Here is a 72,089-nt window from a genome sequence, read left to right on the forward strand (position 1 = left end):
AAATGTCAACAAATAATAATTATCAAGTGCATGACATAGAAGAAATGTTAATAGGATGTGAAAACCCTAAAATAGGGTCACATAGACATGTTAAAGTATGACACCGCAAGCGTTGACCATTTTAAGATGCCTACAATTTTAAGTGTGGATGAAGCTTTTAAATAAAGTGTTAATATAAACTAGAAACTCCAACAAGTGGAAGAGCTAAAATATCGAACAAGTCATCAAAAATCTCTACAAAATAACAATGCATGGACAACTATTCCCTCCTTCACAATGAAGGAATGAGCCCTATTTATAGAGGAAATGGGCAAATGAAGGGTTGAGATTGAGTTGATTGAGGAAGGGTTAGGATTGCGTAAGGAAGGGTTGATCCTCAATCCATGTGCTCCCCTTCATGCAAATCCCATGTTGACAAGTGTCAACAATGGAAGGCTTGAGTAGAGAGGGACAAAGCATTAAATGACTGAAGAGACATGATGGTTACCATGGGTGGTTAGGTTAATGGATAAAGCTTTTATCCAAGAGATAAATGAATGTGCAAGGGTTAAAGTGTTAGATTGTTCAAATCCTTTAAGGCTTGAAGGGACTCGAGGGTTACCATGGATGGCTAGGTTAAGAGATTAGCCTTTAACAAAGGATTGGGGGAATGTGGGAGGGTCAAAGGTGGATTAGATTGGTCAAAGGCCCATGTGGTTTAGCTTGTGGAAGGGAGAAGGCCTTTAATGCTTTGTAAGAGCCTTTGATATTTTGAGAAGTGACTATTCACTAATCTGTTAGTTTAGGAATGTGCAAACACTTAGAGGGTTATTAGGCTAATAATAGGGGTTTAGACATGATTAGAAGAAGGGTTAATGTGCAACTTGCATTTTCTAGAGAGTGCAAGTGGATCAGAGATTTAGGAATTTATTTATTTAAATGCGAAGGATAATATTTTAGGGATTTAAGTAAATATTAATTTATTTATATGTGAGAGGGGGATTTAGTTAAACAAATATATGCTTTATTTATTTAATTAATTGTCAGAACATGGTTTAATGATTTAAATAAAATAAATTGAATAATTTATTTAATTAATAGAAAAAAGGATTAGGGTGAATTAATTAAATATTAATTTAATTAATAGAAGAACGTAGTCTAAATAATCAAATAAATAGTAAGTATTCATTTAATTAAGTAGACAGATTTGGATCTACAAACTCTTTATGAGAAAACAATTTGCAATTACATATCATTGTTTCCCCGTTGTTGATATTACCTTTTATTCCATTAAAAATCTTTAGTGTAAATAATTTCACTCCTGAATGAAAAACCACAACCTAATGAAAAATTGTTTTTTCACATTTCATACTTACTTAAGTGGAAACTATTACCCACTCTCTAAATAACTATTTTACCATTAAATGAAGCAGTCATCTTAAAGGATACCTTTTACTCCTCTTTAAAAAGAAATTATTTCACTCTAAACAGAATCATTCAGACTGCACTTATTACCTTCACCTAAAATTGTTCATTATGCCCATTGATCTCTTCTATTGGTCTATATATGAAACCATTTCAACATTATGATTCCATATCAAAATAATTTCTATCTTTTTATTATTAATCTCTCATGTACTTTCAAGTGGATTTCCAATTTTATCCACCTTTGTAATTTATGCTGTTGAAAATTCCTTATGTTAATAGCCCTCCAAAATAAACTCTATGAGTCCTCTTTATGCAAATAAGTTCCAAACAATATTTCATCACTAGTCAGATCATCACTAATGTCAAAAAGTGTGACTCCAAAATGTAATATTTGTTTTAAAATATTTGAGAGCATACCCCACATTTATGGCATTTCACGAGACCATATTTCTTTAAGGAACACCATCAATTAGTTTTTATGTCTCCACATTTTACGTACATATCTACCAGGCCACTTGCAACTACATCATCTGATTAAAATCCTTTACGATTGGTGGATGTCCATACACTATTAAAAGCTTCCATATCAATACGCTTTTTGATGGCTTCAATTCATGCAACTGGCATTTGTTAAAATGTACCTTTGCTCAAAGGTGCATACCTTTGAGAAAAGATGCCTTCAAACAGAGCTCTTTGGGTAGGACTATCCACCCTACCTTTTTTATATTTCCTTATAATTTTCACTTTCAAATATTAGGTTGAAGGCCCAAATGGAATCAACCTGAAAAACCAACTTGTAGGATCGTAGTCCTGAAAACAAACTTCCCAACAAGTATAATTTTGATATATTTTAGTTCCTGATTAGGTTAAATAGGTTTTGAGGGGACCAAAAACCCCTTACAATATAGGTTTTGAAGGGACTTGAAACCATTTACAAGTAGATTTTACAAGGATCTAGAACACACAAACAAAATACTACCTATATATTTACAAAGATAAACAACAACCCAAAAATAGTAAATTAGACAAAAAACAACTTAAAAAAAATCTGCCCAAGAATAGGGTCGAAGCCACCAAATAACTTAAGATCATATGAATCATGATTATGGGGTTTGAGAAGGCTCCCATGACTTTACAAAATTATGTAATGAGTAAAATTAAATGTAGCCCACAATCAACAAGACAAAAGAAACATCTTGCAAAAACAAAGACATGTTGAAGCCCCCAGCCACCAAAGAAAGGCTTTGAAAAGGCTCCCTTAACCTTATGAAGCATGTCCCTAAAAATAACATCATCTTCAAATTCCTTTGTGCAAGAACCACGGCTAAGAAACACCTTCAACATCCACCACAATAGGAAAATAAGAGTATAACAAAAAATAAGGGCAACCAAGGCCCCCTTAGAGTGTCTCTTGTCATTTCCCAGAAACCAAGTCTCCAACTCCAAAGAAGACAAATTCACCTTAATAAGAAGGTCAAGCAGAAAATGAGCATGTAGAAGTTGAAAAACACCACACCCCATTACCATCTCTTTCATCTCAAAAGGAGGAATGACAAGATAGGAGCCAAAAAGGGTAGAAAGAGCCCCCAAAAGGCACAATAACACTAGAGCACCAAGAAACTCCAACCAAAAACACACTACCAGAATGTACCCTTAGAAATTAGCAGCAACAAACTAGCCAACACGGGGCAAGGGGAAGCTAACATAATGAAATCCCTCATGGAAATAAAAAACAACTCCCTAACATCAATAGAGGGCCAACAAAAGCAAAGACCACACCCACAAGGGGTTTCCCACACAAAAAAGAGAGAAACTATATATAAAAAATAAACCCAATCAAGCTCCTTCCAATAAAACCACTACAACTCCCAAGAAAAAAATAGGAGGGACCGCGAACCACAAAACACCTCGCCAAAAAAGAGATATTGGTTTTATTATGATGATTTTGTATATTTTATTGATTAAAGGTTTTTCACCAAACATTAGGCGCTTTGTTTTACAGACGCAAAAAAATAGTAAATTATTGAAAACAATTTTTAAAAATATCTATGTATTGGGAATTGATTTCCTTGTTCCAACAATTTTTTTTTTAAATTTTGATGCATACAAAACAAGTTATGCACGATGTCATACACCTATGTCTAAAATACAATTGATTTGACTTCAAAACTTAATTAAAAAACTATTCAGCAAAATACTACAAAACCAAATGCAAGCATCAGATATTGGTGTTACAAATATATATTCAATAATTTAAAATTTAATCCTTTATAGAAGAAAAGCTATAGTGACATCATAAACCTTACTTTTTAAAAATGTTGTTTACTATAAAAATAAGTTATTAAAAGTTACATAAATTAATTACAATTTAAGTCCAATTTTTTTAATGTACACTTAGAATCTATTGACAAAATCTCACAAATCACTAGTTCACACCATCTTCAAATTTCTAATAGTTTAAAATGTTGATTTTAATATCAAGTCTAGCCAACAAGTGGGAACAATTATTGTAGAATAACTCAAAGCTAGGAAGAATGGAAACATTGATCTTTCTAACTTGCACTTGCAAATAGATGGCCACAACTGGCAAGATAAAAGGAAAGAGGCTCGAATGCATCTTCAAAACCCATTACGAGTCAATCCTTCACGAGAAAACACCTTTTACTTTGATCAAAACCTTAAAATTCAATTAATGCTATTCAAACAAGAATCAAAGATAATAAGCAGCCATACAAGATGTCCTAATTTGTAGTTAAGTACATATGCTTATGTAACCTTATGATGCAATGAACACTCTATATTGCTAATAATAATAATAATAATCAAATTCTTGTCACTATTTTATACAAATTTATAGTCCTATTCTAAATAAATGATTATTTTCAAATATCCTATGCAATCTATGAAGGTCTAGTCTATATAGGCTCTTTGGATTTTCTTGAACTATTTTTAATTAATATATATTTTGTAATTCTTTATTTTTCTTATTAAATAAATATTTAACATTTTTAAACATATAAAATTATAGACTTATTATATTTAGGATATAAATTTATATATTTGATTAGTATTCATCAATTCTCTTAAATAAACTTATCTTTTAAAAATCAACAAAAGAAAGATGCAAACACATAAAGCAAATATCCACAAAACCATAACACCGGGATTTTTACGTGGAAACCTAGTTAAGGGAAAAAAAACGATAGGGATGAGACCCATAATATCAGTATACTCTGCAGAAGTATAGAAACATTACATAAGGGGAATGCACATGCATTCAAGCACACTGCCTAAAGCTCATTGCTCAATTTACAAAAAGGGTTGCAACCCTCAGAAGGCTCACTACCTTACAAAAATGATTACAAAGGATAATCGGAATGTTTGAACTGATAAACATCTGCAAATTCCAAAATACAGTTCTGGTTAATAACAAAGCACATTGCTCTGCTACACTACTCTCTTTTGTTGTTTTGCTATATTCCAGAGCACAAATCCTTTACTTGTGCACATGAAACTGCACATAATCGCTCACAAATACTTTCCACACAACCATCGATATCAAAAATTTCAATATCAATCGCTCTTAAATATCCGCAACATGAAACTAGGTCTTCTACATGTCAACCGAAAAATGCATCACACACAAATGAAATGTGTTCTCCAAGTCAGTTAAATCTGAACCAAAGAGAATTGTCCACATGCTTCCCATATGTCGGCTTACCATCCTTGAACACAAAAGAAACCACCAAAATCGATCCACATAATCCGCACAATGATTATTCATAGAAGACTACTGATGAACATTGTTCTATCCAAAAAATTGTACACTGGACTTTCTAACTTACTCAAGAAGCATTACCGAAGGCCACAAACCTGGAATAAGGTAAATAGCACTTCCATAAAGATTCCCACTGACCTGTAACACATAATATTCAATAGAAGTGAAATGCCAACCAAAATATTCCATACTATCGCATGTCCTGTTCTATCTCACCAAACCTCACCAAAACTCAATCTACCTTCTAGTATGAACAAATCATGAACTGCAGATGGGATCTCTGACCGATTTCCATCAATGATAACATCTGATCATCTATGCAGTATCTCTTGCCAACAAAAAATAGATAATTTAACAATAATACTAAACATTATTTCCAATTTCATTGATCTTGGAAACAACTTTCAACGGCTCCCCCACCCCCACTAGTTTGAACTCTTCCCTCTCCTCCTCGCCTGCTCTTTTGCCTCCTACCTCGTCTGCTATAGTGGGATATTTCTTCTCGTCTAGGGATCCCACTTTGGTAGCTCTCCTAGCGCTACTATGAGACTTGTGAACCCCATGGGCTTGATGACCTGAGGTCGTGGTGCGACGATTTCTCTTGGTAAAAACACTACAAATACTACTCCTCCCGCGAGGAAACATAGCTTCGCTCATGTGGCTCGATCTGTGGTTGCCTCCTCCACTAGTGTTTGTCCTCTCCTCTATGCCAAGACATCTCCCATGATTATCTGTGGGCGGGATGTGGTGGATAACATTGGATTTTATCAGCGCTACACACTGGTGTGCCATTTTTCTGGGTTCTTGCCATCTCTACTAGATCTTCATCATTGGGTAAGTGACTCTTGGAAACCCTTGATTGCTTACAACATTAAATTTTTTCCTTGTGCTACAGGATTCTCCATTGCTTCCATCACTTCCTCGGAGGATAGGGATTTGATTTTGGGTAAGGTGTGGGCCTGGGATGCTCACCCTCTCTTGATTAAACCCTAGACTACTACTTTCAACCCTCTCACCAAACCACTAAATTTGTGTCCAGTTTGGGTCCACCTTTCGAACCTCTCACTTTATTTTTGGGAGCAATCGTGCTATGAGGCTATTGGTAACTACATTGGTCACTTCCTGATGGTGGGCATGGACACCTCCTCTATGTGTCACTCCACTTTTGCTCGTATATTAGTTGACATTGATGTTGCTTCACCACTCCTTGGTGATGTGGTCCTCATGGTTGGGGACCAACCATGGACACAACCACTCAATTTCAAGGGCCTCCCCTTTCGTTATCGAAAATGCTTTGCCACTAGCCACCTGACCTTGTACTGCTCGTTTTCTCATCGATGAGGGGTTCCCACCTTGTAGAAAGATGCTACTCTTGATCATTTAATGGTCTACACTTCAGAGGGACTTTCAGACGATTTGGGTGCTGCCCAACTTGATTTGCACTCTAACCCCTTGTTCCTGGATGCTACTGTTGTTACTACTTTGGTCCAATCTTTTGCGATCCCCTTGCAGTCTATTGGTCTGCTTCTGGTCCACCTTTTTTCAACTCCCTACCGAATGATTTATAGTTAGTGGACCCTAATGACTCTATTGCTTAGACAGTGGTTCATTGACGACGAAAGGGGAAATCCTCTCTCCCCCCCACCTCTTTCCCCTTATTGGGGCTGAATGTCTATGTTCGCCCTTGATTGGGGCTAAGTTTGTAATAGTTTTGCAAACTTTCTTCACTTGCCTGGTTTGTTTGAATTTTTGGTTTTTAGATAGTCTGAAACTATGTAAAGGGTCGATGCCCTAGTTACCACTTTTTTTTAATAAAAAAACAATAATACTAATTCATGGTCACCATTTTATATAAATTTATAGTTCTAAAAATCTCTGTGATAGTTAAACTAAAAGAGGAGTAAAAATTTATTCGATCAAAGAAAGAAATACAAAGCAAGAAGGACCAAACACCCAACAAAGAAAAAATTACAAAACTCTATCAGTATCCACTAAATGGTCCAACAAATGAGACATATCCGGAGATAATTGCCCTTTATCTACAATATTCCAGCCCTACCCACGATCAAAAGCCCACTTGACTAAACAATCAGCAACTCTATTCCATTCCTTAGGAATGTGATTAAAAGAAGCAGATTCCATAGAATTGCACACCCAAAGAATCTACCTAACCACCAAAGCCAAGTGTCAATTAACCTCGTCTAATTGTCGCTCATTCAACAAAGTCACTACCACCTGAGAATCAGATTCACAAATAATCCGTTTCCAGCCAAGAGCACAACTATGCTCCACCGCATACAAAATGGTAATCGCCTCCATTAAATTATTGGTATGAGAACCCTTATAAGTTGAGAAAATAAGTTGGATATATCCAAAACTATCACGACCAACTCCACCAATACCAGCATGCCCATGATTCCCCCAAGATGAGCCATTAGTGTTTAGTTTCAAAACTCGAGGGGAAGAGGATCAATGACCCTCCCTGTTAATCTTCCACAGAGGGTGACGATATCTATTTCTTATTATCCGCCAAGCATATATCAACATCCCTAGGATCCACATTCCTATCAAATCACACTTAACCATAACAGTCTCACGAATAGAATGAATGATTCACCATGGCAAATGTTGAACAACCATCCTAACATCATGAGAAATCCAACGATTTCTTTCCAGCCAAATATGCTAAATAATGAAAGAGTGCCCGGTAGCCCAAACAACATGGAGAAATCGTATAAAAATCCACTATAATTTGTAACTTTTTTTATATTTTTAATCAGATGCTGTTTTATATTACATTCGAAACAGAGAGATCATACACTATAAGTACAACAGCTCAGCATTCCCTTTATCACAACCGTTCCTTCCAAAACAAACCACGGACTTGGGCCCCAGATAGCATACTAACTAGATAGTTCTTTAGCATCCAAAATCTCATGGTGAAACAAGTTTTGCACGCAATCTTGCATGATCTTTTAACGGCTCTGCAAACGTGAACATATGACAAAAATCTTGCAATAATGTAATCCCAGTTTGGACTTTTTCAGTGCTTACCTTGATGCATTTACACGCGTACCCATAAGCCAGCATCCCTATAATATGTGGCACACTCTGGCCATTACAAATCAGAGCCCATCTTTACTGTGTAAGTTTGAACATGCAAATCAATGTGTAATTTCACTCCTCCTTTATCTCAATACTTACTTGATCTATACAACTCCTCCCACTATGCGACAGATTTGGTGGGTACATGGGAGTGATCAAGTAGTACCAAACCATTCACAAAATTAGATTTGTTGAATTCTAATGGAGTGTTGCTTTGAAGTTGGCAGTGTACACAGAAATTTCTGAAAAAGATACATATGGAGGTGACTTCTTTAAAAAGACTGTGTATGGAAATAAGTTATTCTTCTTTCTCGATCAATCTTGACACGTTGACTTACCTTTTTATATACTTTTCAAACATGAATATAATATTAAATAACAGGAGACGTGGTTGTATGTGCAGGTTTAGCTAGCTTTGTTTGACTTGGATACAAGTACCTTATCAAGTCACGGTAACACGTATCTATCTCAGGCCTTTAACATTGTTCACACTCTTGCCTCCATGCCTCGACTCTGTTCACACTTCTTGATTTTATCCAGTTATCTAGCCAAAGATTTAGTATATATCAGTATATTCATCATAGTTTTCATCAAGCAAAGATATTTAAGCAATGGTAGAAGTCATGGCCATAACAATTTCTATGATGTCTATGATTTCTATAACAGTTTTTCTTGTGGCAACAATTCTACTAAAGCACAATGGAAAATATAGGAGCCATCTTCCTCCAGGCCCCAGAGCTTTTCCTGTTATTGGTCACTTTCATCTTCTCATGGATAAAACCAAGCCAATTCATCATATTCTAAGTTCGCTATCAACACTCTATGGACCTATTATGCATCTTAAATTTGGTAGCTGCCCTGTTTTAGTGATAAGTTCTTCAGATTTAGCCAAAGAATCTTTCACAGTAAATGATAAGGCATTTGCATCTCGTCCTCGGCCTGCACAAGGTCAGCATTTGGGATACAATTATTCTATGCTGGGTTGGGCTCCTTATGGCCCCTACTGGAGAAATGCTAGGAAAATATGTGTACTTGAGCTCCTATCTTCCAAAAGAATTCAGTCATTCGGACCCAAGAGAATGCAAGAAATTAAGAATACAGTAAATTCTTTGTTTCAGCAGACACAGTTCCAGAGTATTGTTAACATGAGAAGTGTTCTTTCAAAATTAACTTTTAAAGTTCTGATGACTATGATTATAGATGAGAGGTATTTTGGAGAGGAATCAGGGATTTCGGTAGATTCAGTCACACATCTGATTGAAGAATCCTTTATGCTTCATGGAGTACTTGATATTGGGGATTATATTCCCTGGTTCAAGTGGTTTGATTTGCAAGGGTATGTGAAGGCTATGAAGAAGGTAAATGAGAAATTAGATTCGTATATGCAGAGGATAGTGGAGAAGCACAGGGAGAACAGATTGAAAGATGGGGGAGAGATGGAAGACTTTGTTGATGTGCTGATCTCTCAGGCAGAAGAGAACGGTGACGCAATTCCTGATAAAGATGCATTTATTAAGGCAACTGCTATTGTAAGTGCTTTTGACCATGACAGTTTTTTGATATGTTTGGTTTATAAATTCTTGTGTATATGGTGGAAATATTACTAAGTACTAGGGCAGTCTGAAGACTCAGTTATTGAGTTAGTCAACAAGCTAATTGCAAGAAATGTGACATGGGGTTTGTGTTTCATATTTCCTGGTAGACATATGAATAGGTCATTTAGAATAGAGAGAAATTTTTTGTGCTTAATTTGTCTTATTTTTTCTCTTTTTCTTGCTATTAATATACCTGCCATTGTAGGTTATGTTTAGTGCAGGGTCTGATACATCTTCAGTTGCCCTGGAGTGGGCATTGTCATTGTTATTACAACATCCAGATGTAATGAGGAAGGCACAAGAGGAACTTGATTCTAAAGTTGGACGGAACAGAATGGTGGAGGAGTCAGATATACCGCAGTTAACATACCTGCAGGCAATAGTGAAAGAGACTATGCGCCTTCATCCACCGGGGCCTTTGCTAATACCCCACAAATCTATTGAGGCTTGCACAGTGGGCGGCTATCATATTCCTGCAGGAACAATGCTGATGGTAAATGCATGGGTAATTCATAGGGACCCAAAACTGTGGAATAAACCACTAGATTTCATACCAGAGCGTTTTATGGAGAAAGGGATAGAGATGGACAACATACAAATGAAAGGGAATGAGTTTGAGATGCTTCCATTTGGGGCAGGGAGAAGAGGATGTCCTGGTACTACTTTGGCAATGTGCGTGGTGCAAACAACTCTTGCAATTTTGTTGCAGAGCTTTGATTGGTTTGTTCCAGATGGAAGAGTTCTTGACATGAGTGAAGGAGTTGGCTTGACAACGCCAAGAGCAGTGCCTTTGGAGGTTTTCATCAAGCCTCGTCTTTCCCATCATCTGTACCAGAAATAAGCCTAGAATTGAACAGTTGAACGTCTCTGTATTTTTTTTTTCATTATCTTTTGTTTGATAAATATAGACCATATTAGTACAAATGAAAGCACAAATAATTTATCTTCTTCAGCGTAATGCTAAGGATTATTAAATTATTTGAATGTTTTAGATCTAGAAGATATCCAGAGGAAAATGTGTTCTGATATTTTTCTAAAGGAACTCTGGAGCGGCTTTTGAAGCTGGTCTTATCATATTATTGACATGCAATGTCATCACACAGGGTGCATATCATGATATCCGCCCCTTTTTGGGGATTTTTCATCAACCCTGTATAAAAATATTTAAATATTTATAGTTTAAGGAAGTGTGTTTTTATTGTTTATATATTTTGTTGGAACAAATTTTAATTATACAATTGTGTTTGCAGTATTAAAAACATTATTAAAAACATTATTTGTATTACATATTTGATCATATTTAATTGAATTTTTTTTTAATGACAATTTTAATTTTCAAGATTTAGAAGTTGATGATTCTCTATATTTGTACATAATGATCTTGGGAAAAGCTTCTTGATTATTCTTTTATTTCATTCTTACACATTGGAAAAAGAAGTTAATGGATTTTTATCATTATTCTTTTAAGTTATTTCATGGAGATCATAAAATATAAATATAAATAACAAATATTTTTTTTGTTCCACATTAGAAAAGCATTCATATGTTCTACAACCATATAAGGAATTAATGTATGATGTATTAAAAAAACTGTTTTTGATGTCATATTAGAAATTGTAACAACAAGTACTAGAGTTAAATACTAAGCCTCTTCACATAGAACTGTGAGTTCCCTTTTGTTTATCTCATTCACTTATTGTTTGAACTCAAATCATTTCAATTTATCCTTAGAATTCAACATACCCAAAAGACAAATATATATATATACAATTTTTTTACTATAGTTTAAAATAATTTCTTTATGACACCTTGGGCATCCACCTAGGAGGATAGTTATGGTGTCAAGAATGGCAATGTAAAAACAACATATTTTTTTGTGGGCATTTCTATTTGCAGTTCATCTTTAAATATTGAAAAATAAAATAATAAAAATAAGAAAATCAACAGCTTGGTGGGTTGGCACAGCAAATTGAAAAAGGATAAAGGATATTATGTAGATTGCAAAAACAACAAACATAATAAAAATAAAAAAACAGATAAATGGATAATGTTTCAAGATTTTTTTATTTTGGTATCTTATATGAATCAAATTTTTGAGGAATTGGTTGTAGCAGACAAGTAGTTGGAACAAAAGCAACAAATCATAGATGGGGTTTAATTTTTTTTCAATCCTGAAGTTTGATACAAATCGTAATTTGTGAGAAATAATTGCACCATTCAATTAGTTGGAGCTTGCTAGCAATGAGTACAAATAGAGTAGCAGCAACTCCATTTTATTTGAATAATTTGAAATTGAAGATAATTATTGATGCATAAAGAGATATTAAAAATAAAATGTGCATCTGTATAAGATGCATAAATTGATACTAAAAATAATGTGTAGATGTAAGTGACTATATATTGAATATGGATGAGGTGAATAAGCAATAATCTAAAACTGATGGTTAATGAAATATCCAATGCCCTATAATATATATTATTAGAAAAGGTCAACTTTAATTGATGGTAAATGAATATTTCAATTTATTTTTGCATAGGCCGTTATAAAAACTATTCTCAAGAGAGTTACCCATTGAAATTCTTTAACTAATAAATCAAAAGTATTTTTGATGATTATTGATTTGTTAAGGGTAGATAAAGGAGCAAGATGTACTAGTGGTTGTTTTGTAGATAAAAGATTAATAATCTTTTTCCCTCTTCTTTTTTCTTCAAAAGCAATTCTCTTCTAATTTTTTAAATAAAAGATATAAACCATTCAAAAAAGGAGGAGAAAGTTTGGATGAGATCCTTATGCTTGATGAAAAAGTTTTCATCCAACAACTTCAAAAGGCAACACTAGAAAGATATCATTATTTCTATCCTCTAGCATACTTATATTTAAAAATATATATAAATCATGTTGAGAAATATCAATTTTGAAAAATATTTAACATTCATAAATATTTAATATTGTCAATAATATATGAAAAATAAAGCAATTGAAATAAAATTCTAATAATTCCTCTCCCAACCTCTTGGAAACATAAATTTAAGATTGTCCAAGAACAAGACAAGATAAAACATTATCAAAGACCACCCAACCACTTCCACCCGCCTTGCTAGAACCTTCAAAATGGACCAAACAGAATAAATAAATATAAAATAATAAAAAAAATAATTGATAGAAATTTAAAAACATGAAAGAAACCTAAAGACTATTATTATTGAGAAAAAGATTCTAATTGATCATGAGATCCCTTGCTCTTTCAAAATAAATCCAGAAACCATAAAACCCCAAAACTCATACTTTAATTTCAATTAACTAAACAATTATGTAAGGTTGATATAAAACCACCATCAAAACTAATAAAAAAAATTAACAATTAAACATCAAAGTTCATCCTATTTTCTCTAATATAAAGCTCAATATTAAAACAATAAAAAACCTTTAGTAGATATTATGTTACAATTTATACACACCCTACTCATATTGCTCCAACATTTCCTTTGTAGGCATATAATACATAACAAAGAGGCTATGGTGGGTGAACTAAATTGCCATCCCAAAAATTATTTTGCAAGGTGTCCAGAGTTTCAATGCTGCATCTTGTATTTTATACAAGGGCATTAGAAAGCCCACGAATATTTTGTATGGGGTAAGGGTGTCCATCAAAGCATTAAGGATAGAGGAATTTTGTCAGATGTTTTAGCTTCAGCTGCCAAGTAGCCGTGGTGAAGTAAAAAGTGGAAACATAAACAATGCACATGATCTGTTTGACAAAATGCCTAAACAATATAGACATACACAGGGCACGTGAACTGTTCGATAAAATGTCCTTTGCAAGATCTAAAAATATAGAAAAAGGACAGGAACTGTTTGACGAAATGCCACAAAGAGTGTTGTCTAATGCAATGCAATTTTTTTCATGTAGATTGGTTTTTCATAATGCTTGATCATCCAAGAAAGTTGTTTGACATTTTCCTCAAATAATTAAATAATCATGGTCTCAGAATATACACCTATGAATATACATAATTTATTCACAAATTTGTACTAATTTATTGCTTGCAGAAATTAACAATCATATATTTTGTATTGCTTCACCAGAAAGCTAGAAAAATCCCAAGTAATGGACAAGTTATGTTACACATATCTTAAAAAAAAAAGATCTGCTTCATCAGTATGAGAAACCTATCCACAGAATATCATGAATTAATTAATCCTCATGAAGTTCAATACAACGAAATTCAAAAAGTAAAGAATCTTAACAGACGATGAGATGAAGGAAGGATGACAATAAAAAACTTAAATTTGCGAAAAGTAAAGAATATTCTGCCCTGGACGGTGTGTCAGCCGCGAAGTTGTAGAATTGTTATTCAAATGGAAATGGTGTGCTCCATGTGATGAGTGGGAAACTGATCCACTGGATAAATGTATAAAATCCTCCTTTTCTCAGTACTTTTGATCTGTACAATAACTCCCACTATGCAGAAGTTTTGGTGGGTGCATGGGAGTTATCAAGTAGTAGTTGGTTTCTACACTTTATGATTGATAACACATTAAATTAATAATGGGTGCTGCTTTGAAGTTGGCCGGGTATACATAAATTTCTTTAAAAAGATAAGTTATTCTTTCTCTTTCAATCTTGACAGGTTGAATTGACTTTTTATATACTTTTCAAACATAATATAATATTTATATTTCTATTATTAAAACCTCAAGAGGCGTGGTTGCATGTGCAGGTATAGCTGGCTTTATTAGACTTGGATACAAGTGCGTTGTCAAGTCACACCAACACGTATCTATCTCATGCCTTTAGCATTCTTCACACTCTGTTCACACTTCTTTCATGATTTTATCCAGTTCTGTAGTCCAATATTTTGTATATATAGGTATAATCATCATCACTTTCATAAGCAAAGAGATTTAAGCAATGGTACAAGTCATGGACACAACTATTTCTATGATGTCTGTTATCCTGGTAGGAGCTGCCACAGTTTTTCTTGTGGCAACAATTCTACTAAAACACAATGGAAAATATAGGAGCCATCTTCCTCCAGGCCCCAGAGCTATTCCTGTTATTGGCCACTTTCATCTTCTCATGGATAAAACCAAGCCAATTCATCAGATTCGAAGTTCATTGTCAACACAGTATGGAGCTATTATGCATCTCAAATTTGGTAGCTGCCCTGTTTTAGTGATAAGTTCTTCAGATCTAGCCAAAGAATCTTTCACAGTAAATGATAAGGCTTTTGCATCTCGCCCTCGGCCTGCACAAGGTCAGCATTTGGGCTACAATTATTCTATGCTAGGTTGGGCTCCTTATGGCCCCTACTGGAGAAATGCTAGGAAAATATGCGTACTTGAGCTCCTGTCTTCCAAAAGAATCCAATCATTCGGAACCAAGAGAATGCAAGAAATTAAGAAAACAGTAAATTCTTTGTTTCAGCAGACACAGTTGCAGAGTATTGTTAACATGAGAAGTGTTCTTTCAAAATTGACTTTTAAAGTTCTGATGACTATGATTATAGGTGAGAGGTATTTTGGAGAGGAATCAGGGATTTCGGTAGATTCAGTCACACATCTGATTGAAGAATCATTTATGCTTCATGGAGTACTTGATATTGGGGATTATATTCCCTGGTTGAAGTGGTTTGATTTGCAAGGGTATGTGAAGGCTATGAAGGAGACAAATAAGAAATTAGATTTGTATATGCAGAGGATTGTGGAGGAGCACAGGGAGAAAAGATTAAAAGATGGGGGAGAGATGGAAGACTTTGTTGATGTGCTGATCTCTCAGGCAGAAGAGAACGGTGAGGCAATTCCTGATAAAGATGCATTTATTAAGGCAACTGCTATCGTAAGTGCTTTTGACCATGACAGTTTTTTTATAGTTTGGTTTATAAATTCTTCTGTATATACTATATGGTGGAGATACTAGTAAGTAGTAGGACAGTCTCGAGACTCAGCTATTGAATTCATATTAGGACTCACAGAGGGTGCTCCTATTTACACATAAATACATTTCTGTGCTCAAACATCTGGAATTCTATTCCTTATGTTTTTGTTGTCATCTGGATTTTAGAAATTAAACTGAATTTTCAATCATTTATTTCTAAAAATTTTCATAGATCACTTAAGAGTCAAGTTTAGGACTTCTCATTTGTTGCTGGTGCACCACTGAGCTAACGATTCTTTTGGTGACCAATCCATCTTTGGTTAGAGTAGGGTTTATTTTCCTCCACTCTGTTGAGTCACATTACAGATTGCAGGTACGCGAAGATCCTAGTTTGGTCTGGCTTTGCTGATCTAGACTCAGATACCATGTTAAACTTTCCATAAACCAGCTACGAATCAAACCTAGAACTTCTCATTTCCTAGTAGGATGCTCAACCACTGAGCTACTGATCTACTAACCCTCTTAATAACTGATCCATCTTTTATTTTCCTATATTTTCCAACATAAGTAGAATTGTGTCCGAAATAGAAACTTGCCAATTCACCTATCTAAAACAGAGAAACTTGACTATAAAACTTGAAATTTAGCAATGCAGGTTATTAATATTTCTTTTTCTTTGTTATTAATGTTTCTAGCATTGCAGGTTCTTTTTAGTGCAGGGTCTGATACATCTTCAGTTTCTCTGGAGTGGGCATTGTCATTGTTATTACAACATCCAGATGTAATGAGGAAGGCACAAGAGGAGCTCGATTCTAAAGTTGGACGGAACAGAATGGTGGAGGAGTCAGATATACCCCAGTTAACATACCTACAAGCAATAGTGAAAGAGACTATGCGCCTTCATCCACCAGCACCTATGTTAATGCCCCACAAATCTATTGAGGCTTGCACTGTGGGCGGCTATCATATTCCTGCAGGAACAATGCTGATGGTAAATGCATGGGTAATTCATAGGGACCCAAAACTGTGGAATAAACCACTGGATTTCATACCAGAGCGTTTTATGGAGAAAGGGATAGAGATGGACAACATACAAATGAAAGGGAATGAGTTTGAGATGCTTCCATTTGGGGCAGGGAGAAGAGGATGTCCTGGTACTACTTTGGCAATGTGCATGGTGCAAACAACTCTTGCAATTTTGTTGCAGAGCTTTGATTGGTTTGTTCCAGATGGAAGAGTTCTTGACATGAGTGAAGGAGTTGGCTTGACAACACCAAGGGCAGTGCCTTTGGAGGTTTTCGTCAAGCCTCGTCTTTCCCATCACCTGTACCAGAAATAAGTCTAGAATTGAACAGTTGAACTTCTCTGTTTTTTTTTCATTATCTTTTGTTTGATAAATATAGACCATATTAGTATAAATGAAAGAACAAATAATTTATCTTCTTCAGTTTAATGGTAAGGATTATTAAATTCCTTCAATGCTTTAGATTTAGAAGATATCCAGAGGAAAATGTGTTCTGATATTTTTCTGAAGGAACTCTGGAGAGGCTTTTGAAGCTGGTATAGTTTAGGAAAACGTGTTACCTTTTTTTATTAAACAAGAGTAAAGTTATACTGACTATGAGCTGTGCATAGGTAGCTAAAAGAAATATAAGAAAAATTATTCTTTGATATTATAATGATGATACAAATTGCTCAAGTCAAAAATTACAATAGTCAATACTTGAGTCATAGTCTTTTCAACAACAATCAAATTACTATAGAGACCCAAAAAAATCTTTTTTACAATCAAATTACTATAGAGACCCAAAAAAATCTTTTTTCCAATTCAACTCATGATGAAAATACCCCAAAGAATTTAAAGACAACATTCCATTATTTTTAAGATAAATTCAAGAAAATGTATTTCATATTTAGTTTACATATTCCCTTTACACAAGCAATCAGCTTTGGATTAGCTGATTTCCATATTTTGTAAAAAAAATTTCAGGCTATCACTTGTATTTCCACATCAGCTTTGGATTAGCTGATTTCCATATTTTGTAAAAATTTTCAGGCTATCACTATAGCCTTTCCACATCAGCTTTTGATTTCCATATCTGTGCACTCATTTTGATCCACATTTTTTATTTCCATATTTATGCACTCATTTTGATCCTCGTCCCTCGTCCCTAGTCCGGGTAGGTGGGGTCCCTCCCCCCCACTTCTTCCTGGGGTGGGGGATCCCGGCGGGAGACGTTTCTTCTCTCTCCTGCCAGGGTCGGGTTTCCGAGAACAGATATTGTTGCCCTTCCGTTTTTCGGGTGGGAGAGCAAAGGCAGATCAATATTGAGAGTTAGAAGGAGCCGGAGCATCCCTTCCCGTCCCATTTCTTGGAAATCCAAGGCCTCTAGATTGAAAAGGAAAAAAAAATTTCAGGCTATCACTTGTATTTCCACATCAGCTTTGGATTAGCTGATTTCCATATTTTGTAAAAATTTTCAGGCTATCACTATAGCCTTTCCACATCAGCTTTTGATTTCCATATCTGTGCACTCATTTTGATCCACATTTTTTATTTCCATATTTGTGCACTCATTTTGATCCACATTTTGGAGTTGAGCTTGCATTTTCATTTATCATTAGATGAGGTGTGACATTACAATGAGGAAGGGATTGAATATATACTTCCACTAATGGAAGGTAAAAAAATAGCCAATGATTGACTATGGTAAATAATAATCCACTTTGCAACCATAACCCCTGAGTTTTTAGGTCTATGACTCCCAAACGACCTTATGTTTTTTGTTGAATGCATTGTTGTCAAGAAGAGGAAATGAATCATGTAGTGCCATCCCATTTAGATAAGAAATTTTCGTGCAGGTGGTGCTGGATCAATGGTTCAACTGCCTGTACGTGCTATAGTTGCTTCCTCTGTCACTGATGCTGCTGGGTCGTCTACTTTTCTTGGATCTGCTGCGGCTGGATATGCTACTGTAGCGTAAGCCCCTGTCTTTGCCCTTGTCTCTGCTCTAGCCATCCCTTCCTCTTATGCTGTTGGTACTGTTAGTTGATTTGTTTAATTCATCACAACGCTTCTTAGATAACATCTAAAAATATGAATAATATGCATGGGAAGCAATTATTTTTTTATTGGCTACTTGAATTTTATCAGCCAAAGATAAGAACTTGTTTCCCAAATTATACAACTTATTCTAATGTCTATTTAAGAACCAATTTCATAACTCAAATTTTATCGCCTGATTTTAAATACATTTTAAAATATAATTTTAATTATAATAAATTTTAGACAATTTAAATATTATTTTACAATAATATTAAATTAATAGCAATACATTTTAAAATATAATTTTAATTATAATAAATTTTAGACAATTTAAATATTATTTTACAATAATATTAAATTAATAACATCAGTTACATGGAGTCATTAGGACTCTCTTTGCACAATTGCTAAAGATGGTCAGCTTATAGAAATGAATAAAAAACTAATAGTAAGGCATTTTGTTTTCTGTTGTACTCTTTTCTATGCAGCAATAGATTGCACATTTGATCATATTTATTAACTAAAAACTCTCTTTCCATGAACATGAACATAAATAGTAATTACATTTGATTTTGAAGATCACTTATTTTAATCAATTCTGATAAAAGAAGAAAAGAGGTACCACTAGATTGTATTGTTAAGGGCAGGGAAATTTAACGAAATATTTATTTTAACGAGAATTGAATTCAATTTTAAAGCGGAATTTCATTTCCAATCATGCATGACACTATATGTAACTCAACAAATTGAAATGATAGAATCCATGTTTTGTTAATCGTTAGTATACAATTAAATAAATACAATAAATTCAGGTTCTTGAGATTGTTTTAAAATCAATTGATATTGGTTTAATGTTAGGTATAAAAATCTTAAACAATTTATGAGATGAAGAAGAGATGAATAGTGTTTTTTGAGCTAAGAACAAAGTGAACACTCGTAGACGATTTGTATGATTGCGATCCTCCGAAATCGAGAAAGCTTGGAGTTGTCTGATTTGTTTAATTGTGATCTTAAAGAATATATCAGTCTTTATTGTTGCAAATCTAGTATGATTGTTTCTAAGCTATTTGCTTCATTTTAGTCTGTTACCAAAAATTTACAAACGAAATCCCCCATGCCTTTTTCTACGCTTAATTAATGCTCATTTTTGTATGCATCCAATATGAAGTAGGTAGAGGAGTATACAAACATTATGTTTTTTTTTTGCATTGTGTTAATAATAATAATAATATTAAATTATTTAGTGAAATCAGAAAGTTATATATATATATATATATATATATAGTAAATTTATTTTTTCAATATATATTTTTTAATAATTTAGAAGTTTCTATTAATTTTTTTATATTTTGAATTTTATTAAATTAATATTAATTTTAAGTTGATTATAATTAAATTTATAATATAAAGTTAATTAATAGTTTTGACAATAATTTTACTATTATGTATAATATATAATTTTTATAATATTAATGATCTATATCTTGTACAATGGTTCAAGCCATATCAACGTGGTCCTAAATATCATGTCAATATTTTAGTGTTAAACAGTTGAATATGGTGTCAATCTCTTTTAATAACTTTGATGCATTAAGGCATTTATAACTAGTCAAACATATCACAACAATTTTCTTTGTTGGTCCAATTCAATAATTTCCTTTGTTGGTACAATTGGTTTCGAGTGCTTGTTTACTTTCTTAGCCTTCAGTCTTATGAGCAACTCTTTCCTTACTCTTATCAACAAGTAAATCAATTGATGTATAACAAGATACCCTTGCAAATAAAAAGGAGAAATGTTTCATCTTATCTAGAATTGGAAGACTACCTAGCTTTAGTTTAGTTTAGAATCCAACAATCATTTATTTAACCATGCTACATAGAAGACTTTATTTGTGATTTGTGTGTCTAAAATTGACCATGCGACAAAATGTCATTATGATGTATCTGAAATTATACAAAAATAGAACATCTTGTGGTATCTTTTAGTGAAGTACCTCATATTAGTAATGTGTCATAACGTCTAATTTTATCAGACATAATTATTATTAATAATTTGGACATATTGGGACATAAGTAGAAAAGTAATTAATATGTTGACTATTGACTTTATATTTATTTTATTTTTAAATTATGGATTAGTTAGTCATTATGTTATTTAGAAATAGATGAAAGTTAGATGATGATTATTGATTTTTTTTAATATACTGAAATATTGATGCAAACTTCAGTTTCTTGAGTTGATTACATGTGTGAAGGCGAGAATATGATCCAGGCAGGGGTAATGGAATCACACACACACGTGTAGATTAATATAAATGCATTTTTATATATTTTTTATTTTGGCTAACCAAATGATGTGTTTTTTTGAAAAATACTTGTTCATAGTTAAAAATAATGAATTCCTTGATTGATTTGAAATAAAGAAATGATAAGAAAAATAACTTCTCTCTCACACTCAGTACCATCATGTTTTAGTTTTAATTACATAATACAAATATTTTAGTTAAAATTGAACATGAGAAATGCATGAGAGAAAATAGAAATAGAAATAAAAATAAAAATAAAAATTTGTGATAGAGGGTATTCAAACCAAACGCAAGAGACATGAAAAATTACTGAAGATGGTCTCTAGAGAAAGGTCATACCTTAGCATAATATGCCTGCAAAAGCTGAAAGACCATACTTCACCATAAATTTTCTGCAAAAATTGAATGCCTTTCTTTTTTTTTAAACACCATTATGATTTTGGGGAAAGGGGAGAAATAAATGAGGCTACCAGCAAAAGACACCTCTCGCATATATACATATAGAGCTTCTCACTCTGGGTTTTATCACAAAAGGAAAATACTGGTATTGCAAAAATTAACCATTTTCATTCTGAAAAGAAATATCATCGTTGGTAAGAGAAAGAGGCTCACATTCGAGGGAAAAGTGGGTACAAAGGAAACCTGAGTCATAATTCCAGGTTGGCCTTCTTGAAACATTTTATTCTGTAAATGATCTCCTTGCTCTTTTTATAGTTGAAATCTTAAATTATTAAAATTGATTTTTTTGAGAAAGCAGTTTTTTAGCAAAGATGTTTGATTTTCTCTTTAAATGATTAATAAGTTGGTTGTCATGGAGCTGTTTTCTACATATATATATGGGTAAATGCACAAAGTTGGGTCCCAATCCCACGGAAGTCCGCGGGTTGGGAAAAGAGCCAGCTAGAAACGGGTGCCCGACTTTTACAAATCGGTCACCTGTTTCGCTTGGGTGCCCGAGCCATTAAAAAACGGGTGCTCGAAGCTAAACGGGCACCTATTTTTTGAATGTATTTATTTAAAAAAAAAAAACAACCATTTTCCATCATTTTCATTGTTTCAAAAACGGGTAAATGTTTCAGAGGAGCACGGGTACCCATTTTTTTCATCCCAGCTAACCCCCCAGACTATTTTTTACCTCCTTCCAGGTACGCAGTTTTATTTTTTATATTCTGTTTTATTTTATTTTTATTTTTTTCATAAAAAAATGTTAATTTATTATTATTATTTTGCATAAAAAAAATGTTAATTTATTGTTATTTTTTAATTTTAGTGTTTTAAAGTTTGAAAAACGTTTTTTATTTTATTTTATTTCATGTTTAAAATAGTTTTTAGTTTTTAAATATTGAAACAAAAAATGAATAGTAAAAACTGTAGGAAAAAAACAAAAAACAAAAACATAAACAACAATAAACATTAGACACAAAAAATAAACAATTAACCCTGAACAGAAAAACGAACACTAAACCCTAGATAGAAAAAAATGAACAATAAACCTTAGAAAATAGATGAACAACAAACCCTAAAAAATTAACAAACAATAAACCCTAGATGAAAATCAACTATAAACCCCCCTTCTCTCTCACACACACACATACACATTACCATCTCTGTCATTAGGCTCTCTCTCTCTCTCTCTCTCTCTCTCTCTCTCTCTCTCTCTCACACACACACACACACACACACACACACACACATTACCTCCCTCTCTCTCTTTCACATGTTACCCTCTCTCTATCATTACCTACTCTCTATCTCTCAAATTATCTTTTCTCTCTCTAACTCATTGTATCTCAAATTACCTACTCTCCCCCTCTCTCTCTATTTTAATCATGCGTAAAATTTTGAATGTTTAAATTTATATTTCTAAATGTTGTATTTAATTATAGGATTATTTTGTAAAAGTGAGATGTTTAATTTATGTTTAAATTGAACTTTAAAATGATAATGAATATGAATGTGTTTTTTTGTGTGTGAAAAATAGGGTTCTTAAATTTGATAATACTCTAACTATCACTATTAATCCTCACTACTTCCTAACTTAGCCCAATCTCTAAAGATATACTATATATTTACAAACACAATAACATGTCATATACTTTGACTTAATAATGGAAAGAGAAACCACAACCTATCACCTACTCATCCAACTAATTGCACCACCACATAGATTAAATACATAGTCAATGTTAGACTTCCTAATGTCAACATCCCATATTCAATTTGTGTTTGCAAGTCCCTATATTTTTAATAACATGTGGAACAATCCTACTACTAAACTTTCTTCTTTCCAAACTTTGGGCTTTGAAAACATGGTTGTTGAAAACATGGATTTTTCTTCTTCTTTTAGATTATTCCATGAATCACCAATCATTTTAGTGATCTCCCTATCCTTGCCAAGACGCAATGCTTTCAATTGTTTATACTACTCAGCAAAGAAAAAATTGTAGCCATTCCTATTTGCTTTGAAAACATCGCTGTTGAAAGCATTTTTTAAAAATTTGAGTCATTGAGATGCTAGATATTAAATTCCAACCTAGAGGTAGTATGTCCATAAATTTCAATGGCTACCAAAGTGATATATTTCCACTAAATGTTAGCTCTTATTGAAGTAACATTAAGTGTTGTTAAAGTGTCATAAAAAGTTGTCAAAGATTCAACTTGTCATCAAAGTGACATTATTGGTGAAGTATCCCAATTATTTCTAAAATGACATTATTATACTAAATTTCAACTACTCCTAAAGTCCACCTTCTACAAATGTCGCAATGTGCATCTAAAGATGTTTTTGAACTTAAAAAATATTACACTAAATGTAAAATTATGCCTCAATGAGAAATAGAATTTCATGTCCAGAAAGAGTCTCTATATTTAATCATCCATGTATCCTCACATTTATGCATTCCAAATATATAACAATTATATCACTATTGTCATCCTAATAATTTATTGAATCTAAATCATCATTTAATTCATTCTTGTAATATTTTTATTGCATTCATTTTTATGTGGATTTTCTTGACATAATTATAAAGCTTAACATAGGATTTATTGAGAGACTTAGATCTCACTTTAGATTTGGAGCTTTGTCCTTTTTCTTATTTTTTTGCTCTTTGCTTTATCCTATTATCTTCCTCTAATAACCAATGCCTCCTTTTTATAGTAAATACCCCCCTAATAAGAGAGATAAAACGAGAATACAAAACTCCCCATAAAGAAGTAGGTCATGTGCTAATGATGAAAGATTGGAGAAAAAACATGATCCACTACTTGCAAACAACATTTTTTTTCCTTTAGGAATAAATAAATACATTGGTGACTGGAAATGTCATTATAATAAGTTGGGTAAACACAACATTCAAATCTAAATAGACTTGTGTCTCTAAAAACTTCGCAAATATTCACATGTTGGAACAAAATGATGATAAAGAATCGTGTGAGGATCAAAGTAGAATGAGCGCCAAAGATAATATGATGGGTTGCCAATGATGGCATAGCTATCATGAAAGAGGATATCAATATCCTCAAAATAATATTTAACATATGTAATTCTAAACTCCTCAAACAAGGATAATATATTCAAAAGATATGAATCCCAAGTTGTCATGTTTAGAAGGTGATTAATGCCATGCTCGACTAAATCAATTGGGTTTATGGAATTGGTGATAATAATCTAAAATAATAAAAAACATAAGATGGATATTAGGTCTTGATAGGATGAGCACTTGAAGAATGAGACAAGCCTCTAAATTGTCAAAACATGCAAGACCTATGATATAATAAATTTCCTCTTAAGTATCACCATCGAAGGGTATGTGATCTTCATCTACAAAGGGAATGAAACAATCTACAATAGGATCCTCTAGGAATGGAGAGATACGAGGGTCTCCATGGATCTCCTAAAGTCTATTCCAAAGTGTGTGGGGGAAATCAATATCTAATGCAATACACATAGAATCACGATCTTGATACTAGATCAAATCACTCCTACATGGTCAATGATGTTACAGGAAGATTATATAATTTCTAGTGTTTCTAGTTTAGGTATGAGTCCATACATAAAAGGAAAATGATTAAACCACCTAAAACTTATCAAGATATCATTTTACAAAAGAATCATAGTTATCCCTTTCTAATTTTACCACAAAAGGATGAATAGAGAAACCTATGATACCTCGTCAAATAAAAAATTAAAATATCAATAAAATCAATATATATAAAATACATCAAACAAATTCATCTCATGTAAGACGGTCATTTTCAAGTGCCAAGATGTCCAAGTAAATGACTAGAATGTGAAATCACAAAAAATAAAATATAAAATACGAGGGAATATTTTAGAAAATAATTGTGTGATCTATGAAGATTTATGAACCACCTTTTCAATGCCACATGAAGCATGAAAAAATATGCTCTCTATCAAAATTTACGAGGCTTTAAATTTACATAGCGTGATTTAAGTTAAGAGGACAATAAATCACACTACTGGCAGATTTAATAAAAATAAGAATCAAATATAGATCAATATTGGAATCACATTTTGTGGGTTGCGACTCTAAACAAGAAAATACCAATATAAAATTGAATATAAAAAAAAAAATAGTTTTTTTTTTTGTTTTAACTCCTCCAAGAGTAGAGAACCTACTATTTATTCAAGCTTCAACTTAGTGTATTACTACTAGTTGCGATCACTAAATCATCCCATGATTCTAGTAAAGAACATAATAAAGCAGTACATGTATTGACAAGTTCATAGATATAACTTATGACTTTAATGAATTTAGTTAAAACCAAAAGAGAGGAGTTGAATCGATTCCTATCAAGTTGAAAATATAAAGTGGTAGCCTAATTGATGATAATGGTTAAATATTGCAAGGGTACCAAATTGTAATTCCATGGAAGTTACCTTCTTTGAAAAGATGAACTACACAACGCTACCATTAAACTATGATTAGAAGCCTCTCATGACAAGATGGTCAACTATTATGGGTCCCAAAGTACAACTATAATAGGTATTGTAATCATCCATCTCTCTATAACAAACATACAAATGCACCATGATGGCCCAAAACGCCAACTAAAAAAAATCTTAATAGAGAATGAGCTCTCAGTGGAGTCTAGAGGAGATGATTATTCATTATCTAAATTAGTGGAGTCATTTTATTCATTATCTATTCTCTCTCTCTCTCTCTCATGATTATTTTTATGATTTTGATGGAACTTATACTAATGCATCTTTAGATGTTAAAAAGTATTGTCTGAGTTGCATGGGCATTATGATGTTTTATTTTGTAGAATATTTCTTGTACTTTGATTTAAGTGGATAATATTTCTTAAATGATGCTTATTATTAAAATAGACCCACCTATTAATAATATTATAGGTCTATGTGAGTTTTCTTTTTTTATATTTAAGTTGGTAAATTGTATTTAATTATAAGTTTTTTTGGAAGGTGAAATGTAAATTAAATAGTAATTGTAAATTTTCATGTTTGTATATATATGCAGATTATTTTCACAGAATGTATGAGTTTGAGATAGATGAGCTATTAGGTCTAGCGCCACCTCCACCTCCACCTCCACCCCCTCCACCTCCACCTCCACCCGATCAGTAGAGGCAGACCATTAGGAGGAATATTGATTCTTTGATTAGAGATATCCATACCATTAGACTTGAGCCTCATCCACCTCCGCAGCTATTACGCCTTGCAAATAGTATGCAAGGGATTGTACAGTCTGTATAGGCTTTAGATAGCGAGCTGGATAGCTATCGTAGTTGGTAGGAGGGATTGCATGCATTTTATGCTGATGGCCTAACATACAAACAAGTCAATGAATTAAAAATAATAAAAATGGATTTGAAACAATATTTTGTGAACTCTAAGACCGGTGAAGAGATAGATCCAAAGAAGCCACGGATCTCAATTCGATGGTGTAGGCATCTAGGCATAGCTAGACACTTTTGGGAGCGGTGGTGGATGGTCTTTGACTATCCACAACACTCCAATCATGAGGTCCCGATGTATTTTTTGAAAAAATTATGGGTTGAATTTGAATTGGGTAAGAAGCCCAATTACTTTGATATTAGATCATTTCAGGGGGTCGGGAGAGGCATGCCACAGGATAGGCCAGGAGCCAAATTGAGCGATAGGGTTAGAAACTGTGTGCGCGGTGATCCCTTGGTTCCTCTTCCTGCACCAGTTGTTCCAACACCTGCCCATCATCAAGTAGTGGATTGTGCTCTTGGTTCATTGAGTGCCCTGTTGGGAAATTTTGAAAAAAGGTCTTGAAGCAATACTAGACAAACTCAGATGAGTGTAATTTATTATCACTCATATAGAAATGGTACTCTCTCAAAATTTTGTGATCCTCTTCTGTACTATCTGGTGCATGCCTATAGACAATATGGACAAAAATTGATACTTGCACTGAATTGTAGTATTGTGATTGGATCTCATCTTGTGGTGCAAGCGTGTAGTTCTCAGCAAAGTCAACAACCAAAAGTATACTACCAACAGGAAATGTATCCTTACATATTCGAAAATGACCATCGAGCCATCTAGCATTTTGAGTGTGTTTAACATATTTAGGTACGATGTTACTCTTAAATTCATTCATAAATGCATGAACACTAACTTTTTCAATGATTAGATCGCATTGTCTTCCAACCTTTCCATCCTTCAGTGGATACTCAACAGTTTTAAATCTTTTAACATCAACTAATTGTTGTCCAAAATCATTTGAAAGATTTTCATGCAAACATTAATCCAACAATGCAAGATTGCCACATATATCGCATACACCGGAAACACATGCATTGAAAAGAAAATTTTGCTCATTTGGTGGGTTGCAAAACAAACTTGATATAAACTCCTTTATAGTTTCAGGTGGTATATTTATACCACATTCTTGGAACATTCCATTACTATGCATGGTAACACGTATATATCGAAATACATCATAATGGTAGCGAAATTGAACATGAGTTTTGCAACATGTGACTCTTTCCTTGTTAATTCAAACATACCAAAGTTTACACTTTTCAAAAGACCTTTGACAAATGCTAATAGTCAACACCTTATCATCCAAATTTTTTTTGTACAATTCAGTTTGAGTCATGTCCAATAGGTGTTTTGGATGTGGATCACGAATTTTTGACCCAACTCTTAAATTAAGAACATCTCTAACATTAGGTGATACTCTCGTATTATCATGCCAGAATTTTTCGATCAAATTTTTGACTTCACTAGTAATTTTCATATCAGACCTTGGTAGTCTACCACTAAAAGTCCACAATTTGTTTGCCGGATCACTTTCAAAATTAGCTCTTCTTTTTACAGCTCTTGACATAGTTTTACGATGAATATTAAGATATCCACTTATGTTACTCATCATCCTTTTATTAGAAGTTGTTTGGCTTACTAAAGTTGTTGTTATTGCCCGTTGTGTCACATTTTTATCTTTAGAACAACTTTTCTTTCCGATTGTATCAAAGGCGCTAGCAACAATCGATACAACTTGTTTTAAAGACCCATCCTTCTTCTTGGGTTTGACATAAAAGCCTAACTTCTTCATCACTTTTCGGATTTTAGTCATTTTAATTAGTTGTACCATTAATTGACATTGAAACCTAAATTTCTTATTATAAAAAAAATGTCTAAACAATCTATTTACATGTGTCCTAATCTGTCTCCATGAAACCAAGCCAGGAAGGTTGTCTAGTACATCACTTTTAATTTTAAAATTTTCATTCGTTTGATTATCATTCAAACATGTTTCATTTTCAATTGGTGTTTCCATGTCTACATACACATTATTGGTTTTAGTTGTGAGTGGATTTTCAATTTAATTTGGAGTTTCAAATTTGGTTTCAATTTCAGTTTCAAGTTGAGATCTAGTTTCATTTGGGGTTTCAATTTGGATTTCAATTTCAGTTTCAACTTGAGTTCTAATTTCATTTGGGGTTTGATTTTCAATTGGCGTTTGATTTAGTAAGTAACCTGCTTCTACTAAATCACCAATTTCTTCATGAGAAAAAACATAGGGTTGTGAATCCAATAATGGATTAGAAGATGCACTTGAATTAAATGGTTATATTGTGTTTCCTTCATTAGCATTTATGGTCTCATTGATGTTCTCCTCTTCTGAAATGATTGTGGAACTTGAAGCTCCTTGTCTCATTCTTGATATTCTCTCTCGTTGACGTATAACCTCCTTCTCCCTATTTGTTGCAATCTCCTCAGTTGTTGGAACCTTCCTTTGCCTCTTCTTGCACTGATTTGATCCCATGGCTGCACCAAATTTTGAATTCGAATCGATCTCTTTACCAAATTGACAATAAGACAAAAAAAGAGAATGATTAATCAAAACATTCTCTTTGCAGATCGTACTTGTCATGCAATGAATGAAAAATCATTCAATCATTGGGATTTGTGCTTGTGGACCATATTCTGGCCCAACAGATCTTTTCAGAAATGGGCGCCCATTATTTAATGAAATGGGTGCCCGTTTCGCTTTCAACGGTACAAAGCGAAACGGGCACCCGTTTTTTGAATTTAAAAAACAGGCGCCCGTTTGTTAAAATTAGGGGCGGGAAACAACCCTTAGTATTGTTTTTTGCTTTGGGGTAGGCTTGGTCTCACCAAGCCTATGCTTGGACCTCCAAAAAAATGACTAAGGTAAAACGACGTCAAACTTCTGCCTTGGCCTAATCTTTTGAGGGCCTTTCTGATTGAATTTTTTGACAAAATGAAAATCCATTAGATTTTTCAACGTCTTGATTTCAGAAATGTAAATTTCATAGTGATAAGATTATTTTTACTATTTTTGTATTATTTATTAATCAAAAGTGGAACGTAAACCTAAAATACCAAGGTTCACTTAACTTTAATAACTTTTTTGTTATTTAGGATTTTAGAAAAATAAACTACGACATCGATCTACATACAATTCTTTTGAATATTAAAAAAAAAAAAATTGAAAAATATGAATTTTTCATCAAATTATGGTGGTCGTACACCCGATGTTTTGAAAATATAGTTTATTGTCAGTTAAAAATTAATAAAAAAAATATATTCAATAAAAAATAAGTGAAAATATTCTCATTAATATTTAGTGTCTTAGGTATCGTTTCCCAGACGGATTTACAAAAATTCATTTATTTGCATCAAAAAAGGGTGGTCGTACACATGTGTGGTACGGTCCTGAAACAGACATTTTGAAAAACTGGTTTTTAAACATGCCTACTAAAAAGTGATTTCTACCACATGGGTATTAAAATAAATTACATATTTGAAAAGTAGACTCTGAGCACTACATTTTCTATTAATGAATTTTTTTGAGATTCAATCTCTAAGTGCATCAAATTTTGACATCAATCGATAGAAAATTTGAAAAATAGATAAAACACCCACTTTTTGCCCAAAAGTGGGACTCAACTTCTTGCAGCCACCCATATATCCTTGTTTATGTCTTAACTACATGTGGTTCTACTACAATATATCCTGAAGATGAATATTATTTTTCTAAACATTTGAGCAAAGTTGCCAGTCAGGCCTATACAATGATCGTTGTTATACATCGGTGTTATGGAAGTGAAGCCCAACCGGTAGCCTCACAGTTGGAGTGTTGACCTTCCAATGTGAAGAGTTATTTTGTTATATAAAATCTCATTCATAGCTACTCATGTAGAATGTAATTGTACAAACTTTGGTAATATAAATCCCCTTCTCTTAATGTGGTTGTAGGCATTTAAGCCGAACCACTATAAACAATTATGTCAATCTAAATCTGTTGTGTGTGTTTTCTGTTTTATTTCTTTTGATTTGTATTTGTCTACAAGTTTCTGGTCTGTTTCACTTCACAATTGGTATTAGAGTGAGGTTAGATCGTTGTTGAGATTTTGGTGGTTGAAATTCTAGAGTCATGGAAGAAGCGAAGGTGGAGAAATTCTCCGGGCAAAATTTTGGGTTGTGGAAAGTACATATAGAATCTTTGTTGATAAAGCAAGACCTCTCACTTGCAATTGAGGGGAAATCGAAGAAGCCGACTACAATGTTAGATGAAGATTGGGAAACTCTTGACAAAAAGGCAAGAGGAACGATGTTTCTCTCACTATCCAACAATGTACTCTTCAACGTCACGGGTGAATAAATAACCAAAGAAGTATGGGATAAACTAACAACCATGTATGCGATGGCATCAACTGCAAATAAGGTGTTTATCATGAACAAGCTTTATAAGCTCAAGATGAAGGAAGTTTGCGCAATGGAAAACCATATCAATGAGTTTAATACATTGATCAGCCAAGCAACTTCGGTGGGAATGACAAAAGATGATGAGAGAAAGGGCGTTCTTTTGTTATGTTATTTACCGAGCAGCTGGGATGGTGTTGAAACAACAGTTAGTACTTTAGTATCCGACAAAACCAAGTTGATTTTTTAGGATATAGCATCTACTCTTCTCACCGAAGATATGAGAAGAAAGAATCAAGATTCCTCAACTGGTGAAGCTTTAATAGTTGTGAGCACTGAAAATAAAGGAAGAAGCCATAATAGAGGCAAAAATAATTACCATAAAAGATCAAAATCTGCAAGGAGTTCGAAGTCAAGAGGTGGAACTAGTGACTGCTGGTTTTGTGGTAAATCGGGACATATGAAAAAGGATTGTAGAAATTACAAAAAATCACAAGAGAAGGTGTGGGACAATGAATCCAGTACCGTCTATGACAAAGATGATAGTATTCTAATTCTTTCAACCGCTGACACCATTTCACATTCATGGGTGCTTGATTCCGGTGCATCCTATCATGACACTTCTTGCTTGGAAGCATTTATGAACTATGAAGAAGGTCAATTTGGAAATGTTTTCCTTGGTGACAATAAAGCCTACGAAATTATTGGCAAGGGTGACATCATGTTACCACTGGAAGGAGGAAAACAATGGTTGCTTAAAGACGTAAGGCATGTTCCAAAATTGAAGAGAAACTTAATTTCTGTTAGTCAACATTTTGCACAAGGACTTCATGTTCATTTTCTTCCGGATACTTGGAAGGTAACTCAAGGAACCATGATGATTGCCAAGGGTGATAAAGTTCGCAGCCTATACGTATTTGAGGGTCATGGTGAAGTGGGAGCTACGATGGCGGTTGAGGACAATGCAACGGGCCTTTGGCATCAAAGGCTTGGACACATGAGAAAGAAAGGACTTAATGTAATGCTCACACGTAATCATCTCCTAGGTCTCAAAGCTGTGGATTTGGGTTTTTGTGAACATTGTCTTTATGGCAAGTAGAAGTAGGTCAGCTTCTTGAAGACCGGAAATGAGAAGAAGGGTACACCCTTAGAGTTGGTTCATTCGGATGTCTTCGGGCCTACTGAGGAAACCTCCATTGGAGGAGCTAACTATTTTGTCACTTTTTTAGATGACTCTATACACAGAAAGTGTGGATTTATATGCTTGCAAAGAAATCTTAAGTTTTCTCAAAATTTCAAGCATTCAAAGCCCTTGTTGAAAATCAGATTGGACATAAGATAAAATATCTAAAAACGAATAATGGAGGAGAGTTTTTCTCCTTGGAATTTGATTATTTTTGTGTTGATAATGGTATTCATAGAATTAAAGTCATTTTGTTTACACCATAAGAGAATGGAGTAATGAAGAGGTTAAATAGAACGATTTTGGAGAAGTCACAATGTATGCTTTCAAATGTAGGTTTAGGCAAAGAATTTTGGGCCAAAGCGTGCCATACAATAGTCTATTTGATCAATCAAAGCCCTTCATCTCGGTTGGATTTTGGTATTCCAGAAGAACAGTAGCTGGGAAATAGGATTTCTTATTCTCACATCCAGGCAATTCGATGTGAAGCCTACGTGCATGTTTTGAAGGAAAAAAGGACAAAGTTGGATCTCAAATCTCAAAGATGTATCTTTATGGGCTATGACAAAGATCGGTTTGGCTTTCGATTATGGGATTCTATTAATCAGAAGATTATACGGAGCAGAGATGTTGTCTTTCGTGAACGAACATTTCCAGCTTTGCAAGCACAAACAAATGGCAATAGAGAATTTATTCTAGTCTCTATTTTTGATAATGGTATTACACAGGGATTAAAAAAACTCAGTTCACCTCTGGTGGGAGCCCCTGTCACAATTCACAGATACCCTGTGTAGCATTTTACTTTTCCTCCCCCTTTTCCTCAACATGTTAATGCAAGTCAGGAGTTTAGTTCAACATTTGATTCTGAAACAAATGGTTCGAGCTCCTATAATGATGCCCGAACGCCCACCTCCCCTAGAAATCATGTTATTGAGGATGATTTGAACAAAGGTAATCTACAGGGTGAAGTACCTAAGAATAGTGCACATGAGGAGGGGCATTTTACTACCCCGAGCACGCAGAAGGGTAGATTCTGCACTCGCTATCTTGATAAACACCCGCCCCCCACAAATCTCATCCTCACGTCTAGCATGCATATCGTGCTTCCCCTGCCCCTTTCGATGCAAAATTTCCCCTCATGACAGAACAAGGGATATCCTCCCTCCCATCACATACTCCCCTCTCGTCAGAATAGGGGATAATGTGTCGTGATTTTGATAGTGGTCGAGAAATACATATAGCTCCTCCCATCATGACGGAAGAGGCTATCCACAGGTCTGCTGATATACACGATCCCCTTACATGCTCATCATCGACGGACAATTATGATGACAAACAATAGTATCCAAACAACACTGCAACACACAATGATAATTTTTTGTGTGATGTTGTCCCACAACACACTCATGATAAGTAGACAGGCTGCCAGGGTCCTAATGGCGGAGGCTCTGGTTTTCATACCAATACTGGTGGCCAAAATGGAAAGGGATACTCCTCTAATAATCAGAGTCATGCTATTGAGTTACGTAGATCCGCAAGGCAGTGAAGAATTCCATCTAAATACTCTGATTATGAGCTATTTTTTGTTAAAGAAGCAGAACCCACTTTATTAATCTCTGAACATACAAAACCCGTGAATTATCAAGCTTTTATGAAGGATGCCAATCATGATAAATGGCAGGGTGCAATGGGTGAAGAAATGGACACATTAATAAGAAACCAGACATGGGAATTGGTGCCCCTTCCGCCTAACAAAAAGGCCTTAAGAAATAAGTGGGTTTACAAATTGAAAGATGAAGATGGAGGTTGAAAATGATTTCGTGCCAGATTAGTTGTCAAGGGGTATGCTCAGAAGCAAGGTATTGATTTTGAAGAAATCTTTTCGCCAATAGTAAAAATGACTACCATTCGAGCTATTTTGGGATTGGTTGCAGCATGGGATCTTGAGCTTGAACAATTGGATGTCAAGATGACATTTCTACATGGTCACATTAATGAAGAATTATTTATGCATTAGCCTGAAGGATTAATCAAAAAGGGTCAAGAACATCTTTATTGAAGATTAAAGCGGAGTTTGTATGGGCTTAAGAAAGCCCCACGACAATGGTATCTCAAGTTTGATCTGTTTATGATTGAGCATAAGTTTACTCGTTCTGAATCTGACCCATGTGTATATTTCAAAAAGCTTCCCAATGGCGAATTTGTTATACTTCTCTTTTATGTGGATGATATGCTAGTGGCTGGCACAAGCATGAAGATCGTTCATGAGCTTAAGACTCATTTAGCTAGCAAGTTTGCCATGAAAGATTTAGGGGCAGCAAAAAAAATCCTTGGGATGAGCATTCTTCGGGGATAGGAAGAAGCGAGAACTCAAGTTATCTCAACAAGACTACATTAAAAAGGTAGTGGACAGGTTTGGTATGGTTGATGCTAAGTCTGTATGCATTCCCTTAGCCTCTCATTTTCAGCTATCTTCAGCATTGTGTCCAAAAAAAATAAGACGACAAGGAATTTATGGAACATATCCCTTATAAATCTGCTGTTGGAAGTCTTATGTATGCTACGGTATCTAGTCGACCGGATATTGCTTATGCAGTGGGAGTGGTGAGTAGATTTATGGCTAATCCTGGTAAAACACATTGGGAAGCAATCAAGAATATTCTTTGGTATCTTAAAGGTACTTTAGATTTTTGTTTATATTTTGGAAAGGGAAAGGCACACTTGCAAGGTTTTTTCGATTCTTATTTTGGTGGGGATTTAGACAAACGAAAGTCTACTTCAAGTTATGCCTTCACATTTACAGGGGCAATGATCAGTTGGGGTTCAAAATTGCAACATACAGTTGCTCAATCATCTGCAGAGATTGAGTATATCACTCTTTCTAGGGAGCCAAGGAGATGGTATGGTTGCAACACTTGTTCAACGAATTGGGTTTGAAGCAATCAGATTTTTCTTTGTTTTGTGATAACTGCAGTGCCATTTTTACGACTAAGCATCATACATCTCAACCTTGGTCTAAACACGTTGATGTTCGTAGCCATTATGTTTGTCACATGGTTTAAGAAGGCAAGTTTCATGTAGACAAAATTGACATCGAGGAGGACCCAGCGGATGTGCTCACCAAAGTTGTTACGCAGGAGGAGTTTGAGTTTTGCCGAGCTTCTCTCAGTCTTTCCAAAATGTGATAATAGGATTGAGTGGGGGGTTTAACTTGAGTAGCATTACGGTTGGCTTCAAGTGGGAGATTGTTATGGAAGTGAAGCCCAACCGGTAGCCTCACGGTTAGACTGTTGACCTTCGAATGTGAAGGGTTATTTTGTTATATAAAATATCATTCATAGCTACTCATGTAGAATGTCAACTAAAAATTTACATTTAATTTTTTTTTCAATTAAAAATTTACATTTAATTTTTTTTGTTTAGTAAGCTATTAGACATATATGAACATAAACTTCGATGCATATATTTGGGGATGTCAACAACAATACATTGGAAAATTTTAAAAAACGAGTTCGATGGCAAATACCATAGCAATATTTATTAATCAAATTTTATTTTTAACTTTCAAAACATCAGTCCCGAAATGATGTTGCTTCCAAACTTAGCTATTTGTAAACCACAAAATAATGAAGTTGACCTAACTGCATTGTGGGTCATCCGCATATCTTCCTGTATGTCTTGTTGGCTGCCTAAATGCATTGTGTGGCCACCATGTATCTTCCTACATATCTTCCTACATGTGTTTTGGACATATGAACCATTTCCCTTAGAGGCAGATCGAATTTTTGTTCTGAAGAAGAGGCTACTGTGACATGAATATGAGCTCAGATAGCGGACCTTGAACTAGTTGATGCACCGAACCAGGAACACTCACATTCACATTGATGCGAACCACTACATTCTCCCTTCACTAGACCCCTGGAACATTTATAGGGGCTTGGGACCAGTCATTTCACCAGTTGCTTAGGATCGGTGTTACAGCGAACAACATTCATAGCAGAAACATCCTGCGGGAATGAGGCTCCCCAACTGGACTTCTCCCTGACATTGCTAGCATGTTAAAATTCCTTTAAGAATGAATAATCTCTGCCCAAAACGCTGCAGCAATAATTACTATTATAGTAGTAGTAGTTTGAATCAATATTTACAGCTTGAAAATGCATTGGGAGGGACTCCACTCGGTCCACTCCGCCAAAGGATCTGAACATCATGGCTATGACAATACTCAGTTTATCGAGACAATATGTGTCTCATTAATAAACACTATAAGATGCAGATTTTGTTCAATTGATTAAATTTGAGAGCAACGATCCCGATCTATGTACAGAAAGATAGATATTGTTAACGTAGATGTTGCGTAGTGTTTTTCTTAATAAAAAAGTTTCTAATTTTATTCTTTTGAAATGATGGCGAGATCTTTGATGTAATTCGAGGTAAGAATAGACGACATTCTTGAAATTTGTTTAGATATATAGAGCGAGTGGATAGTGGATAGTGGATACTATGCAAGGAAACAATATAATTTCATAAAAAATTTGATAGCCTAATCCATCCAAAAGCTTATCTATAGAATATTTGGAAAATCGACCTACAATATTTTTAAAACAAGCAGAGTTTTCATTCCAGCAAAATGAGTTTAAAACAATGATAAATAACTGATTCCTGCATGGTTTCTCAATCTCTGTGAGTTGCTACCATAACGAGATATTGGATTCATCATTGAAACATTGAAGTCTTAGACTCGATTTTTCAAAGATTTACAATAAAGTTTAACAAAATAACAACTCACCTGCACTAACGTTTTATGGCAGCCTGTTTGTTTGTTGATCTCTACTTTTGATTTGTTCTTCCTGGACATACATAAACAACAGAAGGGCAGTGGGCGACAAACAATAGGGTTTTGATTTCACCATCAATTTTCCAGTTTGACACTCCTCATTATCATTATCTAATTATTATTATTATCATGGCCTGAGTACAGTGGTGCCAAGGCCTCATTATCTAATTATTATTATCATTATTTAATTGACTTCAACATATAATAGTTTTGAATATTAATTGTTTCTAAGTACTTCTTGATGGTAACATAAACGATTAAATTATTTTATTATTTTATAATAATTAATAAAGATATAAATAAATTAAATGTTTAATTCTAAAACCATTATTATTATTAAAATCATATGTATAAAAATATTAGTTTTAAGCAATAAAATAACATTGATAACATTTTAAATTATATGGCTAATTGTATATGGCAACAATGTAGAAAAAATATATTCAATAATATGATTAACCTATTCACAAAAACTATTGAAAAAAATCAATTATTGCCGGTGGAGAGGACTTAACCAGCATTTTTTTTTGACGAACTGTCAGAAAAATTTAACTGGAGAGCGTGAGATACTCCCGGTGGGCAAAGCCCATGTAAAAATAGCCTATTGGCTAACAAAGTGTTTGGTGGAATAATAAAGTCGTAGTTTTTTAAGTTTCAAAGGTCAATGGTTCAAATTTCAATTTCCCCCCTTTTTTTCTCCAACTTGATTATTTTTGGTTTTATTAAAACTAGGCATTTATTAATTTTGTCTCGTGAAATTAAGAAAATATGTTTTTAAAAGCTTAAGTGAGTGAATTTGGTAAAAAGAAAATAGTAATTTGATTGTGTACAAGAAATCTAAAACCTAGTGGATAATTTAAGTTAGTGAATATTTTATTTACAAAAGGATAATTAGTTATATAAGTAATTTTTATATGTGGTTAAAGTGAAAAAATAAATAAAACAATGCTATCCTTAAAAGCAGGGGGATAGGAATACTATTGTACAGGCTCGTCGTAATAAGAGTTATATTTTTTCTCTGTTTAATTTTGAGGATCTTCCAATTTCTTCTTTGTCGACCTTGTCTACAGAAGCTTGTCATTTTTACTTTGCTCTTTTAGTTGAAGATTCACCTCTAGCTAAGGATGATGAGAATTTATGATCCTTGCTTGCATTCCCTTGTTGATTACCAGTGTGATGAACAATTCTCATTCATTTGATTTCTATGCCTAAATTAGAAGAAGTTGTGTCTTGGATGAACAAGGGTAAAGCTCCAGGTCCTGATGGTTTCCTAGTTGAATTTTCTCTGGAATTTTGAGATATTATTAATCTAGATTTGTTAAAGGTTGTTCAGGAATCTCTTCACAATAAACAAATGCTTCGAGCCTTGAATGCTACTTTTATGGTTCAGATTCCTAAAAAGGAAGGTGTCGATAAGCTTGAATTATTTAGACCTATTGCTCTTTGTAATGTGGTGTACAAGATTATTACTAAATTGATTGTAGGGAGGCTCAAAACTTGTCTTCATATTCTCATTTCTAAGGAGCAAGGGGGTTTTGTAGCTGAAAAAAATTTTCAAGATGGGGTGGTGGCCTCTGAATGCATTCATTCTATTGCGACTTCTAAGGAAAAATATCGGTTCATCAAGCTGGACATGGCCAAATCTTATGACAGAGTTAAGTGGCGTTTTCTTGAGAAGATTCTTTTAACCTTTGGTTTTTATCCAGATTGGGTGAGTTCGACAATGAGTTGTGTTACTTCTTCTTCTTTTTCAGTTATTGTGAATGGAGAACCTTCAGAGCTTTTTGGTGCCACTAAGGGCCTTCGACAAGGGGACCCTCTATCTCCTTATTTGTTTATTATTATGGCTAAGGGGTTGGGCTAATTTCTTAAGTTTTGGGTTTCTTAGGACTTGCTTCATGGTTGGCAGTGGGGCAATGGTTTGTGAAATCTTTCTCATCTCCAGTTTGTGGATGACACTTCTCTTATGGGGATGACTCATATTCAGGAAGCTGAGTTATTTAGGCAGGCTTGGATACCTACCTTGTTGCTTCAGGTTAGAAGGTCAATGAGTAGAATTCTTTTATTTTCTTTTTTAATGCTCCTGCAGCTATTCAAAGGCGAATTGCCACTATTTTGAGGTTTTAGATTGGGTCTCTTCCCTTTGTCTACCTGGGTATTCCTCTTGTCAGTGGTAGACAACCCAGGTCTTCCTGGCAAATTTTGCTTGATAAGTTGCGTAAGAAGGTCACTCATTGGACTCATCATTGGTTATCTACTACTACTAGAGTGACTCTTCTTAAGTCTATTATACAAGATCTTCTTACTTACAGGTATTCTGTTTAGGCTACCCATATGCATTTCCTTAAGAAATTTATAATTTCTTTGGAGTGGTAACTTGTCATTTGCTAAGTGGAGCCTTGTTAAGTGGGAGACTGTTTGTAGAACAAATAAAGAGGGCGGTCTTGGATTACATTCTACCATTTTTGAATGGGCAAGTTTTGGCAGCTAAGCTATATTGGAGTTGGTGTGCAAGTCCTTAGTCAACATGGTCTTTGGGCCCATACTCTCACCCATAAGTATCTCCCAAGTGTTACTTATTTTGATGTTCCTCACTTTCCTTTAAAGGGAAAGGGTTCTATGATCTGGCATACTTTGAAAGTGGGGGCTCAGTTGGTTAAGATTTGTTTTTTTTGGATCTATCACTTAGGGTCACAGGCTCTTTTTTGGTTTGATTCTTGGGATAGTCACCCTTCTATTATTTCTTCATATCCTCACCTCCAGTCCATTTGTGATATTTTTACTATTGCTGACTGGGACACACTTGAACATTATAAGGTTGCTCAGAATTGTGGGTTAGCTATTAGTTTTAGATGGACACACTCTTTTGAATGGTTGTTGGGAGGGTTAGAGGTGGATAGGCATGATGGCTTAGATTCTTGCTGCTCGTGAGTGCAATGCCTTGGTGGGACATTATTTTTTGGCCTAGGCTGGCATAGATTTTTTTGGGAAGTACTCTATTTCTGCAGGATATGGGTAGCTTGGTAGGAAGATGTTTGGAGACACTGAGGTCCCTTGGTGGAAACATGTTTGGTACAATTTTTTCGTGGCCCAAGTGCAACTTATTCATGTGGTTGGTGGTTCAAAATTGATGTCTTACTTGGGATAATTTGTGCAAGCATGGTTTTTAGGGCCCCTCGATGTGTGTGTTATGTCGTAATAGTGAGGATAGTCTTGTTTCTCATCTCTTTTTCCATTTTTCTTTCTCTAGGGAGATTTAACACTTTTGGTGGGGTGTGTGGAACAAGGCTTGTTGGCATGTCTCTTATTTGGTTGAGTTCTTTGATTGTTCGGGCAAGGCCCCTTTTACGACCTTTGTTCTTCGAGTTACTTGGGCTCTTGGCTGCTCCTTTATTATCTAGAATATCTACTTGGAAAGGAATCATAGGATTTTTCAAGATGTGATATTGGTGGCTCCTTTATTATGGTGGAAAATTCTTCATTCTTTGGGAGAAACTATTTCAATAAAATGTGATTTGATAGAAATAGTGGATCCTTGATATGTTGGTTGTTATGATCGTCTTCATCTTCCTCCTCTGCAAGGACAGGTCATGAGAAATAGATGTCGACATCCTCTTCAAAAGATAAATAGGGAGGGGTATTGGTTTCCTCCTCCTTAGGGAGTTTTGAAAACCAACACAGATGGATCTTCTCAGTGAAACCCTGGTCATGCTAGCATTGGTGGAGTTGGTCGGGATAGTTATGGAATTGTTCAGTTTATCTTTTCTATTTATAAGGGTTTTCATACTAACTTTTTTATGGAAGCTCTTGTCATTTTATATTCTATGGAATTGCAGCTGCTAGCTTGGGTGGAGAAGGGTCATTTGTGACTTTGATTCCTAGGTGGTGGTGAATTTGTTCAATAGGCGAACTTTAGAAGATGTTAGTTGTCTTTTAGCTTTGGTTTTTAATCAAATTCTTAATTTGAGTGTTTCTTTAGATTCTATCACTTTCAATCATATTCCTAAAGAATGGAATAGAGTAGGAGATTGTTTGGCCAAACGGGCCTCTGATCACATGCAAAATTTGAACATTGTGGATAGGGGTCAGTTATCCCTGGATTTGTCTCAAAAGTTGGACCATTTAGTGGAGCTTGGCAAGGTTGTGTGAAGCCCTTGCTTTGTACTTCTTCTAGTTTGAATAAATTTTTACCCCTCTTTTAGTCTAAAAGTAGGATTTATGAGTTTTATCAATTGCAGTATTAAGTGTATAATTTTTTTTAATTTATTTATTTTAGTGGCATTTTAATTCTTGAGAATTAATACTTGTAAATTATAACAACATGAGGAAATAAATTGAATTATTTCCCATTTTGTTCTTCAACAATTAACAAAAGAACAAGTTTACACTTTCGTAACAATAGAGAGCCAATATTGAAATATAAACCTTGTTATACGAGCCTCATGTTTATAATGTTACTTAGCCTTCTAGTAATTTTCGTAAATGGTGCTAGAAAATGAAGAGAGTTAGGTAATAGTATTTTTCCTTAAATGTAAGATGTCACAAGCCACATGATCATAAGGGGATAGTGAATACTGGGAAGGGTAGTTTTATTTTCGTTTAAGTGGGACAAGGAGAAATGTATAATATGAATGTATTATGGGCGAGTGTAGAGTATGGATAAACAGAGAAGGTTAGGTCTCTGCTTCAGATCTACATGCCAAAATTTGTCTTAAAATGTTTTTGCCAACGCTGTTGAATTAATCATTTTGATACTAGATGATTATTATGTTTCTTTACTCTCTGCCATATCATGATGCTAGGATAATACATGTTCATATGTGAAATATTTTTTTAGTTTTATTATGTTGCACTAGATTCCATCCCACCTTGTAGTTTGGATTGCTAGGTACCTCATGCAGGGATGGGAGCTCTTTATCACTTGAAAGAGCACCGGGGAAGTTTACACTTCATGGTTGGGTGGAAAAAGCACCCAGATCTAATTCCCATCCTATGATAGCAAATGGAGAGGAGTACAAGGTGACCAGAGACTTCATAGTATCATTGTACACATTTATTGATGTAATCAACCTTTATGGTCACATCTATTGTATTATTCCTCTTTATGAGATGCACATTGTAATTGAACATTTATGTAGCTTATATCATTATTTACATTTTAAAAATAAATGGGAGATTTTTAGAAAATAAATCTTTTGGATTATCTATGTCTTTACATAATGCTTTGTGATACATCTAACACTAAGGTTATATTGAGCATAACATGTCATCTCTCTAGTGTTACCATAACACACAAAACATGATGTATTCCTAGCGATGCTACAAAATGAGAAACATATTTTCTCTTTAGTGACGCGAAAAAAACATAGCATGGTTTCTTTCGCACTACACCACTAGAAAACACTTGTAGATATCCAACACAATTTATATTACCATGCTAATGTACATGAAACTCATAATCGCTTTTTGATAATAAAAGAAAATGTTATTTTCCCTATCCTTGAGTACAAAAGAGCTACCCAAGGAGCATTACCAATTTAGGTGTAAGACCTAATCTAGATACTCTACTTATTTTCTATTCTTTTGAACCAACAATCTTGCATTCATAACTTAGTTGACAATCAAAGAGACAATTTTACAATTAATTTATGTTCATTCTGATTGTGACTTTCTTTTACATACATGACTTTTAGTATTGTCACATTCCCATTACAAAAAATTCAGTTTTCAATGAATTCCTAATGGATCTTTTAGTCTATTTCAACATTTCAACATTGATATCATCTCATAGGGTGAAAACAATTCTAATTGGTGCCTCTTTATTGTGCCCCAAGTAATTTTCCTGGCATTACCAGGTATTCAAACCACACAGGAACACATCAAAATAGAATTCAAGCATCATCAAGGCTTAGCAAATATTTTCTAACATTCTTTTATGGATATCTACATCATTTCTACATTTTACATGTACATGTATACTAGGCGACTAGCAACCATAACATCTGGCAAAAACTTCAATCAGCCAAAATAGACAAAAACAAAATTGGTCCTCTACTCTTTGGCATGAATTTCGTTGCTTTGTAGCCCCTTGTTGAAATGTTTGCTAAGGCCAAATAATCAATGGAGTCCTCAAAGGAATGCTAATCAATTGAAAGGGGAATGCTTTCTGTCAGTTCGTTACTTGCATAAGACCTATTTAAAAATTTAAAATAAATCTATAAAGAAAATATAAAGTATACTTTTGAAAGCTTGGGCTGAATGGTAGTATTTGTTACTCCATTTATCCATAATGGTTTGACAAAATGAATTTGACGCACAATTTTAGATATTACACGCTAAACAAATTGAATATTTGAAGGGTCTATAGGCTAATGAGTTACCAAATCAAGAATAATAAAATGGTTGGTAGCTTTCTTAATATATTAACAATGAGATATTGCTTTTATAATATATTTATTAGCATAAATTATATCTTAATTTAAAAAAGGTATATTAAATATGTTGTAATTACAATCCACTCAAATCATTAAAATATCAACTTTGTTTTTCAATAATAATCAAAATTGAGTATAATATGTTAACAAATTATATCAACAAGAGTAACAATAAGAAATCATACAAAGATTAGAGCTAAAATAAACACCTAATAGAATGATCTTAGATGTGATTAACAAACATAATAGAAAAATCATTGATAACAAAGAAACAATAAGCTATTCTTGGCATAAAAACTAGAATCTTAGTCTTTATAGATAAAAGCAGGATGAACCATATCAAATACATAGTAGCAAAACCACACAATCAAGCATAGAAGGAGATATTGCTAGATAATTATTAACAATAAACTCTAAGGTACCCATAGAGAGTTAGAGGAAGAGAACATGTAGAAGTAAGCTCCATCCAAAGAAAGAATTCATTCTTTTTCTTCAAAGATGTAAACAATCTGCAAATCAAAGATGCACGATTCAATGATAATTTATCTAGAATTTTTAATACTCATTTCCCATTTAATTTAAGTACTATAATAATTTGAATTGTAATAAATAGTTCAAGAATAAGAAACTATAGACTTTAACTCATTTTATATGACTTGTACATCCATATTCCTTCATAATGTCAAATTCTTCATCCATGAAAAGAAAAAATTCAATATTGTATCAGCTTTATTGAAGTATTTCCTTGTCCAACTAAATCTTGTTAGGATCAATGATAACATCCCTCCAAATGCTACTCCATAAGAAAATCCCATTGCTATGATCCTATACCATGGATATTCAATATTATTTTTCTCTTTGCTCATTGAAATTGGATGAGGAGGTGGAGCATATTGTCACCAAGTACAATTTTTGGGTAGGGGACATCCCCATAAATTTGGATTTCCTAAAAAAGAGGATTCTATAAATGTGCTAGTTATATGCATCCCTTGTAGTATAATTCCTAAACGATTGTTGTTTGATAAATTTAGTGAACCTAAGGAGTTTAAAAACTCAAGCTCTCTAGGAATCTTTCTTGAAAAATGATTTCTTGAAGGTCTAATGACTCTAGTTGACTCATTTCTCCCAAACTATTTGGAATGGTACCATTCAGATTGTCCATTGAAAGGTTTAGGAGTCTCAACCCTTTCAAGTTTCCAAAATTAGAAGAAACTTCTCCCTCCAATTCATTATTTGAGAGATCAATGGATGTGAGAATTGAAATAATATATTCAAAGTATTATTTTGTGCCTTTTAAAACCATATCCAATCCATCTTGATAACAGCCATCAAAAGAAGACAATAAAAAGCCATCTTGATTTCCTATTGCAATTGCTTGCAACAATACAATTGTGTGTGGAATTGAACCTGAAATATGATTAGAAGAAAGGTGCAAGATCTGAAGGCTTCTTAGTTGGCCAATCTCTGGAGGAATATTGCCTATAAAATTGTTCCCCTTCATTACTAATACTCTTAGGCTTGAAAGATTTCTAATTGACGTTGGTATTTCACCTCCAAATAGGTTGTTGCCAATATCAAGAACATGTAGCTTTGAACAGTTTGCTATTGAGGAAGGGAATGATCCATTTAGCTTATTAGTATGCACAACTAATGAATATAATTCATTTAGCTGACTGAACTCATGGGGTATGTTTCCCTCCAAACTATTATTTCCCAAATTTATAACTTTACGAGAAGAGCATTTGGACAAGCTCGTAGGGATCATTCCGGTAAAGTAGCTATTTGCAAGATTTAATAGTTGCACGTTAGATAATCTGCCCAAGCTCACAGGGATCACCCCAATTCAGTGGTTGTTTGCAAGATTTAATATCCAGAGTTCAGACATTCTACCCAAGCTTGGAGGTATATTGCCACTAAAAAAATTATTATTGACTAACAATTTTGATATATTGGAGGACCAAATTGTTGGGAAGTCACCACTCAGTGCATTTCTGGATACATCCAAAGATTCTAGCTTCATCCATATTGAAGTATTTGAAAATAGGGGTCCTTCTAGATGATTTCCTGAAAGGTTTAGAGATCGTAATAGAGGACTGGTTTCCCATAGCCAAGAGGGAATTCCTCCCACAATACTGCTGTTAACCAATTCTAGTGTACTAAGAACGAATTGTTTTGATATCCACTGCCAATCATACATGACACTAACCCTATTTCAAATAATTGAAAAGGTGGAATCCAGGTTTTGGAAATATTTAGTACACAATTGGATAAATACAAAAACCTTAGACTTGTAAGGTTGTGAAAGAAAGTTTCTGAGACTGACTGTTTATGGTTTAGTGTTAGTGATAGTGAATCCAAAGAAGCTGGAAGTGATGAAGAAGAGACTGTTTCATTGAACGGTTGCTACTGGCATACAAACTAGTGAGAGAGGAAAGCTTAGAAAATGAAGGGGGAATGGTTCCATTTAGTTGGTCGTTTTTAAGATTCAAATCTCTCAGTAAAGAGAGATTACCAAAGGAATGTGGAATGTTACCCACGAACTGAGATAACCTTCTGAATGTGGAATGTCCGCTTTGAATTGGAGTGCTTGGGATTCATGGGAAAGACATCGGAGTCGATGGGAAAGACGAGGATGTGAAGAGAGGAAGAAGATAACAGAAATCGAAATGAAAACTAAACACAGTTTCTGCAAAGAGGTGGCCATTTGCGATGGAGAGGAAGATAGAAATGCAGATAATGATCTTTGGGTGGGTCATTTTTAACAGCGAGCCGGTCAACAGTGAATGAGATTTTTTTTTCATTTTTAAAATTAAAAGATTATAAACGTGACCATCATTCTTCCGTGCTCGACAATGAATTTTCTTTTTTGGTTTTTTAAATTCGATGGTTATGTAGTGAGAACGATTTGTAAATAAATTATGAGCAACTTGTACTGATTATTGATTTTTAAACGTTGGAAGTCATTGCGCTGCATTTTCTGGGATGAAATGACAGATAACAATTATAATAGTTTATAGTAAATGATAACGACTTTGTGAGTGTCCTATGCAAGCAAAATGTTAGGATAGCCGTCTGAACAGTGGTTATAGAGTGATGAAGATGTGTTTCATTTATCGATATTCCCGTGGCCAACTAAATTACAAACGCAATCGTGTTGAAGCTCAGCGGCATAACACATGTTAATCTCTGTGATACGCCTAAATTTTCAACCATGAGAGTCTTAATAATGATGAAAGATATACAGATGGCTGACATCGTGAATTATAAAAGCTCATTTCCTTTCTTTTCTTTCCTTTATCCTGATCCATCCGAACGACAACCCATGGAATGGATTTTAATTGGGAACTCTTTGGATTCATGAGTAAGCTTCCATCCAAATGATTATTTCCCAAATTTAGGACTTCAATGGAAATGCATGTGGACAAGGTCATAGGGATCACTCTAGACAAGTTGTCTACAAGTTCTAATTGTTGGAGAAGTTTCTAGATAATCTGCCTACAGTTGGAGGAACATTGCCACTAAACAAAATCATTGTGTATTTGTAGTCTTGTACAAGTAGACCACATTCATAGTATGTGCCCACTCAATGCATTTCTACACACATTGAACACACCTAGTCACATTCGTGTTGAAGTATTTGAGTCAAAAATATTTAAAAATTGTAATAGACAATTGGTTTCCCATAGTGAAGAGGGAATTTCTCCGATAAGACCATTATTAACTAATTCCTAAATTTTTAATGAGAATTAAATGTCAAAATCCAAGGTGAAATTTTACTGTCAATCATAAATGACACTAAATGTAACTCAACAAACTAAAATAATGGAATCAAGGTTTTGCTAATATTTAGTATATAATTGGATAAGTACAACACATTTACATTTGTAAGGTTGTGATGGAAAGTTTCCAAATCAATTAATAATGGTTTACTAATTGGTATAGAAAACTTAAAGAAGTTGGAAGTGATGACGAAGAGATGGTTTCATTGACATAGCTGCCAAGATTAAAAAAAATGATTGAGGGAGGAAAGCTAAGCAAATGAAGGGGTAATGGTTCCTATTATTTGATTATTGGCAGTGCTAACTCCTTGAGTAAAGAAGACTTCCAAGACAAGTAGGTATGCCTCTACCAAGGTCAAGGATAGTTAAAATGAACTGATATAGACAAAGAATCCAGTGGAAGTATTCCACTTGATTGTTATGGAAGATGAGAAATTCTAAAGAAAAAAGATTATCCAAAGAAATTAGTAATACTCCACTCTATTATTCACAAAAGAAGGAATGTTTAAGTTGGTTGCTACTAAGTTGGTGATCTTTCACATAGACGATTTCTATAAGGTGAATCTCAGTTTAAAAGGAAATATTTCCAAAGTAAGAATGTATGCTTTTAAAATTATTGTTAGAAAGATCAAGGACTTTGAGGTGAATCTCAGTTTAAAAAGAAATATTTCCAAAGTAAGAATGTATGCTTTTAAAATTATTGTTAGAAAGATCAAAGACTTTGAGGTGGAAAATATGAGAAAAAGTAGGGACACAATCTAAAATATCATTCCATGAACAAATTGAATGTCAAATCAAGAACAATATGTCTATTTAAATATATTATTAGAACTATATTTGAAACAATTATTCATTCTTACAAAACTTTTTGTTTACATTCATTTGTTTATTTCAAACTGATTGAAAACTAGAGCCTGACATATAGATTCTTATTAAAATACCCATTTTACATGAACCAGACAATCAATGTTTCTTAATAATTATCACCTACACGAGATCTCATGTCTTCATTTGCAGAAGGAAAATCTCAAATTCCTAGTTTTCTTTGAAAGGAGAAACACAATAGAATACAGGGAAAACTATAATTACATTATTTAACTTTATTTGACTGTAGGTAGTGTAATCCTTTGATTCAATAAATCTATACCGTATTGTAAGTAATAAAAAACCATTGGTATTCTCATGCACATATAGAGGATAGTATAGTTTTCTATTTGTGTAAGTGCATTTAAAATATTCTCGGATGTTAAAGAATAATTTTGACAATCTCTTCCATTTACCCATGAACTGAAATAACTTGCTGAATTATTGAAAACAACTTTGAAGCAACTCGAACTTCAGATTCATGGTAAGGACTGGAGTTGGACGCTAAATTGTAGTTTTATTACACATGGAGCCACTTTTATCCTACATAATAGCTAACAGATAAAATTAGATTTAAATTAGTGAGGTTCATGTAGTTATATAAATAGTTAATTATAAATAGTTAGTTTTTTCAATAAATTAAAAATGAGATTTTTTTTTTTATAATTACATTTGTTATCACAATATAGAATTTATACAATTAAGAAAACATATATTTATTAAATATGTTTTATTTACAATCCATTCAAATTATTAAAATGTTAGTTTTGGTTTTTTAATAATCAAAATTGAATATAATAGATTAAAAGTTGTAGCAACAAGAACAACAAAGTAGTAATAAACTCTAGTACTGAATAAACACCTACTAGAATGACCTTAGATGCAATTTACAAGCATAATAGCAAAATCACTCATAAAAAAGACACATCCTAGCATAAAATCTAGAATCTTAGCCTTATAGATAAATAAAAGTGGGCTCAACCATGTATGAAAGACTTATGAGAAAAGCCACACAATTAGACAGTTTGGAGAAGATCTTGGTAGACAAATGCTGGTAGTAAACTCTAAGGTACCCATAGAAACATAGATGAAGAACATGTAGTAATAAATGCCACATTCCTTAGGGTCATAGACGTAAATGATCTGCAATTCATAGATGAAAGAGTCAATGGTAGTTTATTTGAAAGATGTAACACTAATATTTCATTGAGTTTTAGCAATATAATAACTTGATTTGTAATAAATATTTCAAAGAACAAGAAATTTTAGAGTTTACCTCACATGTCTATGAATTCTAGATCCATATTTCTTCATAGTGTCAAATTCTTCATCCATGGAAAGAAAAACTTTAAGATTTCATCAACTTTATTGAAGTATTTCCTTTTCCAACTAATTCTTGTGAAGATCAATGATAGCATCCCTCCAAAAGATACTCCATATGACAATGCCACTGCTATCTTATACCATGGATATTTAGTATTTTTTTCTTCTTTGATCATTGATATTACAGGAGGAGGAGCAAAATGTGGCCAAGAACAATTTTTGGGTAGGGGACATCCCCATAAACGTGGATTGCCTAAAAAAGAGGATTCTCCAAATGTGCTAACTATATGCACCACTTGTGGTATAATTCCAGAAAGATTGTTGTTTGATAAATTTAGTGAACCCAAGGAGTTAAGAGATTCAATCTCTATGGGGATCTTTCCTGAAAAATTATTTCTTGAAAGGTCTAATGATTCTAGCTGACTCATTTCTCCCACACTATTTGGAATGGTACCATTCAAATTATTCATTGAAAGGTTTAAGAGCCTCAACCCTTTCAAATTTCCAAAGTTTGAAGCAACTTCCCCATTCAATTTATTGTTGGAGAGATCAATGGATGTGAGAGTGGAAAGAATATATTCATAGTGTTGATTTGTACCTTTCAAAATCATATCCAATCCATCTTGATAATAAATATTAGAAGTAGCCAATATAAAACCATCTTGACCTTCTATTGTCATTGCTTGCAATGATACAATTGTGTGTGGAATTGAACCAGAGATTTTATTGGAAGAGAGGTGCAAGATTTGGAGGCTCCTTAGTTGACCAATCTCTAAAGGAATACTGCCAATAAAATTGTTCTCCTTCATTACCAACACTCTTAATACTGAAATATTTCCAATTAATTTTGGTATTTCACCTCCAAGAATGTTACTCCCAATATCAAGAACTTGTAACTTTGAACAATTTACTATTGAATGGGGGAATGATCCATTCAAGTTATTATTGTGAGCAACTAATGAATATAATTCACTTAGTTTGCTGAATTCATGTGGTAATCTTCCCTCCAAACTATTATTTCCCAAATTGATGACAATGAGGGAAGAGCAATTGGACAAGCTCACAGGGATAACTCCAGTTAAATAGTTGTTTGCAAGATTTAATACAAAGAGCTTAGATAATCTACCCAAGCTCATAGGGATCACTCCAGTTAAGTGGTTGTTTGCAACATATAATACCCAAAGTTGAGATAATCTGCCCAAACTCACAGGGACAACTCCAGTTAAGTTATTGTTTGCAAGATTTAGTACTTGGAGTTGAAATATTCTACCCAAGCTCGAAGGAATGATGCCACTAAATAAATTGTCATTGACCAGCAATTGTGTCAAATTGGGGGGCCAAATGGATGGGATGTGCCCACTTAATGCATTTCTAGACACATCTAGCATTTTTAGTTGCATCGATATTGAAATATTTGAGAATAGTGTTCCTTCTAAATGATTTCCTGAAAGATTTAGATATTGCAACCGCGGACTGCTTTCCCATAGCCAAGAAGGAATTTCTCCCACAAGACCACTGTTAACTATTTCTAATGTATCAAGCGAGAATTGTGTTGAAATCCAAGGTGGAATTTCATTGTCAATCCTACAGGATACTAAACTTATTGCAGTTAACTGAAAGGATGGAATCCATGTTTTGGAAATATTTAGCACACAGTCGGATAAATACATTATATTAAGGCTTGTAAGGTTGTGAAAGAAAGTTTCTGAAATTGACAGATTATGGTTTAGTGACAGGCGTAGATCAACCAAAGAAGGTGGAAGCGAGGGAGAAGAGATGGTTTCGTTGAAACGATTGCCATCAACATGCAAGATAACAAGGGAGGAAAGCTGCGTAAATGAAGTGGGAATGGTCCAACTTAGATGGGTGTCCCCAAGATACAACATCTGGAGTAAAGAGAGATTGCCCAAAGAATATGGAATATTACCGCTCATTGAATTTCCTTCAAGTCGTAAAGACCTCAACAAAGTGAGACTTCCAAGAGAAGTCGGTATGTTCCCGCTTAGTTGGTTATAAGAAAGAGATAGATATTCAAGAGAAGAAAGATTGGCCAAGCAGGAAGGTATGCTTCCATTGAATTCATTCTGGTAAAGATTAAGGTGTGTAAGGTGGGTGAGAAAACAAATGAAAGAGGGAATTGTCCCACCCAGGTTATTTACAGATAAATATAATCTTCTAATGTATGGGAGATTACCCAAACAGGGAGGAAGAGTACCTGTTACTCCGCGTATTGTGAGTATTGTGAGAAAACGAAGGTGGCACAAGCTCTCAGAGATTAAACCTTGGAAGTTGCCAGAGACAAGAAGAACATCAACGTGGTTGGTGTGATTGTTGCAGGATATGCCGTTCCACATGGTGCAACAGTCTGTTCCATTTACCCAGGAACTGAACAAATAGTTTTCTGAGTCATTCATGTCTGCTTTGATGCGGAGGAGTACTTGGGATTCATGGGAAAGACATCTATTGGGCATCAGATGAGAAAGAGAATGATTTGAAGAGAGGAAGAAGACAAGAAAAACCCAAATAAGAACTAAACACAACTTCTGTAAAGAAATGGCCATTTGGGATGCAGGGGAAGACAGAAAGTGGAGATGATCGTCTCTGTGCTCGCTGTTCTCAAGAGCGAGCCAGTCAACGGTCAATGAGCTTTTTATGTTCGTTTTTTATATTTTTCATTTTTATATTCTTAGCCTCCCTGCCAGTCAACGGCACTGAGTTTTTTTTTTTCTATTTTTTTTTCTCAAAATTCTATAGTTTATATATTGAGAACGATTTGTAAATTAATTGTGAGCAACTTGTATTGATAATTGATTTTTAAATTCCATAGTTTATATATTGAGAGCGATTTGTAAATTAATTATAAGCAACTTGCATTGATAATTGATTACTAAACGTTGGAGGTCATTACATGCAATTTCTGGGATTAAATGACAGATAACAATTATAATAGTTTATAATCAATGATAAGCACTTTGTGTCCTACGCGAACAAATAAATATTAGGATAGCCGTCTATACAATGATTATATAGTGATGGAGAAATGTTTTATTTCAAAGTAGTTTGGCACAATATGCAATCTTAATGAGAAAATAATATGTATGATTGATTACTAAAAGGTTTTATTCTATTTTTTATTGGGTGTCCAGATTTTAAGTTGACTAGGTTTATTATTACACTTCAACTTATATTTTTAATTAAAGCACGCAGTATTAGTCAAGAAATCATATTTTTTCTATTATTTTCTTATAATTTTGTTAATAATAAAATATTTTTCACGACATTTATTTTTTAAAATATTGATTATTTTATATTTAAATATAAATAATTTATATTTAAAGTTCTAATAAAAAAATATTTTAATTTGAAATAATTTTTATTATTTGTTTGGATTTATTCTTTGTTTTCTTTACGAAAGACAAAATAATTGTTTTGATGAATAAATATGTTCTAAAATTTTTTTACATTGATTTACATTGACAATAATCAATTAAATTATGGCATTGATTTTTTTAACATTGATTTACATTGTATTAATGAATGCAATGCTTGCATAGTAATTATTGCATGTCACTTTTTTGCAATGGCATTTTCACTTGGCGAGGTAAAATATCAAGCAATTCTAAAGACAAAAGTGTTGAGCTATTGACAAGGTTCCCCAAAAACGGAAGCAACAAATCTTTGGTGAAGGCATAGTAATAGGTTTCATGGCTTGTAAATCAATATATCTTAAACCTTGGTTTTCAACTCTTGATGGTTAGAATTTGGGAACTTTCGAAAGACACATGGACAAGTTTCTTAGTGTTAGTATTTGAATGACAATGATGAAGCTTCTTTGGGATCTTGGTTATATTCAAGGTAGGTGGAATATGTTTGACACAATATAGTCCCTCACTTGTGCCTTCATGCTATAGATGATGACTTGCTCCTTGCTCCATGATGACATTGGTGATGTCATCTATATATTGATAGTTCATTGACTATTTTTTAGCGTCTCATTGAAATGCTTAAAATCCATCTCCAATGTGTTGTGGAAGAAATTGCTCTATGCATGAAGGTTAGTCTACTTGCAAATGCCATTTGAAGATGAATTCTTTAACATAAGTTTTATATAAGGATAAATTATTATCTATCATTTAATCTCCCCAAATTTACCACTTATAAAATATTTTTTTTGAATTGACATTTTTATGTATAAGTACAACTACCTTCTGACTAAAAATATAGTGATAATTCAACGTACACAATTAGGAAGAATATATTTTGTCTTTCTTCCTAAAATTTGTTAAGCTATAAGCTACTTAAGAATCCAAATCAAAAAACAATAACATAGAATTTATTTAAATCTAATTAATTTAAAATTTATCTCATTTTTAATGTGAACTCTTTATTTCATTTAATCTAAATAAAAAAATTATCTTTAAAATACTAAAAATATTTTTAAAAGTTAGAAGTCAACAATTATTATTTAAAATAAAAAATTATCCTCCAAACATAAGTAGCACAAACTAACATTCACACATAATATTTTTAGGAATTCTTAGTGTACCTACAAAAACATGTCTAAAAAGGTACTATTTTCTTTGGAAGGCTCTAGATATAGATAATATATTTCTTGGTTATAGGTCCCAAGAAAAAGATTATATTATCTTGAATTATGTAGCCTAATTTGAACCTATACCAAGTATACTAAACTTCCTAGAATATATATAGCTCAATCACACATCAATAATTAGAAAGTTCAAATAGATCTATTATAAAAACTATATAGAAATGCAATTATTTAGGATTTGCAACTAAATCGTCCAAATAAATATATTATAACAAATGGGACATCAACTCAAGTCCTTATATTAGAGCTAGGAGTCAAAGCCAGGACAATGGAATCCCTTGATTCATCATGGAGGATTTGGAGAAAATTAATAAGAGTATTATTTAGAAAAATACTTAATTGATGCACTCCTTTAGCTGAGTGCTCTACCCTATTTTTTGGTTCAACTTTTTTTGTTTTTTGGGTTTTGGTATATGTGGGGGTTGTCCCCTTTTCTGCTTAGTTTTTTAGAATGGTTGGTTGCTGGCCTTGGTCTATAATACTCTGGGTTTCAGTCCCTGTAAAACCTGTTTATCTTTATCAAAAAAAAATGGGACATCAACATATGTTTATTTAATATTTTTGGTCTATTTTATTTAATTAGAATAATTTTCAACAATTAAAATAGTCAATAATAATTTTACATTTTGTTGCAATAAAAAAATGATAGATAACTATCTTACATTTATTACTTTTTACTATTGAACTAAATGTGATTTATGAATAACCCTTTTAACTCTATTCATTTTTTCTTGATTCTTGACCTACAACCATTTACAGTAACATGTATCTATTTCACTCCTTTAACTCTGTTCACACTCTCTTGATTTTATCCAGTCATCTGACACAAGATTCAATATGTGTGACCATATTGATTATAATATTTATAAACAAAGAGATTTAAGAAATGACAGTAACCATGAACATGGTGATTTTTAAATGTTGTTATTACTCTAGTTGGAGCCACCCATTTTTTTTTTGTGGCAACAACTTTACTAAAACACAATGGAAGTTTTCACGTTATTCACCACTATCACCTTCTTTTAGGTAAAACTAGGTCAATCAACTAGATTCTCAGCTCATTATGAATTCTCTATGGACCCATTATGCATCTTAAATTTGGTGGTTCCCTTGTTTTAGTGATAAGTTCTTGAGATTTAGCCAAAGAATATTTTACAATAAATGATAGGTCTTTTGCATCTTTCCCTCGACTTGCTCAAGGTAGGCATTTGAGCTATAATTATTCTATGTTGGTTTAGGCTCCTTATGTCTCCTATTGGCGAAATGATAGGAAAATGTGCACTTGAGATCTTTCCTTCCAAACGAATCCAATCATTTAGACCCAAGAGAATACAAGAAATTAAGAAAGCAATAAATTATTTGTTTCAACAAACATAGGTGCAGAGTATTTTTAACATGAGAAATTTTCTTTTATAATTGAATTTTAAAGTTTTGATGACTATCACTATAGATAAGAGGCATTTTGGAGAGAAATTAGGGATTTCAGTATATTTGTTCATCCATCTAAATGAAGAATCCTTTATACTTCATGAAGCAATTGATTTTAGGGATTATATTTCACAATTGAAGAGGTTTAATTTGCAAGGTTATGAGAAGGCTATGAAGAAGGTAAATGAGAAATTATATTTGTATATGCAGAAGATTGTTGAGAAGCATAGAGAGAAAATATTAAAAGACGGAGGAGAGATGGATGACTTTGTTGATGTACTTATCTCTCAAGTAGAAGAGAACAATGAGGCAATTCTTGATAAAGATGCATTTGTTAAGGTTGAAGGGAAATTAGGGCATCCCATAAGAGTCATTGGAGAATCTTTGGTCCCACTGAGAATATTTTCAAATACATGCTAAAGAATAGGAAGGAATTGTAACATGTTGCTTGGGCTAAACTTTGAGGAGATCCTAATTATTTTACTTCTTCAAAGTTCAAACATTATGATAAGTGTCACAATTTTTCCCTCTCTCCTCAAAGCTTGTTGCACTCAACTTGCCATTGGCCTCAGAATTAATATTTGCACTTTGGAAACTTAATATATTCTATTAAATAAATAAAATTAGTACACTGAACAATTTAATTAGTTAAATAATTATCCTTGGGACTCTTAATGTTGAGGCACTTCAATCCCAAAAGTCTCCCAATTGACGAAGACCTTACATGAATCATCTCATCACAAGATTTACACTTGTAAGAGGCAACTAATGAAGACACATCATCACCACTATCCATGAAACCAAATAGATCTCAAAAATTATCCCATGCTCCATCAAGACATGAAAAAACATCCAAGATGTCCAAAATCTTAGGCAACAATCCCCACCTTCATCAAAATTTCCACCTATTGAAGAAAAGGAACAAACCAAGGTGAACATGAACTAGTCTAAATAACACAAGCATAATATTCCAATGATATCAAGTACATGCATCTCACAAAAAAGCACATGCAAGAAACCTCCAAATATGGGAAAAAAACTATGATACTAGTTGAAGGGAAAATAGGGCATCCCAAAAGAGCTATATAAAATTAGCATGTACATCTAGTAACCAATACAAACACACACTACTATGCCATAAAGTGTAATTAGGTACAATTTTTTTCCCACATTAACAATTAGAGGAAAGTGATTGCAATTCATAATCCTATCATATTGAATAACAACTTAAACATTGTGCACACGTTTAGATTCAAACAATAGAACCATAAAACAAAAGAAAAAGAAACAAGATATATTAACATAGAATTTATGTCGGGAAAACTATTTTGGGTAAAAAAAACTCCACACTCCAAAAACAGAGAGTCAATGTATTATTCAACAACATAATTATAGTTACAATACAATCTTTAGGCTCTAGGCCTTTACATGGATATTTACATACTACTCCATCTTGGAGAAAGTTCAACAACATAACTCTCCCACAAATGAACTCATCTCTTACAAATCCTCTAGTAATCTTTGTATTTATAGAACTTACAATGTAAAAATAATAGTCTCCCTAAAGTGTCCACATTCAATGTATTTGCGAATGTAATTAAAAACTTTGTTTTGCATAATTCTTGCATAAATAATATTTAAATACAAATATTATTTATTCCACAAGTAGAAGTTGTCCAAGAGGAGATAAACAAGCCTTTTACTAATTTAAAACATTTCATTTTAATCCAAGCCTATATAGGTGGAAGATTTTGTCCCACTTAGAATCTTTCCAAATCTATGCTAAAGAAGAGGAAGTAATGTTGCTTGGGCTGAACTTTGTGGAGCTCCTAAGAATTTTACTTCTTCAAAGTTCAGACATTGTGACGTATCACAATTTTTCTCTCCCCTAACAGATTGTTGCACCCAAACTTATCATGAGGCCCCATAATTTATCAAGTTGTACTTTCGAAACTTAAGAAAGACTCATTAAATAAGTAAAATCAGCATACAAGACCATTTAATTAATTAAATAATTATCCTTGGGACTCCTAAGATTGAAACACCTTAATGCCAACAAACGCAAATGCTATTGTAAGTTCTTTTGATCATGATAGTTATTTGATATTTTGGATTATAAATTATTGTGTATATGGTGGAGATATTACTAAGTACTAGGATAGTCTGCAGACTCAATTATTGAGTTTATATTATGACTCACAGAAAGTACCCCTAATGAAACTTGATAATTTAGGCAACATGTATATTTCTATAAACGTGACATCGGATTTGTGTTTCATATTTGTTTGATGAAATATGAACGGATCAGTTTGAACAAAGATAAATTTTGTTTGCTTGATTTATCTTAATTTCTCTCCCTTTCTTGTTATTAATAATCCTAGCATTGCATGTTATGTTTAGTGCAGGGTTTGATACATCTTCAGTTACCCTCAAGTGGGCATTGTCATTGTTATTTCAGCATTCCCATGTGATGAGGAAGGCACAAGAAAAACTTGATTCTAAAGTTGGAGGGAATAGAATGGTGGAGTCAGATATATGGTATACCGCAGTTAACATACTTGCAAGAAATAGTGAAAGAGACTGTGCACCTTCATCCACATACAAAAACCTTTTCTAATTCCCCACAAATATATTGAGACTTGAACAGTGGGTGACTATCATATTCCTATAGGAATAATGGTAATAGTAAATCCATGGGAAATTCAGAGGGACCCAAAACTATGGAATAACCATTGGATTACATACCAGAGTGCTTTATGGAGAAAGGGATAGAGATGGACAACATAAAAAATGAGAGGGAATTAATTTGAGATACTTCCATTTGGGGGAGGGTGAAGAGGATGTCCTGGTACTACTTTTGCAATGTCCATGGTGCAAACAACTCTTGCAATTTTCTAATTATAAGACTTCCTTGTTCTATAGTTCCTAAAATATAGTTGTTTGATAAACTCAATGGATCAAAAAAACATAGAGATTCAAGCTCAACAAGGATTTGTCTTGAAAAATGATTTCTTGAAATGTCTAACAAATTATTTTTTGAAAGGTTTAAAAGCCTCAACCCCATCATTTTCCTAAAATTAGAAGAAACTTCTCCCACAATAGATTGTTTGAGAGATTTATTGATGCGAGAGTGGAAAGAATATTTGAATAGTGTTGAGTTTTTCCTTTCAAATTCATATCTAATTCATCTCAATAAATAAATATATTCACAAAAGGATCTTATGGAGTGGAAAATAAAAAACCATCTTGGTTTTCTATTATCATTGTGTGAAATTGAACTTGAAAAATTATTGAAAAAAAGGAGTACAAGATTTGTAAGTGCATTAATTGACATATCTCTTGAGGAATACTACTTGTAAAAATGTTCTCCTTCATCACCAATACCCTTAGCTCTTAAAAATAGCTAACCAATGCTAGTATTTCACCTCCAAATAAGTTGTTTCCAATATCAAGAGCTTGAAGCTTTGAATAAATTGCTAGGTAGTGAAGGAAGGAGTTATCCATTCAAGTTATTACAATGAATAACTAGTAGTATTACCTATTAATCCATTCATTCTCATTGGTTTGAGAAAAATAAGTTGCCAGACACTCTTAGATAACACACCTTGAATCAATAGAATGTATGCAGTTTCAAATAAAGGGCAATAACATGGTTGGTGTGCTTCATGTAATTGTTGTAGGATATGCCAATCAAGTTGGTCCAACAATCAATTCCCTTTTCCCATGTATGATTTAAAATATCATTCTGAGTGATTGAAAGTAGTTTTGAAGTGAAGCAAAGCTCCATATCCATGAGAAGGACATGAATTTGATATTAATTTATTTTAATAATATATTATACAACCTACAATCCTTTTGGTGTTAAACAAAGTGCCCTTCAATATTTAATTGTAGTTTGCTTTCACTAGAAATCTATTTTATACTACATAATAGCTAAAAGAAAAATTTAAAATTATATTTAAAATAGGGAAGTTCATACAACAACAAACATATATAATTTTATAATTACTTAATTATAAACTTGGTAATGAAAAAGGTACATTTCTACTTTGATTTTCTAATATATTAACAATGAGGTGCATCTTTTATAATTATAATTATTATTACAATTTATAACTGACATAGTTATAAAGTATAGACATATAAATATATGTTATGCTTAAAACCCACTCAAATCATTAAAATGTCAACTTTATTTCTCATTGAATTTATCATTATAATAATTCAAATTATAATAAATATTACAAATAACAAGAAACTCTAGAGTACACATTTCTTCATAGTGTCAAATTCTTCATCCATGAAAAGAACAATTTTAAGATTTTGTCAAATTTATTGGAGTAATTTCTCCAATTAATTCTTGTTAGGATCAATCATAGCATCCCTCTATAATCTACTCCATATGAACATTCCATTAAGTATATGTTATGTTATGGATATTCAATACCTTTTTCTTTGTTTATTGTAACTGGAGGAGGAGGAGAAAATTGTGACTAAGATTTTTTTTTGGGGTAGGGGCCATCCCCATAAATTTGGGTTATCTAAAAAAGAGGATTCTCTAAATTTTGTATCTATATGTGGCCCTTGTGATATACTTCTCAAAGATTATAATTAGATAAATTTAGGGAATCCAAGAAGTTTAAAGAATCAAGCTCTACAAGGATTTTTCCTCAAAAAAGTATTTCTTGAAAGGTTAAATGACTCCAGTGGACTCATTTCTCCTAGTCTATTTGGAATCATACCATTCAAATAGTTCATTGAAAGGTTGAAAATACTTAACCCCTTAAAATTTTTAAAATTACAAGTAACTCCCCCCTCTAGTTAATTTTTTTAAAGATTGATGGATGTGAGAGTGTAAAGAATATATTCATAGTGTTGATTTGTTCCTTTTAAAGTCTTATCCAATCAATCTCGATAATAAACATGAGAAGTGGACAATATAAAACCATTTTGTCTTTCTATTGCCATTGCTTGTAGTGATACAATTATGTGTGGAATTGAACCTGAGATATGGTTGGAAGAAATGCGCAAGATTTGGAGGTTCTTGAGTTGGCCAATCTCTAAGGGTATTTTGACCATAAAATTGTTCTCCATCACCAACACTCCTAACTCTAAAATATTTCCAGTTATTTTTAGTATTTTACCTCCGAATAAGTTATCCCGATAATGAACCTGTAGCTTTAAACAATTTATTATTCATGGGGAGAATGATCCTTTCAAGTTATTACTATGAAAAACTAATGAATGTAACTTGCTCAACTAGTTGAATTCATATGGTATTATTCCCTCAAAATTATTATCTCCTAAATTTATGAGATTGAGGGAAAAGTATTTGGACAAGCTCATATGGATCAATCCAATTAAGTAATTGTTTGAAAGAATAGTAGTTGGAGTTGAGTTAACCTTCCCAAGCTCATAGGGATCATTTAAGTTAAGTTGTTGTTAGCAATATTTAATATTTGAAGTTGAGAAATTTTATCCAAGATGAAAGGAATATTGCCACTCAATAAATTATCATTGATCAACAATTTTGGTTCATATTGGGAGGCCAAACCAAAGTGGTATTTCCACCCAATCCATTTTTAGACACATCTATTACTCCTAATTGCATCCATATTAAAGTATTTGAAAATAGGTTTCCTTCTAGATAATTTCCTGAAAGATTTAGATATTATAAATAGACAAGAAATAATTTATCCTACAATACTAACATTAAGTAATTCTAGTCTATCGAATCAAAATTGTGTTGAAATCCAAGATGGAATTTCATCGTTAATAATACATGACACTAAATGTATTGTGCCTAAATTAAATGGTGGAATCATGATGCATCCTTTCATGTTGATAGAAGCCTATTCTATAAAGTTGGTTGAAATTACCCATTTAGTACAATTGTTTTGCTAACCTGCAAAGATCCAAATTTACTAATACTTAAGAGTTGGGACTTGAGGTTTAAATGGAGAGAATTGTTAGAAACGTGAGTTGTTGTGGTGTGTTGTCATTGATGTCAACACACCTTGTGTTGTCAATGATGTCGCTATGTGTTGTAGATGGTTCAGAAGTAAGTGTCATGGTATTGTTGTGTGACCTAGTGAAGATGTTGATGTGTTTCCGAAAGGTTGGTGTAGTGGAAGTTTCAATATGTAGGAAATAATATTTATGCAAGAAAGAATTTTTTAAATATCCTTAGTGGAATAATTCTTTTCATTCCTTTGATAGGTGAAGATTCCTCCAATATTTGAAGATTATGTATTGCGGCTTTTGATATAATATTCAAGTTCAATGTATGTAGCAATATTAGGTTTGTAGGTCCTCTGTTGCTTAGATGGTAGAGTTGGTTGGTTGTTGTTTCTAACAGTGGTTGTATGTCAAAAGTAGTCTAGAGAATACTTGGTGGCTTCTGAATAATGTGGATTCAATTGCTGCAGTTCGAAAGACATCTTTATTTACTTTGTGCAGTGTTTAATTTTGGTTTTTTGATGATGGTTCAATTGGCATGCGAAGTGTAATGTTATGACTTTAGTGTTGTTAGCTAGTATAGTTTTTAATTGACTGTAGTGGTGTATCCTACTTGGATCATATTTTTTTGGTTCGGGTTTTTTTTAGAATGATTTTGATTAGTATTGACTTTAGAGGATGTGTTAGCCTCTGTAGTTCATTAGAATGGTTTATAAAGTATGCGTTGTGATGTATATTGTAATGCCCACGTAATAACCCTGGACAAATAAGCTAGATTCTATTTACAAAAGCGGAAGAGAATTTTTTTTAAAAATTCATAACTTAACGAAGGTACATTCACATGATTAAACATGATAAACTATGTACATTACAAACTTTAAAATGAAAGATAAAGTAATCCTAACAAGCTCTATACTCTAGGGAAACTAAACAACAAAAATCGAAATGAAAACTAAACACAACTTCTGCAATGAGACGGCCATTTGGGATGGAGGGGATCACAGAAATGTATATGATCATCTTTGGGTGGGTTATTTTTAACTGCGAGCCCGTCGACAGTCAATGAGTTTTTTGTTTTCATTTTTTAAATTATTTATATGCTCATCTTACCTAACCTCCGTGCCAGTCATGGAAATGAATTTTTTATTTTATTTTTAAATTTGATAATGAGAACGACTCAAAAATTATTTATGCGCCATGTCCCTTGATAATTCATTGACAGTCGTTGGAACTCATTATCAGGCACTTTCCATGATTGAAAGACAGGTAAAAACTATAATAGTTTATAGTGATAGACAACTATTTTCTGACCTACGCAAATAAAAATAGCATAGCCGTCTAAACAGTGTTTGAACAATCAACTTGGAAGACTCTTATTATTTGTTTAGATTTTTTTTTTTTTAATTCTATTAAAAAAATAAAAGAAAACAATGTTTAGAATAAATAAAAATGTTCTAGACTTTTTAAATAATTAACTAAAATGTATAATACGGGGTTGTTTCAATGGTCTTAAGTGTCAACGTAGTAATAATGAGGTGCAATATATGTATATTAATTATGTGATGTTTTGGATATTTAGGTACTTCTAAGCTAGGACATGCGATTGTCTATATTTTCATTTTGTTTGGTAAGTCTTGTGGGTCTATTGTTTTGTAATGATGTTTGCAATTGGTATGAATGTTCTAGGGGCAAACACGTTGTTGTCAAGGTTCCCAATAAATAGAAACAATGAGTTTTTACACAAGAGGCAATAGTGGATTTTAGGCTTTTTTGGATTGAGGTATCTTGAACCTTGATCTTCAACTCTAGATAGTGAGAATATGAGAACTTACCAAAGACATGGGTGGATCCCCCAGTGTTAATATCAGAACAACATCGATGAAGCTCCTTTTGAAACTTAGTTATACTTGAGATAGCTGAAATATGTTTGATGTGACACTATCCCTCGCTTGTGCCTCCATGCAATTGAAAAAAACTTGCTTCTTCTCGCTCCATGATAATAGTGGTGATTTTGTCCATGAACGAATTGTCCATTTTGACTATTTTTTGGAATATATTCATGCTATCAAAAGTTGTTAACTCTACCTCCAATATGTCATCAAAGAAATTGTCTCCCTATAAATGTAATCCTTGTGGACTTGAAATTTTGCAAGAATGATGAGATGGATGATGAGCAAATTGTAGTAATATAGATGAATGCCTTAGTTTTATGCTAGTCGAACAAGGGTATTAATCAACACTACCAAACCATTTAGATTTCAAGGAACAAGGAAGAAATCACTTAGGTAGCTTCCAAGGTTAAATAAAAGAATAACAACCTAAAAATCACACAAGTCAAGTTTGTGATTATAGAACAAGATCATAGTCATGATTATTCCTTGTCACCAAAACTAGACTCTAGATAGTCACAATATAATATTTTGATCCTAAAGAAAATTACTAACTTATTAACTACTTTTTGACATTATGTTATCTTTCATTTTTCAATTTACATTTCCCTTATTCTTTTTTTTTTTTTGCAATCTTTGATACCTAGGTATTATTTATTTAATTTTGCGATTTATATGTATCGAGTAAAGGATTAGCCTTCATACTGTTATAAAGTATTTATTTTCCATTATATTTTTGTGAGGGTATCTAATCCTACATATTGAACCAGCCTTATTATTAGGGTTTCATATTACTGATAATATTGCATTGATACATCTAATTAAGTAGATAAAAATATTAGATTAAAAATAAAACTCTAGTATAAAATGTATTTAGATTCCTTGAAGATGATTCCATCAAATATTTCTTACAACAAATGTAATCTCGAATATAACACACAAAAATATCTAGAGGTATATCAAAAAAAGAATACGCAAGATTTATTATAGAATGTATTGTATAATTTTGGATAGTTGTAGGACATGATCTATAACTAAGCTACCAATGTATAACAAAAATATTATTTTGATAAAAATACTTTATTTATATTAGTAATGACACCTTGGTTCAATGGACAGTAGGTTCTTATCTTAAGATAATGGGAACTAGATTGTACATTTTCATTTGAATGTAATGCATGAAATGATTAATGTTCATATAATTAATTCTACTTCAATAATCTTGAAATTATTAATGAAGTATCATTTGTGATTGTAAAATATTTCTATAAAAAAATTGGATAGTATTTAATAGTTGTTTCAACTAACAAATAATCACCAAAACTATTTAAAGTCAAGAAATTTGATCTTGTAGACTTATAAGATCTACTAATACATCTTAGCTAGGTGAGGAGACAACTAAATATAGAGAGTATTATGGTATACTAGAGTCAATTATATAGCATTGTCCACAAACTATAATATATTAAAACAAAATAAATGGCAATACATATTTTTACTAAGGCCCAAATATAATATAAATTCCTAAAACTTGGCCAAAATATTTGATCTCATAAGATAGTTCCACATATTTTTATTTGATCACCATGATCTAGATATTTTGCACTATGCAATTGTTAAAAATCCAAAAATTCTAAGGTACACATCGCCTTTGTTCATGCGCTAATTATCTCATTAAAAAATGATAATAATATTTTCTTTCCAAGTATGGGAAAAAATATCTTCATTGGATCAAAGAAAATTATAGGAATTAGGAACAATTTGCTTCATCTAACATGAAATATTCTAAAATTATGACAACCCTTAAATTAGTTTCTATTTTTAATTAGTCCCAAAATGATTGTCAGTTCCTCAAAGATCTAATTTTTCTTCATATTACTACACTTATCATAATTTTTTCAACCTTCACTAAGTCCTAGAGTTACTAACTCATTTATTTATATCGTACTAGTTTAGTGACGTGATGTACAATTCTACACTCTACTACCATAGAATTACCAACAATTCTACATGTGCATAAGATCCTCATTTATCTTTAGTAGATATCTACCTTATCAAGCACTTATACTTTTTCCACTTTAATAGTTGGATCCTATATTTACTATGGGTTTCCCTAGCCACAAATGCCCTACTCAATCTCTAACCTTTTTTTGTTCTTTTCATCTTGTATGTGAAACAATATGGGCACCTTGCTCTTATAATATTGCATGGTGATAGAAAATATAAAAACAAATTCCTTTCTAAATAGATATATTGTCCTACCAGTGTATCACATTAGATCAATGTGGCATCATTTTATTCATTCACAAAATATATAGATCCCTAGATAATTTTATTGATTAGGCCAAAGGAAAAATGTGGCTAATATAAATTTACCATATAGAATACCCCATACTATCTTATATCTCTACAACATAGATATTAAGTATACTCACACATAGGCCTACAAGCTTACCAAGACATGCCTTTCTATCTTATAGAAAGATCTCTTAATATCTCTATATGTTGTCCAAGGGTTTGAGATTAATTGCTTAAAACATTGATTTCTCATTTTGGATAAATTTTTTTCATAGTTTTGTAGTCATGCTGGTTACCCCTACTATATTTCAAAGGATGAAGAAGTTGTGTTACATGTCATGCCATGTCAAAGCATTTTGAGTAGTTTTAGCCCTATGTAGTTTCATTGATTGATATGACTACAAAATCAATTAAGACATGTTTGTATAATCATGATGTATCCTTTCATGTTGATAGACACCTATTCCAAAAAGTTAGTTGTAGTTACCCATTCAGTATGGTTGATCTTGTAACTTGTAGAGATATAAATTTTGCTAATACTTGAGAGTTGGGACTTGAAGTTTGAATCAATTTTATTCATACAAAAGTTTGACCTATGTTCAAGGTTTCCAAAATTCTAGTCTGATAGAAGATAGTATTGGTTTCATCAATTTGTTACTATGTTACTAACAAACCTGGTTTGAGTTTTAGAGTGATGTGGAACTTGTTTTGGGTGTATACTACCAGATATTAAGGGTGGATGTTCCTTATGATCAAGTTGAGAAAATTAGTAGGATCCACATGACATGCTTCCGTGTGTGGAATTGTGCATGAGCATTTGGGTTAGACCTATTGTATGTTTGATTTTGTTGACCTACAAATGGAGTGTAGTGTGTGATTCTATATATGGAAAAAAATTAAGACCTACTTAAGCTATGTTGTGAAGCATGTGAAAACGTTCTTTGTATTGATGTGTGTATGGGATGATTATGCCCTATCCTACTACATATTTGGTGAAATAAATTATGAGACTAACTTGTTAGATATTTAACTATGTATGTGGTTGACCTATGTTTGTAATTATAGTCAGGACTCATATATATGACTATCTTGGATTCCCTTCTTGTATGTTTTCTTAATGAAGTTATGCACTTTTGAGGTTAGAAGTTCATATCATGCAACTTAGAGAATGTGTCAGAATGATATTCCTTGATTCATGTGCGCCAAATTATTAGAATATCATCATTAATAGAGGAGAGTTTGTGGAAGCTATCAAAGGAAATTTGTGCTTTAAAGGCCCTAAATCTATATAGATTTCAAATTGAGGTTCTAGCTCCTAAGTTGGTGCTCATATCTAGGCTTATGAGATTGGTGTCTCTAGTGGGTTAGTACTCACTGTACATTAAGGGGATTGGTGTCTCTAGTAGGTTCATTCCTAGAAAATCTATGCAAGCGATTCATTAATTTCTAGGATAGAAATGAATAATAGATCCAAGTAGCTATTCTCACTATGGTTTTTCCCATCCCGACTTTCCACATGTATCAGGTGTTAATTGTGTGAATGTGTGTTTAATTAAATATTTTATTTACTATGTCATTGAAGTATTTAAGTGAAATAAATATAATAATTGTTTAGATAAGTTATTTAAGGTAATTAATGTTTGGAATTGACAATTGCATAGACTTATTTAGCCCCACACCTCTTGGTATATTATGTGCCCTTCTATAATGACTTGTAGAAATTGGTAACAACATTGAGAATTAACATTTATAAATATGTCATGCCCTACACAATGTTTTAGTTTCTTGTAAGCTAATGAAGTCCAAAAAGTTACCAAAAATATAACTTTTCTTCTCAATATTATCGTTATATACTTTCAATAAATTTTCAAAGCACATATAGATATAATATTAATATGGTGTAAAATTTGGTCAAACTCTCATAATGCAGGAGACTGCAATATAATCAATATTGTTGAATATCAACCTAAATCTAATGAAAATATTTCTAAATAAATAATCTCACTGCTCCAATGGTTAGGAATGCCATGGGCCTCCTAAATGGTAGTGTTTCAGCAAACCTTTCACACTTCAACTCTCTGCAAATTTGGAAGAAGCCAAGATGGATGGATATAGCACAAAGAGATCAACGAGTGAAAGTGAGGCTTCTAAGGGATCATATGGCCAGATGGATGAGTTTTCTGGCCCCATGACGAGAGGCAGGGGACTCCAATTGCTTCATCACTATGGTCAATCAATGATAATAGAGAATATGGGTAAGAGTGTTTCTTGCCAACATCTATGTTGTTATAATGCCTTTGATAATGGACTAGGAATTCCTAGCAGGAGATACCAGTCCCAAAAGAAGGGATTTAGGGTTTCAACAAATAATTGAACCCTAGAGGCACCTCAGACTGAGATGTCTACATCTAGGCATTTTCTGTTGGATTATAGAGATAGGAAAAAGTACAATCCATGAAGGACTACTTTCTTGGATAGATTTGTGGTTAGAAATACCCCTTCCCGCATCAATGGAGTTGGGAAGATAAACACCTACTATTGTTGAAACCATGACATCCTGCCTTCAACCCATCTTCTGAATCCTTTGAGAAGATTCCAATATGGTTAAGACTTCCTAACTTACTGTTGCATTTTTAGACTTAATCTTGTTTGAAGCTATTGGAAACACTTAGGAAATTTTTTGGAAGTTGATGAGGATTCTCTCAATTTCCTTCAAACCATATATGCATGTATTCTTGTGGAAATGGACACAAAGGTGGCTCCGCCTGTAGAGTTCTGTTTAAAATCTATTAATGGATGCTGGGAGAAACCTATGGACTATGAAGGGATTTTGTTTAGATGTAGACTGTGATTCCAAATAGGTCATATGGTTGACCAATGCACCAAAAGTAACACCCAAAAAAAGCTACATAGTGGAAGGAGGAAGATCCATAACTCTATGTGGTGGAAAAAATCTCTATAGCTTCATAAAGTAATCTGGGTGAGGTAACTATTGAAAGGCATCTGGAAATAGATTTAGAAGATTCTTTAGAAGATAATTTAAAAGGGAGGAATTTGGGGGAGGAAATCGGGCTAATGTTGTTGAAAGCTCAGTAGGACTGAAAGATGCTAAAAATGCATCTTCCCGACTCTCAAAAATGGGAGATGATCATAGTGTGAATCTGAGGGCCTCAAAGAAAGTTGAGCCAACAAATATAGGAAATGTAGATACAAAATCTCTTTTATTCCTGAGAAGGACAAGAATTTGGAAGAATCCACAATGAAGGGTCATCAGGAACCTACAATATTGGAAGAAGGCTAGAAAATTGTGAAAGGGAAGACAAATAAAAGGTCAAAGAGAGAATAAGCTTTGAGTACTCTCCTTATTTATCATACCAAATATGGAACAAATACAAGAAGAGATGATATCAGTAGAGATTAGGTTGGCAATAGCAATGTTAAATGCGTGTATTTAAAACTAGGGCATTTTGGGGAAGGGCTTTGTTGAATGGAAGACTTGTGAATTAATGGGTTAGTTGACAAAATGGTTGCTTGATACCATGTAATCTAATGTATCAGTTTGTTTTCTGAATGAAAAGGGGTTGGCCCTATCCAATAGTTTAATTATAAAAAAAAAGTATTAATATGGTGTAGAAACATATTTAATGCTAATTTTTTTCTAGTTTTCAAATATATGATTCTCGCATCTAGAAGCGAAAGAGTGGTTTGATAAAAGATGTAGAATGTCATCTTCATAAATAAATATTATATTGAAAAATTATGCATTTGTATGATCTAGCTAAAATTAATCCATGAAAATAGTTTTTTAATCATTTTATTGAGAAATGCAATTGATTTTTTGTATTGGGATAGATATAGTTTTATACAAAAAAAATATCACATGTCTTCTTATTAATATTTTTTTAGGAGTCAGAGATGACCCCACAACCCAACGATTAGCTGCGAGCCTCCTTCATGGGAGGTCTTGGGTTCAAGTTTACTCGAGTGGTTCTTGGATCTATGGAAAAGCTATTACCACTTCAGTTGTGACTTATCTAAAAAAATTTAAAAATTATAGGATTATGGTATAAATTTGAAATTTCTCACGTAAGCTCCACTTAATTGAACCTAAAATAATCATAAATGTGTAGGGCATATAACTTCTATCTTGAGCTCGAAGAAACCATATAAGAATATTTACACATAACCCAAATAGATAAATTCATGCAACATGTATTCATATCCACATATAAAGAAACATACAACATTTCATCAAATGATGACACAATATACACCTTCAGAAAATCATCATGAGGGAAAATTGATATTTCAAAAGCATCCATTGTTAATGTATTATCTCATGTGTAATGGCCCAAGTTACATGCCTACAAAAAAATGATGAAACAACTCTTTTTTCAATTGAAAAACAAAGACAAGACTATCAAATTTGACACATACACAACAACATGACATTAGGGAAATAATTAAAAGAATGACTTCACCTTTGTTACAAGAAAGGTGGCACTAGTGAAAGACATACCAACCATAAAATGGATTCTCCATGATGTGCCTAAGAGGGAGGGGAATCAGACTCAAATGACAATCAATTACTAACCTATGATCACATTCTGTCACAAACACAACACCAAGGTATGATGAGGAAAACAAACACATACAAACCACTCAATAACCCACTTAAATAACACTAGTAAGGTAAGGGTAACCTTCACCAGGGACCTTGCATTATTGGGAGGCATAAGCCCTTCACCACCTAGAATGATGATAGGTTGTTTATGAGAAAAAAAATCAATTTCCAATACAAATGAATGTCATAACCATCATTGGGGAACAACCCAAACCTTCCACTTCAGGTAGAAAAATGCCCTATACCTACATCCTTAAGGAAAATATAAAATGTACTTGATCAATAGTAATTCATACACCTAATATAATACATACATACATATATGAACAAATCAATATCTCATAGTACAACCTCCATTAAAACTAGTTTCTTTGTATGTCTAGAGTTAAATAATTCTCTTATTCAATTTCCATAAATGTACAATCTGTAAAAATTTTGATTGTTCACTAAAATTTATTTCACTTTTTCCTATGCAATTTAACTCCCTTTTGAGCTATGTGCATGTCTTCAAAAAGGATATATATGAATGTAAATTCTTCAAATTTCCATACCAAAAGTTTCTATATAGACACAAATCATTCTCTCATTCAATTTCCATAGACATACCACTCATAAAATGTCTCTCTTGAATTGACCTTCCTTTTTACATACCAGTATAATTACCTTTTGACTGGAATACAGTGACGATTCTATATACACTTGAATATCGACTACTTCAAGAGTTAGGGTTATTAGTGTCTAATTTTGATAGAGTGAATAGTGTGCCAATAATTATCCGATAGGATATTTTAGGGGGAGGAACTCCCATCTAAAGAGTCTCACACTTCATGGGGCCCGCTTCATGCATTTCCAGTAAATTGTGATACCATCTATCTAGCCCCTACAATGCACTGGTATGCCTCTATGCCATACATTTGATACATACATGATAACCGCTATTATTTCGCTGAGAGGCGATATATAATGGCATCCATCTTGTCCGTAAACAAAAAATACTTTTAAGAAAAAATTGACGTTTGAATGCATGTCTTTCCAAAACTCGCATGGTAGTTGGTAGTGACTGCAAGGAAGAAGAAACATTGTGGTTATTGCAATTGTAATGCCTCCCTTAATGCACCCTCACATGCAATTGTAATGCCTCCCTTCCTGCACCCCCGCAACCATAATATGCAACCATAATTTGCAATTTGTACATGGTTATTTCAATAGCAGTCATGAGTATACACTACAAATTTAGCAAGCTGGCGAAACCATGGAAGGGAAATAAAATCTGTCTAAAACCGTTACAGAAAAGTGGACACCAAGAAAATTAATGGTGGATTGTGGCATTGTAGCTTTAAAAGTGAATAGAATGGATGAAAGGGTCTCCTTATAGCATTTCTGTAAAAAAAAATCTCACATTTCTCTAATTTTTTTCTCTTTGGCATTGTTGAGAGCAGCCAGGGCACCACTGTGCCATGTATATTGATTCTTGTCACAATCTTTTCCCCTACAATAGATTTTGTACAGTCCAAAGCAGTTATTCTCTTTGTGTACATCCCTACAACTGTGTGAGAGA

The 72,089-nt window shown here is 33.2% G+C and overlaps 2 protein-coding genes across 2 annotated transcripts; both read left to right on the plus strand.

The window, feature by feature from the left end:
- The first annotated feature begins 8,813 nt into the window (after positions 1-8,813).
- Positions 8,814-11,090, plus strand: LOC131079331 (xanthotoxin 5-hydroxylase CYP82C4). The gene is made up of 2 exons (XM_058017243.2): positions 8,814-9,819; positions 10,091-11,090. The coding sequence occupies exons 1-2, from the start codon at positions 8,902-8,904 to the stop codon at positions 10,724-10,726; spliced, it is 1,554 nt and encodes a 517-aa protein (XP_057873226.2). The 5' UTR covers positions 8,814-8,901; the 3' UTR covers positions 10,727-11,090.
- Positions 11,091-14,741: 3,651 nt separating this feature from the next.
- LOC131079330 (xanthotoxin 5-hydroxylase CYP82C4) lies at positions 14,742-17,143 on the plus strand. Its single transcript, XM_058017242.2, has 2 exons — positions 14,742-15,725; positions 16,468-17,143. The coding sequence occupies exons 1-2, from the start codon at positions 14,799-14,801 to the stop codon at positions 17,101-17,103; spliced, it is 1,563 nt and encodes a 520-aa protein (XP_057873225.2). The 5' UTR covers positions 14,742-14,798; the 3' UTR covers positions 17,104-17,143.
- The last annotated feature ends 54,946 nt before the right edge of the window (positions 17,144-72,089 follow it).

The sequence above is a fragment of the Cryptomeria japonica genome, chromosome 11 (genome assembly GCF_030272615.1).
Source record: "Cryptomeria japonica chromosome 11, Sugi_1.0, whole genome shotgun sequence".
NCBI classification, from domain to species: Eukaryota; Viridiplantae; Streptophyta; class Pinopsida; order Cupressales; family Cupressaceae; genus Cryptomeria; species Cryptomeria japonica.

Excerpts from the sequence above, each read along its gene's own strand:
- LOC131079331 (XM_058017243.2), top strand. The coding sequence starts at position 8,902 with ATGGTAGAAGTCATGGCCATAACAATTTCTATGATGTCTATGATTTCT. Across the intron at positions 9,820-10,090 it reads TTATTAAGGCAACTGCTATT|GTTATGTTTAGTGCAGGGTC; the intron begins GTAAGTGCTTTT and ends CTGCCATTGTAG.
- LOC131079330 (XM_058017242.2), top strand. The coding sequence starts at position 14,799 with ATGGTACAAGTCATGGACACAACTATTTCTATGATGTCTGTTATCCTG. Across the intron at positions 15,726-16,467 it reads TTATTAAGGCAACTGCTATC|GTTCTTTTTAGTGCAGGGTC; the intron begins GTAAGTGCTTTT and ends CTAGCATTGCAG.